Source organism: Perognathus longimembris, chromosome 25, assembly GCF_023159225.1.
Source record: "Perognathus longimembris pacificus isolate PPM17 chromosome 25, ASM2315922v1, whole genome shotgun sequence".
NCBI lineage: Eukaryota > Metazoa > Chordata > Mammalia > Rodentia > Heteromyidae > Perognathus > Perognathus longimembris.
In genome coordinates, this window is record NC_063185.1 from 4,576,439 (window position 1) to 4,634,576 (window position 58,138).

The window sequence follows — 58,138 nt, forward strand, 5'->3', positions numbered from 1 at the left end:
AGAGTTTGTGACACTCTTATCTCTAACTACCTTTAAAAGCTCAAGTGGTAGAGTACTACACCTTAGGGAAAAAGCTAAGTGACAGTACCCAGACCCAGACCCTGAATTCATGCCCTAGTACCTACCACAAAAATAAAAGATCTAAACTAGAGTTCCTCCAACTCATATGTTGAAATGCTAGGGCTGATGGGGGCTGGGAATATGGCTTAGTGGTAGAGTGCTTGCCTATCATGCACAAAGCCCTGGGCTTGAGTCCTCAGAACCACATAAACAGAAAAGGCCAGAAGTGGCTCAAGGGATAGAGTCCTAGACTTGAGTAAAAAGAAGCCAGGGACAGTGGTCAGACCCTGAGTCTAAGCCCCAGGACTGGCCAAAAAAAGGAAGGAAGAAAGGAAGGATGGAAGGAAGGAAGGAAGGAAGGAAGGAAGGAAGGAAGGAAGGGAGGAAGGAAGGAAGGAAGGAAGGAAGGAAGGAAGGAAGGAAGGCAGGCTAGGGCTGACAGTGTAGCTCAGTGGTAAAGTGCTTTTTTAGCATAAACAAGGCCCTTGGGTTTAACCCTCAGTGGAGAAGGAGGAGGAGGAAGGGGAGGGGGAGGAGGAAAGAAAAAGAAGGAGGAAAGGTAAAAAAGAAAAAAAAAAAAAAGGATTCATGAGACTGAGGCAGGAGGATCATTTGAGCCCAAGAGTTTGAAGCTAGCCTAGCCAACACAATGAGAGGCTATCTTAAAAGAAAAAAGTCCTTTTATCCTTGATCATTGAAACGCTAATTCCTAATGCAGTAGTATTTGGGGATGTTAGTGATGGAGCATTGTGGAAGTAATTCGATCCTGAGCAGGGAATCTGTTCTGATTGGATGAGTGCTGATATAAGATGGGATGGGAGAGCCCATGTTTCCTTCCTCTCTACTCACTGCCACAGGAAGACATACCAAAAAGCCCTCCATTTGAACACTAGGCTGCAAACCTGGCACCTGTGGCTCATGCCTGGAATCCTAGCTACTCAGGAAGCGAGATCTGAGGCTCTCAGTTTGATGCCAGCCAAGGCAGGAAAGTCAGTGAGACTCTTATCTCCAATTAGCCAGTAAAAAGTTGAAAATGGAGCTATGGTTCAAGTGGCAGAGTGCCAGCCTTGAGCCCCCCCCCCCCCAAAAAAAAGGCTCAGGGACAGCACCCAGGCTGCAGCTACCTGAGCTGAAAGTCTGTAACTGTGGCAAGATTTTATGTCACAGAGCATGAACGCAGCCTGTCTTTGGCACAGACGATATGTCCTGCTCCCCATTAGTGAGCAAATTCATGCCTACTGCCTACACTGCAGTCCTGGAGGTGTCTGCTTACGCTCCTGTCACATGCATGTGTACATGGAACTATTCACATGCTTAGATGCCTTTATGGGGAGCCAGAAAGTTCATAATATGCACACCTCTATGATGGGTGTGCATAACTGCATAGAAATCCACCTGTCTGAGCCGGGTGCTGGTGGCTCACACCTTTCATCCTAGCTACTCAGGAGCTGAAGATCTGAGGATCATGGCTCAAAGTCAGCCAGGACAAGAAAGTTTGTGAGACTCTTGTCTCCAATGAACCATCAAAAATCCAGAAGTGGGCAGGGAATATGGCCTAGTGGCAAAAGTGCTTGCCTCATATACATGAAGCCCGGGTTCAATTCCCAAGCACCACATATATAGAAAATGGCCAGAAGTGGCGCTGTGGCTCAAGTAGCAGAGTGCTAGCCTTGAGCAAAAGGAAGCCAGGGACAGTGCTCAGGCCCTGAGTCCAAGGCCCAGGACTGGAAAAAAAAAAAAAAATCCAGAAGTGAGGCTGGGAATGTAGCTTAGTGGTAGAGTGCTCAGCCAGCATGCATGAAGCCCTAAGTTCGATTCCTCAGTACAACATACACAGAAAAAGCCAGAAGTGGGCACTGTGGCTCAAGTGGTCAAGTGCTAGCCTTGAGAAGCCAGGGACAGTGCTCAGGTCCTGAGTCCAAGCCCTAGGACTGGCAAAGGAAGAAAAAATTCAGAAGTGTCTGTCATCCTAGCTACTCAGGAGGCTGAGATCTGAGGATCATAGTTCAAAGCTAGTCTGGGCAAGAACGTCCATGAGACTCTAATCTCCAATTAACCACCAGAAAACTGGAAATGGTACTGTGGCTCAAAGTGGCAGAGCACTAGCTTGGAGCAAAATAAGCTTAGGAATAGTGTCCAGGCACTAAGTTCAAGCCCCACGACCAAAAAAGAAAATCCAGAAGTGAAGATGTAGTTCAGGTGACAGAGCACTAGCCTTGAGCACAAAAACCAGGGACAGTGTCCAGGCCATGAGTTAAAGCCCCAGGACCAACACACACACACACACACACACACACACACACACACACACACACACTGCACCTATCTGCACAGCCGGGCACATGCACAAGTGACAGCCTGTACCTGCAGGGGTTGGGGTCGCACATGCAGCCTGCTGGGGCAGGAGAACTGAGCATGTGCATGCCTGGCACATAGTAGGTCTGAGATGAGTGTGTGCTGGTAAAGCACATACATGGATACAGAGGACTCAAATTCCAGTGCCCACATAGCCACATGAATCCCTGCCAGGGTGCCAGGTTCAAAGATGCTTGGTGATGTGTGCATAGACTTCTGTGTGCTCTGAGAGGAACTTGGGGCTCCTGGGCTGAGCCAGGCCACGCTGGGCACAGGAGGCCTTGGCTGTGTCCTCGTGCCTGCATGGGCTGCGTTGGTGGCATGTGTGTGCGTGCATGAACGTGGCGGGTGTGTACAAAGAGGCGTTTCTCTCTCTCTCTCCCTCTCAGACCTTGCTGCTTTCTGTGGTTTGGTTTCTATAGAAACACTTCCTGTGGCAGAGAAAAGAGGTAGTGAGCTGGTGCTCCAGGATGTGAGGGCCCGCAAGAGCGCAGCGGGGCTCTCTCCGCCGCCCGCCCTGCCCTCCGCAGCACCAGCTTGGGCGGGCACTGCCCAGAGGTCCCCATGGTGGGCGGCCCCCCAGGCGGGGACCCATGATCAGCGGCGGCATGCCAGGGAAACCGAAGCACCTGGGTGTCCCCAACGGGCGCATGGTGAGTGTGGGCTCTGAGCCAGGGCCACGAGGAGGGGGTGCGCACACCCAGGGTGGGGCTCAGGCTGCACACCCAGCAGGGCCACATCAAAGCCCCATAAGGTGAGAGAAGTTGGGTACAGACAGCAGCAGTGGGACTCAGTGTCCTCAACCTCAGGATCCTTCTGGATGCCCTGCCAGGAGCCCCGCGCCCCCCTGGAGAGGAGATTAGAACAAATCGGGCAGAGCCACTGGTCGAGATGCAGGCTGAACCACTCAGCTAACTCCATCTGGAGCTGCCTCCACCCCCCAACCCCAGGGATTCAGACAGGAGATTGATGGGCTCCTGTCCCCTCACCACTTGCACACTGGCTCAAGTCTCTGCACCTCACTTAGCCCCAGCCCTCCTCTCCCCATCCCACACCCTCAGTGCCCAAGGCCAGCTCTTGTTGGGTCACTGTCTCGAATGCCACCTCTTCTGGAAGCATCTAGTGTTCTTTGGGTCACCAGAGATAGGTCAAGAAGTCAAGTCAAGCTGAACAGCCTCCCTCTGTCCCATCCCCAGTCCCCTAGGAAGCAGGGATGTAGCTGAGAACCAGAGCACCCCACAGATGCAGCTGTCTCACGCCCCACTCTGCTCCCTGGATGCACAACCCCGCTCAGAACAGCCCTGGGAGGGTTTGACCCTTCTCCTAAGTCGCATGAGAAATATGAGCCCCTTGACACATTGTTTGGGCTGTGTTCCTGTGAGCCTCGTGTCCCCTACATTTTCAGCAGTGTGTGCGTGCGTGTGTGTGTGTGTGTGTGTGTGTGTGTGTGTGTGTGTGTGTGTGTGCTGGTACTAGGGCTTCAAGTCCTGAGCACTGTCCCTTAGCTTTTTCACTCCAGGCTCAGTGCTTTACCACTTGAGCCACAGCGCTCCTTCTGTTTTTTTGGTGGTTCATTGGAGATAAGAGTCTCACAGATTTTCCTGCCCTGGCTGGCTTTGAACTGTGATCCTCTGATCTTAGCCACCTTAGCATTAGAGCCCAACTTTGAAAGTTTGAGAAAAGCCCATCTGCCTTGCATTCCTTCCCCGGAGGTGAGAGTCTTTCCTAGCCCTTCCCCTAGCATCCAGGCCAGAAAGTCAGTTGCATGTTGGAGCGCAGCTGGATTGCTTCTGGAACCATATTCAGAACTGCAGGGAAGCAGAGAGGGCTAGAGACAGCTCTAACCTTTGTCCCTCCTGTGCTAGCCCATGGCCTCTCTACCCCATGGAGAGCAGGAAGGCATCCCAGCCTCTGCCTGATGTCCAGATAATCTTTGCCCGTCTTGGGCCAGTCTGAACTCTCTGTGCCACCTCTCAGAATCCCAGGGGTCACATGTGGGCCACTTTTGGGCCACCATGCTTGGCTGTGGCAGGCAGGGATGGCCAGGTGTGGGGACTGAGGACAGAGCTGGAGAGGCGGCTGAGAGCCAGGAGTCTGGTTCTTTCTATCTGAGTGACCTCCCAAGGGAGACTCGGGAATAAGGGATGTGCCCAGGGCAGCTGACAAGGCGACCTGGTCAGCATTTGGAAAGGCTTTCCTCTCTCCCCAGAACTGCCAGGTCCCTGTTCTCCCCAAATCCCAGTGCCACATTCCCCCTGCCCCCACTTCATCCCAGAGCCAGGCAGTTTTATTCCCTCCAGCCTTGCTTTTCCTGCCATTCAGCTCGTCAGGCAATTGCCATGAAACCTGTCACTTGAGACAGAAGCCTCCCAGCCCCCTTCCAGAGGCATCTTCAGGGAGCCCCAAGTCCATTTTATTTCTGTGCTCACTCATTCAGTCAGCACAAATTCACACACACACACACACACACACACACACACACACGGCCCCTCAGGCATCAGTGGTTCATACCTGTGATTCTAGCTACTCAAAAGGCTGAGCTCTTGCCAGGCACTGGTGGCTCACACCTGTAAGCCTGAGATCTAAGGATCCCAGTTCCAAGCCAACCCTGGGCAGGAAAGCCCATGAGACTCTTATTTCCAATAAACTACACAGCAAAAGCCAGAAGTGATACTGTGGTTCACGTAGTAGTAGAACACTAGCCTTGAGCACAACAAAGAGGCTCAGGGACAGTGCTCAATAGAAGCATCAGGAGGCTGAGATGTAGAGTCACAGTTCAAAGCCAGCTTGGGCAGGACTATCCATGAGACTCTTTTTCTCCAGTGACCCACCAAGAAGATGGAAATGGAGCGGTGGCTCAAGGGGTAGAGTGCTTGCCTTGAGCCCCAATACCAACACATATACAAAACACAGATGCTCAATAAGTCACTTCTTTTTTTGTCGGTTGTGGGGCTTGAACTCAGAACCTGAGCATTGTTCCTAAAGTATTTTTGTGCAAGAGTCCCCAGATCTTACACACACACACACACACACACACACACACACACACACCTTGTCTTATTCCTGCCCCAGGTTCTAAGACCCTGGGCCTCAGAGCTCCTCTTTCCACCAAGGAAACCATGCAGGAGGATGGGGGGAAAGACCTCAGACGCCAGAGACAGGCCCACGTGACTTCTGAAGCAGTTGTGTTTTCCCAGTTGTATGATCTGCTTGGTCCTCAGTTTCCTCTTCTGTAGAGTGGGAGGAGCCAGGGAGGATAAAGACAGAATGATGGAGTGGACAGCAGGGCTCTCTGCCTCACAGTGGGAACGCAGGAAAATTAGCCCCTCTTCCTTTCTTAGTCTCTTCAGGTATCAGCAGTGCCCCTCAAGCCTCCTCTGAAGACCCCACTCCTGATGGTGGGCAAGGGGTGTCCATCGCCACCACATCCTTCCTCTGCCCAGCTTCCCCTTTCCCTCCATTTACTCACTACTTCTCCTCACACAGGCGGAGGTCAAGTGGGGGCTGGGGCAGGGCCAGTCCGCTCAGCCCAGCTTCCCCAGGCTGGTGTCTGTGCAGGTTGGAGTCCCTGGCAGCAGGCTATGCTACTTCTGAGCACCGCAAGGCTGGTGCTTCCATAGACAGGCTCAGTCTGACCTCACAGAAGCCTAGGAGATTGGGGAAGCTGGGTTAGCAGAGGGAACCTGAGGCTTAGGGAAAATCACGTGTCCCTCAATGGCAGATCTGGTAGTGGATTTTTGTCCTTGTCCCTTTCTAGTTCTAGATTTCTGTCCCTATACCAGCTTAGACTCAATTATACTGAGGACAGATAATGGGGAAAGAGAGGCTGGAATCAAGACATTCTGGTGGCAGCCACAGGTGATGGAGTGGCCAGGAGCCGAAACTCTGTGAAGGATACCATGGCCTGAGAGCACTGGTTCAAAGAAGGCTGCCTGTGGGCTGCATGCTGGTGCTCACGCCTGTCATCCCAGCTTCTCAGGAGGCTGAGATCTGAGGATCGCAGTTCAAAGCCAGTCCTGGCAAGAAAGTCCCTGAGGTTCTTATCTCCAATCACCCACCAAAACCCCCAGAAGTATAGATGTGACTCAAACAGTAGAGCACCAACCTTGAGCAGAACAAGCTAAGGCAAGAGCCAGCTCCCAGGCCCTACATTCAAACCTCAGGACTAGCACACAAAAAAAATCAAAATAAAAGGGGTCCCCAGAGGGGCGGATTCCTTTCCCCAACCAGGCCTGCCATCCAGGAGCCACTGGGCTAGCAGGAGAGAGGGGCGGGGGATGTGGTAGGTAGAGGTGTGGAGGGAAGGAAGTTGGGGAGACTGGTACTTGGAGGAGCCTGGCATCTACAGGCAGGGGGTGGTGATGGCACTGCAGGGGGCACTCCCAGCAGGTAGTTAGGCAGAGGAAAAACAAGGCAAGGAGAAGCAGGCATGTGTAGGGTGCAGAAAAATAGAAAAGTTTGATGAAGTGTAGGGGGGAGGTGAGGGGGAGGGAAATGGGTGACGCGGGAGGGGCTCATTAGTCAGGCCTAGGTGGGTTTTAACTGTCACCTAGCAACAGCAACCTAGGTGAAGAGACTCTGGACCAGGATGGGACAGCAGCGGGGAGGGGAGACCTGGAGAGGACCTAGGAGCCAGCCCTACTTAATAAGGCAGGCCTTTGATTAAAATGAATGTATAAAGCAAACCCCTGAGAAGCCAGGTGTCAATGGCTCGTGCCTATAATCTCAGTTACTCAGGAAGCTGAGATAGGAGGATCACAGTACAAAGCCAGTCAGGGCAGGAAAGTCCCTGGCACTCTTCCCTCCAATGAGTCACTCAGAAAACACTGCAAATGGTGCTATGGCGCAAGCGGTAAAGTGCTAGCCTTGAAATGCTCAGGGACAGTGCCCAGGCCTTGAATTTAAGCCCCAGGACTGGCACTAAAACAAAATAAAATCAGATTCAAACACAATCTGTAAATGTGGTGGCTTCAGTCCTAGTGCCTTTGACCCTACCTGGGACTTCTGACCACATAATGTTCCCAATAAGAATGAGGCTGGACGGGCAGGGAATACGGCCTAGTGGTAGAGTGCTTGCCTCGCATACATGAAGCCCTGGGTTCGATTCCTCAGCACCACATATATAGAAAAAGCCGGAAGTGGCGCTGTGGCTCAAGTGGCAGAGTGCTAGCCTTGAGCAAAAAGAAGCCAGGGACAGAGCCCAGGCCCTGAGTTCAAGCCCCAGTACTGGCAAAACAAAAACAAAAACAAAACTGAGGCTGGTTTGAGGCTGGAGCACTGGGCAGGCACAGGGAGCCTCAGGGAGGGGAGGAGGAGGGAAGATGATCCCGGGAGAATAGGAGGGGGTGAGGACACTGGTGGCACAATCTCTGGAGCTGGGAATACAGCTGCCTAGCAGGGGGGGCGGGGGAGGAAGGAAGAACACACCACAGGGTGCAGGCAGGTGCAGGGTGGCAAAGGGAAAGAGCTGGCTTGCCTCCTGGCTCCAGCCTCCCGCCCCCAGGAGTGAGGGCATCTCCTGCAGCCGTGGGAAGCTGAGATGGGGTGGGGGGAGTTGACTTGGATGACCTGGGGGGGTAGGGGATGGCAGGGTGGGGGAGGGCAGGCACTCTGCTCAGCCCATGCTCTAGATGTAAGATTGGGGTCATTCAAGGGGGAATCCAAGGCTGTCCAGTTAGACCAAACACAACAATGATTATTTTGAGTTCTTTATGACAATTTAGGGGAAGGGGATATTAGGGCTTGTACTCAAGGTCTGGTCTTTGAGTCTTCATGCTCAGTGCTGGTGCTCTACCACTTGAGCCACAGCTCCACTTCTGGTTTGGGGGTGGTTATTTGGAGATAAAAGTCTTATGTACCTTCCTGTCCAGGCTGGCAGCTCTCAGCTTTCAGCTCTCTGTCTCCTGGGTAGCTAGGATTACAAGTGTGAGCCAGCAGCGTCCCGGCCTTGTAATCTGGCAGGAAGAGAAGGGATTGGCTGAGTTTGAATGGTTTATGAGACATTTGGGGGGTGATATTGGCAGAAAGTTGGCTATGTGTGGTTAAAGCTGGAGATTTGGAGTGAGGGACAAAGGGTCCAAGACAGAGCCAGCAAGGGACAGATCTGGGAGGGAGGGCTGGGAACTTCTAGGAAGGTAAGAAGGGAACAAAGAGAAAGAATTACAAACGTCGCTCCCAGAGGATGTTTTTTCTGTCTAATGGCTGGGATTCCAGAGAAGTTAGAGCTAGTGTGTTTTGTGGGGCAGAACTGAGCTGGCCTGAACAGCAGTGTTACAGTGTGGCCCCTAAACCTCCATCAGCAGGGCCTGGGAACTTGTGAGAAATAGAGAGCCTGGGGGCCCCTATCTTGGATGGATCTAAAGCACTGTACCCTGTGCAAGGGGGGGGGGGGTGAGGCCTGCAGAAGAACTGGCAAGCCAAGAGGAAGCAATTGCAATGAGATCATTGGCTACAAAGACACCTCTCCTCCCAACAGCAAGCTAGCCCTTACACCCTGGCCACTGTTCCATATGCTATAAATACAGCATGCACAAATTCAATCTCTGTAGTGGCCTGAGGAAGGAAGTTACTATTTTTAGCACCATCCCTTGTTTACAGATGGAAGCCACCAAGTGAACCGATTTTCCCAGAGTCACACAACTTAGCAAGTGGGAGAGAAAATATTAAAGTCAAGGGGCATAGTGGGGGATTCTGGTGGCTCATGCCTGGAGTCCTGACTACTCAGGAGGCTGAGATCTGAGGATCACATTTGGAAGTCAGTCTGGGCAGAAAGTCCATGAGACATTTATCTTCGATTAACTAGCAAAAAGCCAAAAGTGGTACAGTACAGGCTTTGAGTGGCAAAAAAAAAAAAAAAGCTAAGAGAGAGTGCCTTGGCCCTGAGTTCAAGCCCCAATATCAGCACACACACAAAACACACACACACACACACACACACATAGTCTATGCACACTTGGGCTCTCTCAGCAGAGGCTGGGGAGAAGGGAATGGGGCCACTTGAAGGTCTTTTGCATACATTCCAGCACACAATGATTTGGCATATGTTGGAATAGGAGCCAGGACAAGCTGAGCAAATCCCTGACCAAGCAATGACTGGCTAGGGATATTCAGCATGGCTCTTCAGGTGGAGAAGTCTCCAGGGAGGCTGGGCCCAGAACTGTGTCTTGATTTGTTCCTCACTGGGCTCTGCTCTGACTTTCTACCTTGGGTCTCTCCTAGGTTCTGGCTGTCTCAGATGGAGGTGAGTGACAGAATGTGTGGAGAAGGCCTAGGCTGGAGGGTGGAGGGACTGGACCTGCAGAGGGGTGGATGACTGGAGATAGGCTGGGGGGGGGAGGGAGAAGGCTCACCTCCTCCTTTGCCCATCCCTCTGCAGAGCTGAGCAGCGCCACAGGGTCCCAGAGCCAGAACGAAGGCAGAGGCAGCTCCCTCAGCATCCACAGCCTCCCCAGTGGTCCCAGCAGCCCCTTTCCCGAGGAACAGCCTGTGGCCAGCTGGGCCCTCTCCTTCGAGCGGTTGCTGCAGGACCCATTGGGCCTGGCTTACTTCACCGTAAGCCTTGTGATGGGCTGGGAGGAGGTGAGGGAGCAGATGGCAGGTGCCACTGCAGAGGGAGGGGGAGAGGAGCAGCCTGGAACTCCAGGCTGGCCAGAATGGGCCTCTTCACCGGACACCCCTCATCTAGCCCTTCTTTGGCTTCCTCTCCTCCCAGCTGGAAAAATCTTTTCCTTCTCTCTGTCCTCGTCTCTGCTTATTTTCTCCCTGTGCCTCCGGATCTGGCACCATCTGTCTGTCTGGTCTCCTGGCCCCGTGTCTGTCCCAATGTTTGAACACGTCCCCTGATACAGACTGTGTCTGACAGGCCTCCTCCTCCTCCTCTTCTCCCCAGGAGTTCCTGAAGAAGGAGTTCAGCGCGGAGAACGTGACTTTCTGGAAGGCCTGTGAGCGTTTCCAGCAGATCCCAGCCAGCGACACCCAGCAGGTCTGGGGGAAGGAGAGTGGTGCAGAAGGGTGGGAAGCCGGCCTGGCCCGTGCCCCCTGACCTCGGCCTGGCCCTCCTCCCCAGCTAGCTCAGGAGGCCCGCAACATCTACCAGGAGTTCCTGTCCAGCCAGGCGCTGAGCCCGGTGAACATCGACCGGCAGGCCTGGCTCGGCGAGGAGGTGCTGGCACAGCCCCGTCCGGACATGTTCCGGGCACAGCAGCTTCAGGTGAGCGGTGGGTGCTTAGCAATGGTTTGTGTCGAGAGGGCGGATCTTGAGGAGAAAGGGACCGGGAGGGGGCGTGGCCAGACCGAGGGGCGGAGCCTGGACGGTGAGGGCGGGGCGAGGGCAAATTTGGATGCGCAGCTGCAGCGGAGATGAAAAACTGGGCAGGGGGCGGGGCCTCCGTAATATTATGGGCGGGGCCTGTAGGGGCGGGGCCAAGACGAGAAGTAGGTTCCGGAGCTGACCAGGGTGAGGCTAGGGGTTCCCTCTTTCGGTGGGGCGGGGCCTAACTGAGCGAATGAGGGCGGCCGACGGTGGGCGTGGCCAGGCAAGCGGGAGTGGGGAGCTGATCTGGGCGGGGCTTGGAGCTTCCTCTTTAGGTGGGGGCGGGGTGGTGAGCGGGCGTGGCCATTGGTGGGTGTGGCCAGGGAAGTAGGTGGGGGGGGAGCTGGTCTGGGCGGGGCTAGGGTCTCCCCCAGGGGTCGTGGGGGCGGGGGGGCGGGGCATCTGCTTAACTGGCCGGGCTGGTGAGTTCGGGGAGCCCTGAGTCTCCACACCCCCATCCGGCTTGCCCCCGCAGATCTTCAACCTGATGAAGTTCGACAGCTACGCGCGCTTCGTCAAGTCCCCGCTGTACCGCGAGTGCCTTCTGGCCGAGGCGGAAGGGCGGCCGCTGCGGGAACCCGGCTCCTCGCGCCTCGGCAGCCCCGACACGGCGAGGAAGGTGCGGACCCGAGGCTGGGCGAGGTGGAGCGCGAGGGCTTGTGGTGGGGGGGGGGCGGTAATCCCGCAAGAGGAGACATCCTTGGATGTAGATCTGCGGGCGCGAGCCCGCGACCTGCACGAGGGCCAGAGCCACCACGGCCTTGGTTGTCCCCGCAGAAGCCGAAGCTGAAGCCGGGGAAGTCGCTGCCGCTGGGTGTGGAGGAGCTGGGGCAGCTGCCGGCGGCCGAGGGTGCTGGGGGCCGCCCGCTCCGCAAGTCCTTCCGCAGAGGTGAGGCCCGGCCCGGGTGTGCCAGCTCCAGAAGCACCGCCTCTCCTCCTACCGGGCCCACGGACTGTACTCACAAACACACGAACAAAATGCAAGGCCCAGCCGGCCCTTGAGCCACCCAGCTCACGCCTGAAATCCTATTTGCTCAGGAGGGCCCCTGGAGGATGGCCCCGAATGAGGTCCACCTCCTGAGGTCTCCCTAGAGGGGTGGGTGGGGGGAAGAGGGGTTTTTCCCATTTATTTCTCCTTCTCTCCTAGAGCTGACTGGAGGCACTTCGAGCTTGGCCTTGCGCCGAGAGTCTCAGGGTTCCCTAAATTCATCTGCCAGTCTGGACCTCGGTTTCCTTGCCTTTGCCAACAGATCTGAGGTGAGCCAAATGCTGGGAAAATGAGGTATATTTCCAGCTTGGTCCTCACTTCCATTTCCTGGCTGTCTGTGCATCATCCTTCAGCCTCTTTCCTTTCTGCCCGTCATTATCCCATTGGTCATCAGGCACATCAGACAGATATCTGCATGTGTGCAGGTCTACTCAGCATCCGTGTGTTCCAGGAGGAGGACACATCTTGGCTTGCCTCTAGGTGTACCCGTGAATATGTGTGTGTGTGTGTGCGCGCGCGCGTGTGCACCCAGAGAGTTTATCAGTCTCCATGCACCGGTCTATCTGCACACCCTGCCATGTGTACACATAACCTCCACCCCCACTTGTACCCCAGAACCAGAGCCACCGGAAGAGCCTTGGGAGCACAGAGGGTGACAGCGAAAGCCGTCCAGGAAAATACTGCTGTGTGTACCTCCCAGATGGCACAGCCTCCTTGGCCCTGGCCCGGCCCGGCCTCACCATCCGAGACATGCTCGCAGGCATCTGTGAGAAGCGAGGACTCTCTCTGCCTGACATCAAGGTCTACTTGATGGGCAATGAACAGGTGACAATCTCACTTCACCTGCCCCTCATTCTCAACTCCTTCCTAATCCTGAGTGACCCTAACTCTATTTCTAGTCACCTGGATCAACCTACATTCTTTTTTTTTTGGGGGGGGGCAGGGGAGACCGGTCCTAGGACTTGAAGTCAGAGCCTGAGTGCTGTCCCTGAGCTTCTGTGTTCAAGGCTAGCACTCTGACACTTGAGCCGCATCTCTACTTCCAACTTTTTGGTAGTTAATTGTAAATAAGAGTCCCATGGACTTTCTAGGGAAAAAAAACTCACTTTTTTTTTTTGGCAGTGATGGAGTTTGAACTCAGTTCTTCACACTTGCAAGGCAGATGTTCTACCCCAGCCCTTTTTTGTAATCTAGTTATTTTTCAGAAAAGGCTTCATTTTGCCTAGAGTCAGCTTTGGACCTCAGTCTCCTATCTATGCCTCCCAGGCAGCTGGGATTAATGGCATGAAGCACTGTATCCTGGGGCTTGAACTCAGGGCCTGAGTACTGTCCCTGGTTTCTTTTTGCTCAAGGCTAGCACTCCGCCACTTGAATTACAGCTCTGCTTCTGGCTTTTTGTATATATGTAGTGCTGAGGAATGAAACCAGGGCTTCGTGTATATGAGGCAAGCACTCTACGACTAGGCCATATTCCAAGCCCCTGAAAACTATTCAGTAAGGGTTTGGGAAGGACTAATGCTGAGTTCCAGGGCACCATCAGGATGCCATTTACTTAGGAGTCAAGTCCTAAGGCCTGGAGAAGGTTAGTGAGTAGAAGGACCGGGGTCCAGATTAGTCTTCCAGGCCCACAGGCTGGGGGTGAGCCCCATAAGACATAATTAGTAGGACTGAGACTTCTAGGAGTGTCTTGGGAGTGGGTAGACATTTCTTCTAGGAAGCGGCAGCAGTTGACATGGACAAAGAGGATTTTTGTCTGGCAGAGCTGTAGGGGAGGACTTTGGAGGCCAAGGGAACAGCGTAAGCAAAGGCCTGCAAGCTGGGTATTGGAGGACAAGTTCAGGAACCTGGAGCGTGGGGTGTGAGGACAGCAGTAAGAGGGACTCTGCCAACTGTCTCAGGCCACCAAAGCAGCTGACAACAGCCCAGATGGGTTTTTGTGCCAGCTAAATATAACTTCACCACCCACATTCCACCTGTCTCTGCCTCTCAGCATAGGCCTGCTGTCTGGGAGAGGCCTTCCTACCCACTCTGGGGCTGCCACAGGCTATAGGACTTCTGTGGGTAGTAGCCTGGACAGTTACCGTTGATTTTATTTGTGTTTATTTTTGTGCTGGCACTTGGGCTTAGGACATTGTTCCTTAGATTTTTGTCTTGTTTTGTTTTTTGGGTGTTTTTTTTGTGTTTTTTTTTTTTTTGCTCAAGGCTGGAGCTCTACTACTTGAGCAGCCATGGTCCACTTCTGGCTATTTCCACCACCACCACCACCCCACCCCAAGGATTAATTGGTGGTAAAGCATCTCAGGGACTTTCCTGCCCCAGGCTGGCTTCAAACCTCAATCCTCAGATCCCAGCTTCCTGAGTAGCTAGGATGACAGGCGGGAGCCTCATTAAAGGCCAAAGGAGGCGATGAAGGTGGTTCTCAGGGGTCCCAGGGGTGGCTCGGGTCCGGGAGGGACTCTTAGATCTTGACTGGTTCTTTGCAGAAGGCCCTGGTCCTGGATCAGGATTGCACTGTGCTGGCCGACCAGGAAGTGCGGTTGGAGACCAGGGTCACCTTTGAGTGAGTGCTCTTCCCATCCACCACTCTTTTAAGGCCAGAGCTCGGTCCCCAGGCCTCCCAGTTTCTAGAGCCACGCCCCCTAGCCTTAGAAACCGCGTCCCTGGTGAGAGCCGCCCCGCCCACCCTCCTCAGCCTGGTCCCCTGGTGCTGGGAGTCACGCCCACCTCTTTGGGGCAAGCTCAGCCCCTCCTGCCCGGGAGCGCTGCGGGGGCCCGGCTCCCCCGTGCTCTGAAACCCCAGCCCCCCCCGCCCCGCCCCCCTCCCCGCTCCCCGCAGGCTGGAGCTGTCCACGCTGGAGCGTGTGGTGCGGATCGCGGCCAAACCCACCAAGCGGCTGCAGGAGGCGCTGCAGCCCATCCTGGGGAAGCATGGCCTAAGCTTGGAGCAGGTGGCATTGCACCGGGTGAGCTGGGGGTCTGCTGGGGGAAGGGGTGGGGAGGGAGGGGAGGGGGTGCTGTGTCACATGGGCAGCTGACCTGTCCCCTCAGCCAGGCGAGAAGCAGCCGCTGGATCTGGAGAAGCTAGTAAGCTCTGTGTCTGGCCAGCGACTGATTTTGGACACTCTTCCAGGTAAAGAACTCGACCCCCTAGGACTTCTTCCGGCTCCAAATGGCAGGAAAAAAAAAAAAAACACAACACCCCATGGTGTCCTTTCTTGCAGGTGTGAAGATCCGGGACGCCAGCCACATGGCCTCCTGTAGCAGCAGCCAGGTGTGCAGGAGTCCTGGGGTGCCTTCTTCCACCTGCTGCCTTTACCGCACCCCCTGACTGTGGCTCTGACCCCATACTCTTGCAGGGATGTCCTTCTAGAACCCAGAACAAGGCCACTCACGCCTCTTCACTGCCCCCCAGTTCACTGGTGGAGGTACCCAGTAGTTCGGCCGACAAACGACAGACCTTTGACATCGAAGGTACCTGGAGGGGTGGAGAGATGAGGGCAGGGGAGTAGAGAGACTGGACAAGCCAAGCGGGATTGGGGATCACAGAGAGTATCATGAGAGACTTGAACTGAAGCATAGAGGGCTACTTGGGGCTGAAACAGGAGGGCCCTGAGACATCATTGGTGCTGGGGCCAGTAAGGTAGTTAGACTGTGGTGGGCTTCCTAGCCAGGTACCAGTGGCTCACGCCTGTCATCCTAGCTACTCAGGAGGCTGAGCTCTGAGGACTTCAGTTCAAAGCCATCCCAGGGAAGGAAAGTGTGTGAGACTCTTATCTCCAATGAACCACCAGAAAACCAGAAGTGGCTCTGTAGCTCCAAGTGATAGAGCACTAGTCTTGAGCAAAAGAGCTCAAGGACAGTTCCCAGACCCTGAGTTCAAGCCCCAGGATCAGCACGCACGTGCGCATGCGCATACACACGCACACGCTTTCTGATGCCCATGGCCACCCCCTCCTTAGGCCTGGTGGAGCTACTGAATCGGGTACAGAGCAGCGGAGCCCACGACCAGAGGGGCCTTCTCCGAAAAGAGGACCTGGTGCTTCCAGAATTCCTGCAGCTTCCTGCCCCAAGGCCCAGCTCCCAGGAGACTCTACCACAGACTGAACCTGCTGCCCAACCCAAGCGGGGGTCCGGGAGCTCCACTGCCCACTCAGCCCTCTGACACCTGTATAACATCCAAGCCAGCTGCACGGCACCCCGCGGGCCAAGCATGCTATGGGTCCGTTCTGCATGCCCTATCTGTGCCCTGAATGTCCCTGGTCCCCTCCTGCCATGGGCAGGCCCATGGGAGGAGGAAGAGAGGGGGATTTAGAAGGGCCACCCCCACAGCTGTAGCTACCAGGCCCCTCACATCCATCCCTTGCAGCCTGGTCACCGGGTGGGGGTGGGCCGGGCCCCTTGGTGTCCCCAGCATAGAGGGATGGCGTTGGCAGTGCCAGCCTCCCCAATCTGTGCCAAGCATCTGCAGGAGGAGGGGCTGGCCCCTGGAGGTGCAGGTGGGCAGCCCCGCTCTCTGGCCACATAGAATCAACTGTACATACAGATCTCATGGTTGGCTGGGGACAGCTGGGTTTGTCCTGTATGTATGATATTGTTTCTGTAATAATAATTATTATTCTGCCAATGAGGTGTGGCTCCTTGTGTGGTCTGCGTTGTGCACCGCCTCCCTCCAACACCTCTAGCCATACTGCTCCTGTCACCAAGGAAGGCTGAGTGCCTGGAAATTCTTGGGGACCTCAGGATGTATCTCTGAATGTCTTATTTTTAGAACCTCTCTTCCCAGTTACACAGAATATAAGGGGGAGGGGCCTGTCTCTCCTGCTGCCGCCCTCTGCTGTCGCATTACTCTGCCTGCATTCTTTTCTAACAAGGACTCAGAGCCAGGCACCGGGGCTCAGGCCTGTCATCCTAGCTACTCAGAAGGCTGAGATCTGAGGATTGTGGTTCAAAGCCAATGAGACTCTTATCTTGTCGGCTGAAGTGGTAGATTGCTAGCTATCCTTGAGGAGGAAAAGCTAAGGGACAGTGCTTAGGCCCTGATTGAAGCCCTAGTAACTGCCAAAAAAAAAAAAAAGAAAACAGGGGCTGGGAATGTGGCCTAGTGGTAGAGCACTTGCCTCATATACATGAAGCCCTGGGTTCAGTTCCTCAGCACTGCGCAGATAGAAAAAGCCAGAAGTGGCGCTGTGGCTCAAGTGGTAGAGTGCTAGCCTTGAGCAAAGAGAAGTCAGGGACAGTGCTCAGGGCCTGAGTTTAAGCCCCAGGACTGCAAAGCCACATTCATACAGACTAACTTTTTCTGAGTAAATAGCAAAAACAAAAACAAAACAACAACAACAAAAAAACAACCACCCTATGTGAGGAACTTTTTTTTCTGCCAAGAATACAAGATATTTATAACATCATTAGAAATGATGAGCACAACAGATACAGAGCTGCAGGCAGTCCTTGGGAGGCACACGTGTTTGTCTCATCGTGTACCAAATGATTTTGCAAGCCTTAACCTGACAAGAGCCAGGCGATGGTGCCTTACACCTGTCATCCCAGCTACTCAGGAGGCTGAGATCTGAGGAGCATGACTCAAAGCCAGCTCAGGCAGAAAAATCCGTGAAACTCTTTTCTCCAATGAACCACTACAAGAACTGGTGGCTCAAATGGTAGAGCTCTAGCCTTGAGCAAGAAAGCTCAGGGAAAGGCCCTGAGTTCAAGCCCCAGGACCAACAACAGCAAAAAGAATATACACTGATTTGACAATAAAGACGGAGGGGACCTGATTGGGGGAGACAGTGACTTGAACTGCTTGGGTTTTTTATTTTGTATTTTTGTTCATTTGCTTGTTTGTGGGGGTGCATGCCAGTACAAGAGCTTGAACTCAGGGCCTCAAACTCATTTTGCTTACAATTGGTAATCTACTACTTGAGCCATACCTTCAGTTTGGCTTCTTTTTTGCTGGCTAATTACATAGGGAGTCTTGCAGATTTGTCTATAGGAGCTGGCTTCAAATCACAGTCCCCAGATCTGAGGCTCCTAAGTAGCTAAGATTACAGGTGTGAGCTACCAGCTCCTGACGAGAGGCAATCTTGCTGCTGTCTCTTGTCCCCGCTCCCCAACTCTTGAGAGTATGGTAAGAGGCGGTCCCTGGCACAGAGCAGCCTTGGTTCTGGGCTGGATGGGGATGGCTTACCTGGGGCCCCTGCCGAGGTGTGCTAATTCAGCAGTGCCCAGTGCCCCCGGGGGCAGCCACCCTTATCGCCCTTAGGAACAAACACAGGGTGCACACTGCAGAGGGCCTGGCCCCGCTGTCAGGTGACTGCGGCTTCTGAGAGTTATAGGAACTGGGGTGTATTTCCAGATGGGAAGAAACAAACTTGATTGGTTCAACTGAGTCAGAGGCAGCCCAGGATGGGTACAAGGCTATGAGTCACATTCACACGGGGGGTGGGGTGGTGTCTGTGTGTGTGCACATTCGTGCACAGGATCTGGGGCTTGAACTCTAGGCCTAGATGCTATCCCTGAGCTCTTTTGCTTAAGGTGAGTGCTCTACCACTTGAGCCACAGCTCCACTTTCAGCTTTTTTGGTGGTTCATTGAAGATAAAAGTCCCACAGACTTTTCCTTCCCAGGCTGTTTTCAAACTGCGATCCTCAAATCTCAGCCTCCTGAGTAGCTAGGATGACAGGAATGAGCCATCAGAGCCCAGTTCATTCATATTCTTTAGTTTGTTAGTTAGTTTTGGCTGTACTGGAGTTTGATCTCAGGTCATTTAGGACCTCTCATGACCTTAAATGGAGCAGTGGCTCAAGTGGTAGAGTGCTAACCTTGAGCTAATAAGCTAAGGGATAGCCCCCAAACCCTGTGTTCAAGCCCTAGTACTGGCACACACACACACACACACACACACACACACACACACACACGTACAAAACCAAAATGCCTTGCTTGGCAGGTACTACTTAAGTCACACCTCCAGCCTTTTTTACTGCTTTATTTTTCAAATAAAGTCTTGTATTTTTGCCTGGGTTGGCCTCAGACCAAGATCTTCCTATCTCTGTTTCTCATAGCTGGGACTACAGGTGTGAGTCACTGTAGCAAGCCTTATTCATGCCTCCAATGGTCCTGGTGGAGCTAGGAAGAGGTGGGAATATGAATGTGTGGGGGTGGATGGCCTGGATGTGGGGTGCTCTGTGACCCTTGGAGCATCATAGCACTGTTTTTCAGAGATCAGAATTGGTGGTAGAGCAGAAACAGAAGGATAGGAGAAGCCAAGCGCTAGTAGCTCACACCCATAATCCCAGCTACTCAGGAGGCTGAGATTTGAGGATCATGGTTTAAAGCCAGCCCGGGCAGGAAAGTCCGTGAGACTTTTATCTCCAATGAACCACCAGAAAACCGAAGTGGGGCTGTGGCTCAAGTGGTAGAGCACTAGCCTTGAGCTGAAGAGCTCAGGGACAGGGCCCAGGCTCAGAGTTCAAGCCCCATGACTGACAAAAAAAAAAAAATACAGTAAAATAAAGAAGGCCAGGAAAGAACCATCATAGTGCCCCCTCTCCAGGCCAGCTAGTGTGCTGGCCACCAGGATGAAGTCCTGGACAGTGAAGATGGGTAGGTAGGCGGGGCTTGCACAAGGCAGAGGCCTGATATCTAGCTACCCACAGCCTCAGCCTCCAGTCAGGCCAGCGTGAAGGACACGAGGCTGAAGCTCACAGAGAAGGGACTTCCAGTGTGAGGTGACTTTTAGGGATAGCTCAAAGCAACCTCAGCTCTTTTGGCCACAGACTTTGGCCTTATCCATCAATGAGTGACCAGCACTTGGGCCACCTGGATTAATCATTATACTAGGTACTTATCCTGTGCTCCAGGAATAGGGCATCCTGTAGTCAGTCACCCCTGTCTAGTCTCACGGGAGATGGGGGGAGACTAGAAAGAAACGAATGGCTCACAGTCTGTCTGCTCTTCTCTCTGCTAAGGCTAGCCATTGAAATCCGGGCTTTCGGCCGTGTGTAAGTGGCTCACGCCTGTCATCCTAGTTACTCAGGAGGCTGAGATCTAAAGATCATGGTTCAAAGCCAGTCTAGGCAGGAAAGTCTGTGAGGCTTATCTCCAAGGAAACACACACACACACACACACACACACACACACACACACACACTCTCCAAAAGTGGATCTGTGGCTCAAGTGGTAGAGTACCAGTCTTGAGCACAAAAAACCCAGGGAAAGTCTGCAGGCTCTGAATTCAAGCCTGAGTATTGACACCATTACCAACAAAATAAAACAAACCAGTTTATGAACAGAATGATCTTGAACACTGGGTTTTACTTCCCTCGTTTGTTTAAACATTATGTCCTGCAAAAAGTTCCTGGGTGTCACACCATGCATAGTTAAGGTGCAAATGGATCTGAAGCACCCATAGTTGAACCCTCTGGTTGTACTAGCCTCCAAGGCTTGCCGGGGCCTGGACACACACACTTGTTCTTGGGCATGTGAAAGGCTCTTGGGTGTGTGTGTGTGTGTGTGTGTACTAGTATTGAGACTTAAATTTTAAAGTCACACAGGTGCTGGTGGCTCATGCCTGTCATCCTGGCTACTCTGGAGGTTGAGATCTGAGGATCATGGTTCAAAGGCAGCCTGGTCAGATAAATTCTGGTGCATGTGCACACATACACACACGCACACGCACACACACACACACAAATCCAATCCTATTATTACTTCCTTTTTCTTCCTCTTCTGTCTCCCTTGTACATTTGAGGGTCTTAACTACCTAAATCCAGGCTGAGCTAGTTCTCTGCTCCTGGTCACTTTCCACAGAACCTCAGTGCACCATGGCTAGGCCCAGAATTGATTGAAGGATTAATCAGCCAACCTTGTACAGGAAGAATGGTGCAGAAAATGGCCAATTTCTTTGGTGGAGAAAATCTGGGTCTGGGTCATTACCCCGGAGCTGTTCCATGGGGCTTCAGCTCAGAGGGCCTTACATCATCAGAGATCAGAAAGCGCTGTGAGGGGCTGGGGATATGGCCTAGTGGCAAGAGTGCTTGCCTCGTATACATGAGGCCCTGGGTTCAATTCCCCAGCACCACATATACAGAAAATGTCCAGAAGTGGCGCTGTGGCTCAAGCGGCAGAGGGCTAGCCTTGAGCAAAAGGAGGCCAGGGCAGTGCTCAGACCCTGAGTCCAAGCCCCAGGACTGGCCAAAAAAAAAAAAAAAAAAAAAGCGCTGTGAACCTGAGCTAGGGGCCCCTCTATGGAAGATGGGGTCCTCTCAGCATTTGGGAGTGTTCATGCACAAGAGCATGCTGGGGATGTTGTAGTGTAGGTCATCTACCTCATTAAACTCCACAACCCACTGAGTGAAGTTGATTAATTGCCTTTTCCTAAGTGAAAGGAGTAAGGGTCCCAGAGAGGTGAAATGACTTGCCAGACTGACTTACTCTTTTTTTTTTTCCAGTCCTTGGCCTTGACCTCAGGGCCTGAGCACTTTTTGCTCAAGGCTTCTTTTTACTCAGCGCCACTTCTGGCCATTTTCTACATATGTGGTGCTGAGGAATCGAACCTAGGGCTTCATGTATACGAGGCAAGCACTCTTGCCACTAGGCCAGATTCCCAGCCCCTTGCCAGACTGACTTAAAGGTTGTTTGGACCTTTCTTCATACCGGAAGAGATGCTCGCATTGCCAGTCTTGGCCTAGAGTAGAAACTCAATTGATGTACTTAAGAATAGATGAGTAAGGATATGACTGCTGGGCTGGTTAGGTGGGTGATAGATGATGATTAATAGATGGATGATGGATAGTGGATGGGTGGACAATGGATGATGAATGGATGGTGGATGGATCGATTGGTGATGGATGGATGCTGAATGAATGATGGGTGGATGACAAATGAATAGGGTGGATGGATGGATGGATGATGTATTGATTATTGATGGATGGATAATGGATAAATGATGGACAGATGATGATGGATGATGGCGGATGATGGATAAATGGATGGATGGACAGATGGATGATGGATAGATGATGGACGATAGATGGATGGTAGCTGGATGAAGGTTGTATGATGGATGGATGATGAATGAATGAATGGATGATGATGGGTAATGAATGGGTGGATGGATGAATGGATTGTAGATTGTGGATAAATGGATGGATGGATGATGGATAGATGAGTGGGATGGATAGAACAAACGGTGATACCAGGAAGACCATTGATATCCTAAGATTATTCGGTTACCTAAATTAGATGAAGAATGGAACCCCCTCATTATTGGATCTGATGAGGTGAGCCAGAACCATTTATTTTAAACCTTTATCTATTTTAAACCGTTTTATTTGTGTGGTACTGGGGACTGAACCCAGGAACTTGGTCATGTTCAGCAAAAACTCACCCAGATGACCCATGTCCCCAGCCTGAGGGTACCCCTTAATCTCATAGAAAGCTCCCACTCACTGGACACTTGTGGTTCACACCTACAATCCCAGCTGCTCAGGAAGCTGTGCGCAGAGGACCACGGGCTTGAAGTCAGCCTGGGCAGAAAAAAAATCTGTAAAAGCCCATCTCCAATGAACTTGAAAAAGTTGGCCTAGAAGTATGATTCAAGTGGTAGAGCACCAGCCATGAGCAAATAAGCTGAGGGAGAGTGCTAGGCCTAGAGTTCAAGCCCTGGAACAGCAGCAATAACAAAGCCAAACAAAACCGAACGCCCCTGACACCTGTCAACATTCTGCAAATGTTTAGCTCCACAGTCAAAGGGATAGGACTTTTCTCCACCTCCCTTTGACTCTTCCCTGTGTTTCTAGAATTCTGCACCAACATTATACTACCATCAGTCTCCTGATGTGACTGTGGTGTGTCCTCTCCCTTCCTCATTTCAGCCTCCTCAGCTCACCTCTGAACCAACTCCTCCCTCTCCTAGCTCCTGTCCTTGCTCCCAGATTCCCCCACACCATTTTGACATATCTCAGCCCCAGCCACAGAAAGGGCAGCGCCCCCCCAGGCTGGCCTGTAGCCCTGTATTCTCAATGTCATGTCCTGGATCAGGCATGAGAGACTCTCTACATTTCAACAACATGCCCCACCTCTTTTTTTTTTTTTAAACAGCATGATTTTATCTGTCTTCAGGCAGTCTAAACTTATTTCATGTTCATGAAACACAAGTTGAGTGTCTCTGTGAAGCCCTATGTTTTAACAGATTTGGTGGCTATGGGATTTTCTAGAACGTGAGCCCTCCCTGGCAGCTGGTAGACAAAAAGCTTACTTATGTCACCTATGGGTCTTAGATAACTCCTGGCCTTCACTGACCCAAGGAATGCAAGGAGTAAGAGAGGCTTTCTCCCGGAATGCTGGTCCTTGGTGCCTGGCTCTTCTCTCTCTATCCCTCTTATCAACTGCCCCAATGCAGCTGGGTGTCCAGCCAGCTTCTCTGGCGGAGGGGCTCTCAAGGACCAAAGCCTGCAGGTGCAGAAAGTGCATGCCCCACCTCTTTGAGCTTATCTCCCGCCCTCCCCATCCCATATTCCCTGTCCTCTGAAGCCCACCCCTCAAGATGCACAGACAGACTCCTAGGTGCATAATGAGACCACAGGATATCTGGGGCACCCTATTGGGCCAGGAATGAGGGGAAAGGAAAGGAAGCATCAGACCCCTTTGGACTCTTGGGGAGCAGGTATCTGGTGCCCCCTGGAGAAGGGTGGGTAGGAGTCTTTACCTCGGCAGGGTCATGGCTCAGGATCTGGGGAGAGGAGGGGAGCTTGACCACAGACGCCCCCTGCAGAGCTGGCGATTAGCAATTAACTGGGAGGAATCTCAGGGGGAACAGAAGGAGGGGGGGCTAGGGTTCCAGAGACTTTGCCCTTGACCCGAAGGTATAAAGAGGAGGGTCTCGGCTCCTCCTTAGGCTTCCCTGACTCACTGAAAAGGAGCTGAGACAGATCCTCAAGGTGAGCCGGGGGTCCCCAAATCTGCCCACCAGCTTTCAGGAGGAAAAGGAAAAGGACCCTCACCTCAGCTCTCTCTCTCTCTCTCTCTCTCTCTCTCTCTCTCTCTCTCTCTCTCTCTCTCTCTCTCTCTCTCTCTCTCTCTCTCTCTCTCCTCTCACCTCCCTGCTGCTGGTGACATCTCAGGCCTGACCCAGCCTGGTTCTCTGTCCCTGCTCTCCCAGGGTTTAGAATTCACCTCTGTGCTCCTCTCCACCCCAAAGGCCTTTGGGACACAAGAAGATGCTAAAGTGGGCTGTGCCCACACAAGGCCTACCCTGATGAGCTGAGCTGAGCTGAGTCTCATTCATAGAAAAGACTCACTGAGTTGGAAGCCCTTTGAGGGATGGATAGGGCAAAACAAAAACAAACAAATAAATAATGGCTCATGTGAGGGAAACCTGGGACCTTAGATCCAGGCCGAGGGACCCTTGCTCAAGTATGTTCTCAGGTGATTCTAGGAGCAAGAAGGTAGCTATGATGTCTAGCTTCCAGGAGGGACAACACTACTTCTGCATGGCCCAGTCCTGGCCCACACGCCTGCCATCTCTGCCACTGCCACATGACCCCGGGCTCCCTCAGGCCATCCTCAGCTCCTTCCCACCTGAGGGACTGTGTTATAGCGGCCCTCCGTCCTCCCTACTGGCTTACCTCCTCCAGGTTCATCTCAGCTGGATGGTCTCTTCCTCCACCCCTCCCCTACCCCGCAGCCTGTAGAGGCGCCTTCTGGTGGTATGAATCTATCATAGCACCCCTCTGAGCACTTCGGTTCAACCAGAGACTCTTTTCACCCTTCCTTCCTTCTTTTTATTTTATTTTTAAATTTTAGTTGGTCATGGGATTTGAACTCAGGGCCCAAACGTGGTCCCTGAGCTCCTTTGCTCAAGGCTAGCAAGTGCTCTATCACTTTGAGCCACAGTTCCACTCCTGGTGGTTCATCAGCAATAAGGGTCTTAAGGACTTTCCTGCCCAGGCTGGTTTTGAACCGCAATCCTTAGATCTCAGGCTCCTGAGTGGCTGGATGACAGGCATGAACCACCAGCACCTGGCCTCAGAGACTCTTTTCTTTTGCATCTGTCTCTTTAGTAGACTTTGGGCAAAGATTTTAGGTTCAGTACTGCAATAAACAAAGAAACAAATCACAATAATAAACCCTTGCTGATGAATGGGTGAATGAATGCTCAACTCGGTCCTGTATACATGAGCATGAGTATTCATTTATTTTATTTTTGTGCCAGTCCTGGGGCTTGAACTCAGGGCCTGAGCACTGTCCCTGGGCTTTTTCATTCAAGGCTAGGGCTCTACCACTTGAGCCAAGCTCCACATCTGACTTTTTGCTGGTTCATTGGAGATAAGAATCTCATGGTGTTCCCTGCCTGGGATGGCTTTGAACCATGCTGTTCAGAGCTCAGCTTTCTGAGTAGCTAGGATTAAAGGTGTGAGCCACCATACTTGGCAATGTGCACGTGTGTGGGTGTCTAGGACATAGCGATTGTTACTCAGCATTGCTACCATTCCCTGGCATGCAGGTACCCAGATGATGTCCTATGGAGAGAGGCTGGGGGGCCCAGCTGTCTCCCCACTTCCGGTCCGTGGGGGCCATGTAGTGCACGGGCCTGCCTTTGCCTATGTGCCCAGCCCACAGGGTGAGTACAGCTCCCCGTACCCACTTGCCGTGGGGGTGCCCACTCCGCTCATGTCCACCCCTCCCTCTCTCTGGACCCCCTGAGCCCTGGGGAGTCCTGAGAAGCCTCCCTCCTCAGTCTTGCACAGGATCCCGGGGACATCGGCCTACGCCTTCCCCAGCCTGGGCCCCGTGACCCTCACGGAGCACAGCTGTCCCTGCGGAGAGGGTCTGGAGCACCATGACCCCTTCCCAGCCAAGCTGGTCTTGGAAGAGGAGCAGAAGCCAGGTAGCACACAGGCCAGGGGTTGGAGAGGCCTTGGAAAGGCCCTGCCCTGGGCTCATGCGCACTGCGTTCCTACTTGATCTGCTTCCAGAGCCCAAGCTAGCCCAGAAACTACGCCAGGGTATCGCCACCCTCATCAAGGTACCGCTCATGCTGGTCTTGCTCTACCTCTTTGTGTGCTCCCTGGATGTGCTCAGCTCAGCCTTCCAGCTGGCTGGAGGTAGGATCTAGAGGAGGAAGGCTGGGGAAGACTTCTGGAAGGACCCCTCCCCAACACTGCCCCGTACCTCCTCAGGGAAAGTGGCCGGAGACATCTTTAAGGACAACGCCATACTGTCTAACCCAGTGGCAGGCCTGGTGGTGGGCATCCTGGTGACCGTGCTGGTGCAGAGCTCCAGCACCTCCACGTCCATCATCGTCAGCATGGTCTCCTCTGGCTGTGAGTGGGGCCAGGGAAGGAGGTTGGGAGGCTGGGAGGATCAGGATTGGAGGCTGGAGTAGATTTATGGGGAAGAGATGGTTCACATGATGGTGGATCTGGTTGATCTGATCTGGAATGTACAGAGTAGGCTAGAATTCATTGGAAACTTATTATTCCTCATAAAAACCTCCATTTGGGGGCTGTGAATGTGGCATAGCAATAGAGTGCTTGCCTAGCATGCATTAAGTCCTGGGTTCAATTCCTCAGTACACAGAGAAAGCAGGAAGTGGAGCTGAGGTTAAAGTGGTGCTGAGGTTAAAGTGGTAGAGTGCTAGCCTTGAGCAAAAAGAAGCCAGGGACAGTGCTCAGGCCCTGAGGACTGGCAAAAAAAAGAAAGAAAAGAAAAAGAAAGAAATGAGATGGGTGGTTCACGCCTGTAATCCTAGCTACTCAGGAAGCTGAGATCTGAAGATCACAGTTCAAAGCCATCGCAGACAGAAAAGCCCATGAGACTCTTATCGCCAGTAACATGGGACTGTGGCTTGAGTGGTTGAGTGCCAGCCTTGAGCGGAAAACACTAAAGGATGGCAGTGCCCAGGCCCTGAGTTCGAACCCCAAGGATCCAGCAAAATGAGAATATAATCTCCTTTACTTAAGTCAACCAATTGTAGACGAGAGCCACATATATGAAGTACCCTCACAGACACGCCCCGATGACGGTGAGGCTGAATAGCTGGGATGAAAACCAGCACACCTGCATGCATGTGTGGGAAACACACTGGCACACTTCTATACTACACATGGATGTGACTCTGTTTTTGTTGTTTTTTTGTTTTTGTTTTGTTTTGATTTGCCAGTCCTAGGGCTTGAACTCAGGGCCTTAGCACTGTCCCTGGCTTCTTTTTGCTCAAGGCTAGCACTCTACCACTTGAGCCACAGCGCCACTTCCGGCTTTTTCTATATATGTGGTGCTGAGGAATCGAACCCAGGGCTTCATGTATACAAGGTGAGCACTTTACCACTAGGCCATATTCCCAGCCCCGGATGTGACTCTCATAATGCACACGTACACCTGTTCTCCCTGTGCTGTGCACATATGTACAATCACACAAGTGCCTGCACACCTATGTAAATATACAGCATGCATGCAAGTGGACCCCTCCTCTAGCCAGGCATGGGACTGCTGGGCGCTTTCTGTGGGGGTGGAGCTGGGTGCCTGCCACCGCCCACTCGAGGCCATCTTCCCCCAGTGCTGGAGGTGAGCTCTGCCATTCCCATCATCATGGGCTCCAACATCGGAACTTCCGTCACCAACACCATCGTAGCCCTGATGCAGGCGGGGGACAGGACTGACTTCCGGCGGTGAGCTGGGGCAGGAGGGTGGCAGCCTATGTGGGTGTTGGGGTCAGGGGTCTGGGGGGAGGCAGTTCCCGATGCCAGGCGCTTGCTGCCAACCCCCAGCATGCGTGCACCCCGGTTCCGGGCTGTCCTGCAATGTGGCCTCCCTGCCCAGGGCCTTCGCGGGGGCCACAGTGCACGACTGCTTTAATTGGCTGTCCGTTCTGGTTCTGCTGCCCCTGGAGGCGGCCACCAGCTATCTGGACCACATCACTGGGCTGGTGGTGGCCTCCTTCAACATCCGAGGAGGCCAAGATGCCCCGGACCTGCTGAAGATCATCACAGAGCCCTTCACAAAGCTGGTCATCCAGGTGAGTGCAGAGCCTGGCAGGGTGGTGGAGAGGGGGGGACAGGAAGGACCCTCTGGACACCTTCCCTTCTGGCCCCATCTGGCCCACAGCTGGACAAGTCCGTGATCAACAGCATTGCCACAGGGGACGAGTCTCTCAGGAACCACAGCCTCATCCGCATCTGGTGCTACCCAGACTCCATCGAGGTAAATCCCAGGCCAGGCCCCAGGCAAGATGCCTCTCTTCAGATGACTGCTGTTTTGTTGTTCAGAATGTACTAGATAACCAAGCACCTGTCATCCTAGCTACCCAGGAGGCTGAGAGCTGAAGATCATGGTTCAAAGCCATCCCAGACATGAAAGTCCATGAGACTCTTATCTTCAATTAAATACCCCCCAAAATCAAGTTGGAGCTGTGGCTCAAGTGGTAGAGCACTGGCTTTGAGCAAAGAAAGCTCAGGGGCAGTGCCCAGGTCCTGAGTTCAAGCTCCAGTACTGGTACAAGAAAAAAAATAAGGGTTGGGGATTTAGCTCAGCAGAAGAACACTTGCCTGGCAAGTGCAAGGCCCTGCGTTGGGTCCTCAGATCTAGAAAAAAATTAATTTTACTTTTTAAAAAAATGCACCAAATAGGGCTGGGAATATGACCTAATGGTAGGATGCTTACCTCAGATACATGGAGCTCTGGGTTTGATTCCTCAGTACCACATACATAGAAAAAGCCAAAAGTGGCACTGTGGCTCAAGTGGTAGAGTGCTAGCCTTGAGCAAAAAGAAGCCAGGGACAGTGCTCAGGCCCTGAGTTCAAGCCCCAGGACTGTCAAAACAAACTAAAAAGTAAAAAAAAAAATGCACCAAATAGACTTTGAATATCATTTAGCCAGGAGAGAGCAAAAAGATGGCACTTCTGTGACACTGTGCCCATGGCAGACATTACTAATCACTCCCAGCCTTGCTACTTTAGGCAGACATCACCAATCAATTACAGTTCGTATGTAATTGACCTAGCCCAGTAGTCTTCAAGAAGCAGTAGGCTCCTATTAGAGATGCCAATTAAATTCAGATTGGAAGCAAATCAGATGCACATTAGATACATCTCCTTTCCCAGACCAAGTAAATGAGATGAAGCTCTGGGAGTGAAGCCACGGCCTATGCTTAGCAAGCCCTGTAGGTATGCTCCATGTTCAAGTCTAAACCACTAGTGCAGCTTACAGGTAGAGACACTGGCTGAAAACCAGCTAAGCTTACCAGGACCCAAGTGAAGGGGGGTTAGTGACTTGGTTTGGCTCTGTTTTGGGGGGCCCAGGCAATGTGAGGAAAGATGAAAAGCACCTAAGAAGGATACTCCGAGAAGATGGCGAGGAATGTATAGCGACCTCCTCAGAGACCCAGCGCGGGCACTGCTCGTCGGTGACTATCACAGATACCACGTCCCTAGTCATTCTGCACCATTGCTGCTGCTTCTAGTGCCTGTGACACAAGGCATGAGGACAAGGCCATTTGCACACTTTCCTACTCATCCATGAAAAGGATAAAAACCAGGACAGTGTCTGGTGTCTCACACCTATAATCCCAGCAACCAGGCAGGCAGAGATCTAGTGGCTCAAGGTTTGAAGACAGCTCTGGGTAAACAGTGAGATCCCATCTGTGCAAAAAAGCCCAGTATGGAGATGTATATCTGAGATCCCAACTAGAAAGGAGGCAAAGATGGGAGAATCGTGGGGTGAAGCTGGCCCAGGCAAAAATGTGAAATCTTAACCTGAAAAATAACCAGAGTGAAAAGGGGCTAGGGTGTGTTTATGTGAAGTGTTAGTACTGTGGCTTGAAATTCAGGGCCTGAATTCAAATAGTTCTTTTGGTCAAGGCTGGCACTCTACCCCTTTGAGCCCACAGCTCCACTTCTAGCTTATGGGGTGGTTTGTTGGAGAATTAGAGGTAAGAATCTCTTAGCTTTGTCTATCCGAGCTGGCTTTGAACCAGGGTCTTCAGATCTCAATCTCCTAAGTAGCCGAGATTACAGGTGTGAGCCATCAGCTCCCATCTTAATTATTGCATAGGAGAAATCAGTCCATTTAGAATGAGCAAGCCCACAGTAGAGACAGGCCTCCTCCTGTTGTGTTGCTGGACCCTGCTCCTGTATGAACAGCGAACACTCAGTCAACCGTCTCTGTGGTATTCCCTCGCACCGGAGGTGGCACACAGCACCTGTTCAGCCTTCCTGAGAGTTCAAGGCAGCTTGACAACAGAAAGCCCACGTGGACTGCTTTGATGGTGGTTCGGTGACCTCGCTGACAGGGCAGCTCCCTTCTCAGAGGCTTTTAGACACCCTGTGAGCTCTCTGAGTCAGCATAGCCTCTCTACTTGAAAGCAAGAGCTGGAAGAGAGCGAAATCACACGTTTTGATCTTTACAAAAATGACACATGGAGAGAGCTCTGTGTCTCGATTCTCTGAGGCCGGCTCTATCCACTTGCTGCAGAGTGGGGCAGGCCTGCGCTGGCTCCGGGTCTGCCTCATGACTGAGGTCCTCGCGCAATGCCAGCTAGCTGTGTGGACACTGGGACCCCATTTCACACAAGTGGACACTGTCCACAGTCACTCAACCAGGCCACCTTGTATTTTATTTTTTTGTGCCACTCCTGGGGTTTGAACTCAGGGCCTGGGTGCTGTCTCTGAGCTTTTCTGCTCAAGGCTAGCGCTCTACCACTTGAGCCACAGCTCCAATTCCCTGCTTTTTTTTGGTGTGTGTGTGTGCTTAATTGGAGATAAGAATCTCATGGACTTTTCTGCCTGGACTGGCTTTGAACCTTGATCCTCATATCTTAGCCTCCTGAGTAGCCAGGATGACAGGCATGAGCCACCAGCGCCCAGGTTGGGAGCCTTTTCTCTCTCTGGCCCCAGCTGCTGCTAGCTGAAGCACTGGATCATATCCCCACCCTGGAAGAAAACCTTTTCCTTGACAGAAGATGATCTTCTCAGCTCAGAATGTGCAAAGGATCTGAGCTCCCTGTGCTGGTGGTATCTGTTTTGTTTTGTTTTTTGGCCAGTCCTGGGGCTTGGACTCAAGGCCTGAGCACTGTCCCTGGCTTCTTTTTGCTCAAGGCTAGCACTCTGCCACTTGAGCCACAGTGCCACTTCTGGCCATTTTCTGTATATGTGGTGCTGGGGAATTGAACCCAGGGCTTCATGTATATGAGGCAAGCTCTCTTGCCACTAGGCCATATCCCCAGCCCCGCTGGTAGTATCTGTCACCCAGGATTGTGACCATGCAGGGACCTGTGAACATGTGATCTCGTGCTGTGCCCTGGTGGTTACTGTGTCAAAGTTTTTCCCCAGTCATGGAGGTTTCCTGAAGCTTCCTTTCAACCTCTTCTGACTACCTCCTTTCACTACCTGGGACCCAGACTGACCCGAGCCAAATCTTAGAAACCTCTGTCACCAACTAGAAGCCTGGGAGCCTGGAACTTTCCAGATGGCGAAAGCAAAATCAGAGGCAGTTTGGGTGTTTCAAACACTTCTGAATAACCCAAGGGTTTGGCCTTGGTATAGAAAAAATTACCTTCTTAGAGGGAGTAGAGTGGTGTCACATTGTGGATTGTTGGTCATCCTTGCATGCTTCTTCTTTTTCTTTATTCTGGTCTGGGGGCTTGAACTCAGGAACCTGAGTGCTTTCCCTGAGGTGCTTTTGTTTAAGGCTCGTGCTCTACCACTTGAGCCAGAGCTCCACTTCTGGACTTTGGGGGAGTAAATTGGGCAGAAGAGTCTCAGGGATTTTCATTCTCTTTGCTGGCTTTGAACTGCAATCCTCAGATCTCAGCCTCTTGAGTGGCGAGGATGACAGGTGTGAGCCACTTGTGCCTGGCTTTTGCACGGTTTACACAAACATCTTTGGACGACTTGCAGCCTGAGAAGGGTTGTCACGTGGACATTTTACAACTAGTGCTGCTCCAATGGGAATTGCTCATCTTTGCCACCAGATGGCAGTGCACGCACAGCGCTTTCCCTTTCCAGAACAAAGGCCCCAGAGCTCCCTTTTCCTCCGGAGGGAAAGGATGACAAGGCCAGCATCCTGCCTGCTTCTCCCGCCCCGGGAAGGCCTCGCAGCCCGGGTGTCCTTTGTGAGCTTGATCCGGTCCCCAAAACCTCTTAATTTCAGAGTGTCCCTGTAGGCCTGTTCATCCCGACTCCCTCTTTCCAATTAAGAAAGCCTAAACCAAGTGCTGGTGGCTCATGCCTGTCATCCTAGTACTCCAGGAGGCTGAGACCTGAGGAACTCAGTTCAAAGCCAGCCCTTGCAAGAAAGTCTCTTATCTCCAATGAACCATCAGAAAACCAGAAGTGATGCTGTGGCTCAAAGTGGAAGAGTGCTAGCTTTGAGCAGAAAAAAAAAAAAAAAAAAAAAAGCAAAAGAAACTAGGGACAGCACTCAGGCCCCGAGTTCAAGCCCCATAACCTCCAATGAAAAAGAATTGTTCAGCAGGGCATCAGTGGCTCACACCTGTCATCCTAGCTACTCAGGAGGCTGAGATCTGAGGATCTCAGTTCAAAGCCAGCCCTTGCAAGAAAGTCCCTGAGACTCTTATCTCCAAAACACTACTAAAATTTTTTTTTTTTTAGCTATTTTTTTTTTTTTTTTTTTTTTTTTTTTTGGCCAGTCCTGGGGCTTGGACTCAGGGCCTGAGCACTGTCCCTGGTTTCTCTTTGCTCAAGGCTCTGCCACTTGAGCCACAGCGCCACTTCTGGCCATTTTCTGTATATGTGGTGCTGGGGAATTGAACCCAGGGCCTCATGTATACGAGGCAAGCTCTCTTGCCACTAGGCCATATCCCCAGCCCACTACTAAAAATTTTTTAAAGCCAGAAATGGAGCTGAACTCAAGTGATAGCTAGCCTTGAGTTAAGGGAAGAAAAAAAAAAAAAAGCTCAGGGACAGCACCCAGGCCTTGAGTTCAAGCCCAAGGCTTGTGTGTGTGTGTGTGTGTGTGTGTGTGTGTGTGTGTGTATGTGTGTGTGTGCGCGTGCATACACGCACAAAGAAAGCATCATCATATGGAAAAGAAGGCAACTGAGGCCCATAGCTAGGATGTGAACTGAACCCCACTGGTTCTGTTTTTCACCCCAAATCTTCTCCCTATCGCTTTCCTGCTACTCTATCCCCAACCTGCACAGGAAGGAAAAAATCCTAGGGCGATGGCCCAGTTCCTAGGACTCGGATCTACTACTTAAGATGGAGTTTCCACTTTTTCCCTCTGCCCCAAAAGAAAGTTGTGCTGCCTCCCTCCTTTGTCCCCCGGCCCGGCTTTGACCTGGACCCCTCTCCACCAATCCTGCTGCCCCAGTATCGCCCCTCTTAGGCTTTAGAGGACCTGGCCTCACTGTGATTCAGCCAAACCTACCCAAGCCCAGGCAAAAAGCTCAAGTTGCTAGAGGTAGAGGCTGTCGCTCAGTAGAGCTGTTTGCTTAGCATGCAGGAGGCCATGGTTCGATCCCAGCAGTAAAACAAAACAAAAGATAGAATTTAGACATCTCAACCTGATTTTACGGACCCTGAAGGAACAACCACTGTAAAGTCCTCCTTCTCCTCCCCCACCTCCTCCTTTTCCCTCTCTTCCTCCTCCCACTGCCCCAGGATTTACAAGTGGCCTCCCCTTGCCCTAGCAGACCACTCATTTCAGGGGGTCATCTGCTTCCTAGGGCTCCAGGCTAAGGACACCCAAGTTCCTCCCCAACAGGGCTGGCCATCCTTAAACGTGGCTGCAGGAGCCATTGGTCCTGACCCAGGAAGTTTGCCACCCACCATGTAATCCCTGATCAGCCAGGGAGGGAAGGAAGGTGACTAAAAGCTCATCAGTTACCCTGAAGTGAGGCTCTACATATGCTTTTTCCTGTAACTTTTGCAATTCTCTCTCTCTCTCTCGCTCTCTCTCTCTCTCGCTCACACACACACACACACACACACACACACACACACACACACATCTGACCATCACTCCATTGACCTGGCCCACAGCAGGGGCTTCCTGAGGGCCACATCCAGTGGTGATTCATCTTTGGATACCAGTGACAGTCATCTTTATCCCCAAGCTCTCCCTCCTCCCCATCTGCTCCCCATCCCCTTCCGAGCAGCTCCCCCCTCTTCCCCAGTTTTGGCCCTGTCTTCTCCCCCAGCATGGCAAATATCTGCTCTAGAGTCTTCTCGCTCAACTCTTCGCCTTGAAGTGATCAAGCTGGGAAGAAGCATTTGGGGGAGGCAGGGACGGACACAGGGTACAGCCCCCATATCTCCTGCCCCACCTTCTGTCACCAACCGGGGGACCTAGGCCATCCTGACACAATTGCCAGTGCCACAGTTCTGGTTTCAGATAAAGCCCCACAGTCTCTTTTTTCTTTTGGTGCTGGTCCTGGCACTTGAACTCGGGGCCTGGGTGCCATCCTTGAGCTCACCGCCTCTGGTTGTCTCCTCATTCACTGGAGATTAGAGTCTCATGGACTTTCCTATCCAGGGTGGCACTGAACCACAGACCTGAGATTTCAGCTTCCTGGGCAGCTGGGATGATGGGCGTGAGCCACTGTGCCTGGCGTTGGGAGGTAAATATTTCATTGCCATGATGTTCTAAGTCACCTTCTTCTTAATCTAGGCGTCCATGTCCAGGGTGGAAGCCAACTCCAGCCAGGCCCTCAGAAATGTCACCATGGAGAAATGTGAGTACAGCGCATGCAGTGGGAAGGGTTGCACACCCCAGAGGCTCCTGCCAACATCCCCACCATCCCCGGGAACACAGCTGTCCATCAACTCGGCCCCTGGGAGGCTGGAGACTGGGGTGGGGCTGAGATGCACAGCACTGGGGATGACAATGTAGAGAAGTAGTGTGTGTGTGCACACATGTGCACACATGCATACGTGTGCGTGTTCTCCGTGGCCTGACGCTGCCCCTGCAGGCAAACACATCTTCGTGAACACTGGGCTGCCCGACCTGGCCGTGGGCCTCATCCTGCTGGCTGGTTCTCTGGTGCTGCTCTGCACCTGCCTCATCCTCCTGGTTAAGATGCTCAACTCCTCGCTCAAGGGTCAGGTGGCCAAGGTCATCCAGAAGGTCATCAACACAGGTGAGCTGTGAGCAGTGGCTGGAAAGGCAGGAGGAACAGCAGGACTGCCCGCATGGGCTCTTCCACATGCTGTCAAGGAGGAGAAGTAAAGCCAGTGGCTCACACCTGTCAAGCTAGCTACTCAGGAGGCCAAGATGTGAGGATTGAGGTTCAAAGCTAGCCTGGGCAGGAAAGCCTATGGGACTCTTATCTCCAATGAACGCCCAAAAAGTCAAAAGTAGAGCTGTGGCTCAAAGTGGTAGAGTGTTAGTTAGCCTTGAGCAAGAAATAGCTCAGGGACAGCACCCAAGCCCTGAGTTCAAACTCCAGGGACTGGCACAAAAAATAAAATCCTTAAGCTGGGTGCCAGTGGCTCAGTTTTCATGGGAAACTTGATCTTGAACTTTTGGGGATGCTACCTGGCTCTGGGAGTGGCCGTATGGCAAGTTCAGGAATGAGGGGTACCCCCAGGGCTGTGGAAGCCAGGAGCCAGGGAGAGCTTCCCAGCAGAGGTATGAGCTGTGAGCTGATCTTCTGTGTGGGGTTCCTTTGCAGACTTGCCTTCCCCGTTCACCTGGGTCACAGGCTACTTTGCCATGGTGGTGGGGGCCAGCATGACCTTTGTGGTTCAGAGCAGTTCTGTTTTCACCTCGGCTATCACCCCACTCATCGGTGAGTACCTGTGCAAAGCGGTGGATACGGGGGAGGCAGGGGGCTGAAGGAAGGAGCTGGGGCAACTGGCATCCTCTCCCCTGCCCGCCAGGCCTGGGTGTGATCAGCATTGAGCGGGCCTACCCCCTCACCCTGGGCTCCAACATCGGCACCACTACCACCGCCATCCTGGCTGCGCTGGCCAGCCCCAGGGAGAAACTGTCCAGCTCTTTCCAGGTACGAGCCTAATGGGGTGTGTGTGTGTGTGTGTGTGTGTGTGTGTGTGACAATGCAGAACTGCATTCCGCCCTTTAGCACCATGGCAAATTGCTTCTGGCTAAGTGGACTTCATTGCACTCTCCCAGAGGGGAGACACTGTGTAATAATCATACCAGGCCATGAGAGCAACTCACAGGCAGGCACTGGTGGTTCCCACCTATAATCCTGGCTACTCAGGAAGAGGCTGAGATCTGAGGATCATGGTTTAAAGCCACCAAGGCAGACCAATCTGAGAGACTCTGATCTCCAATTAACCAGCAAAAGGTCAGGGGAGAGGTGGCTCAAGTGGTAGAGCCAGCTTTGAGCTAAAAACAAAACAAAAACAAGACACAAAGCCTCAGGTTCAAGACCCAGCAGCAGCACAAAATTATGATAGCAAGTGAGATTTGTAGTAAGAAGAAGTGCAGTAAGAAGAGCCTAACCCGAACTTGGGGTCGGTCTTCAGGATGAGCAGAACTGGGAGGACAAGCAGACTTGAGACTCTGGGACCTGAACTCAGGGCTTGGGTACTGCCCCTGATCTCTTTTGCTCAAGTCTAGTGCTCTTCCACTTTGACCCACAGCTCCATTTCTGGCTTTCTTGTGGTTAACTGGAGATAAGAGTCTCTTTTCTGCCCAGGATGGCTTAGAATTTTGATCCTCAAATCTCAGCCTACTGAGTAGAAGGATTACAGAGGTAAACCACTGGCACCTAGCTTCTGATATTTTAATAACTTGCTGGGCATTGGTGACTCATACTTGTAATTTTAGCTACTTGGGAAGCTGAGATATGAGGATCACAGTCGAAGCCACCCTGGGCAGGAAAGTCTTTGAGACTTATCTCCAATCACCCAGCAAAAAGCTGCAAGTGGCGTTGTGGCTGAAGTGGTAAAGCACAAGCCTTGAGTGGAAAAAACTAAGGGGCGGTGTCCAGGCCCTGAGCTCAGGCTCGAGTGCTGACATAAATACATACAAAAAAAAAATAACCAGGGCCCACCCAAAGGAGATCCAGAGGCCTCTGAACCCTGAGCGGGGACTTTTGCTATCTGGTTAAGAGCAGACTCCATCATCAACTTTTCTTTTCAGTCCTGGGGCTTGAACTCAGGGCCTGGGCACTGTCCCTAAGCTTCTTTTGCTCAAGGCTAACACTCTACCACTTGAGCCACTGTGCCACTTCCAGTGTTTCCTGTTTATGCGGTGCTGAGGAATCGAACCCCAGGCTTCATGCCTGCCAGGCAAGCACTCTACCACTAAGCCACCTTCCCAGCCTCTATCATGGATTCTTGCTGGGCTGACGTGGGAACCGCTGCTTACCTCAACCCTTTCGGCTCCTCCCCTGCAGATTGCCCTGTGCCACTTCTTCTTCAACATCTCAGGGATCCTGCTGTGGTACCCACTGCCCTGCATGCGTCTGCCCATCCGCATGGCCAAGGCACTGGGCAAACTCACCGCCAAATACCGCTGGTTTGCTGTCCTCTACCTCCTGGTGTGCTTCCTGCTTCTGCCTTCTCTGGTGTTTGGCATTTCCATGGCAGGCTGGCAGGCCATGGTAGGTGTGGGTGCACCCTTTGGGGCCCTGCTGGCCTTCGTCGTACTTGTCAACATCTTGCAGAATCGGAGCCCCGGGCATCTCCCCAAGTGGCTACAGAGCTGGGACTTCCTTCCCCTCTGGATGCATTCCCTGCAGCCTCTGGACCGCCTCATCACCCGGGCCACCTTGTGCTATGCCAGGCCTGAGCCCCGCTCACCCCAGCTGCCTACCAGGGTCTTCCTGGAGGAGCTGCCCCCTGCCACTTCCTCCCCCCGCCTGGCCATGTCTGCTCACCACAATGCCACCCGCCTCTAGGCTGCAGGCTGAGACTATCACCCAGACAAGGGAAGGGCCTGGGCACGGAGCTCATGGCAGAAAGGCAGAGGGCCTGAGTGTGCACATGCGTGTGCATGGGTGCCATCCATGACATCTGAGGTGCCTGGGGACATGCTTGTATGCATCATCAGGTGGTTCTGTGTGCCTATCTATACAGAAGTCTGCATTTGTGTGTACACGATGAGTGTATATGGATGCATGTGGAAGGCTGCATGCCGGTTGCTGGGTCCTCCGCACATGTGTTGTGAGACCCGTGCCTATGGCCTTGTCTGCATGAAACTCAGATGGGCAGGGGCAAGGGCAGCTCGGAATAGGACTAGGTAGCTGTTTGCTTGTGTTCAGAGGTGGCTGCCCCAGTCCTGGACTGAATTCCATGCTCTCCTGCCATCTACCTTCCTCCATGATGCCGTTTTCATCCTTACCCAGGCTACAGCATCATCGTCAGACCCTTCCCAAATCCTGATAAAGGAATTAAATGCTCATGATGCACATGGAAGTCTTTGTTCTGCACCTATGGGGAGAAGGCAAGCTCAAGGCTTGGGCACTCAGGAGCAGCAGCTCCCCTTAAACACAGGCAGCTTACTACAACAATATGCCTGGCCCTGCTTTCAGGAGCCCATACTTAACACTGAACAAGAACAATTAGAACTCCCTCCTTGCCTGACTGCTCCCATCTTGACTGCTCCCATCTTCCCACCCTCACCACCTTCCCAGACCTGGACACCTCTGGTCTCTGTTGTCATCTGCACCCACCTTCTTCAGTCACACACTCAGTCTTCCTGGCCGTGATTAGTGTGGGCTTGTCAGGGCCACTGGAGGGGACAGGGAGAGTTGGGGATAACATAAATCTAGCCCTGAGCCCCCAACATATACAGGGTAGGAGCCACATCCTTTTTTTTTTTTTTTTTTTTTTTTTTGGTTTGGGGCCTTGAACTCTGGGCCTGGGCGCTTTCCCTGAGCTCTTCAGCTCAAGGATAGTGCGCCACAGCGCCACTTCTGGTTTTCTGGTGTTTCACTGGAGATAAGAGTCTCATAGGCTTTCTTGCACCAGCTGGCTTGGAACCTACATCCTCAGATCTCAGCATCCTGAGCCGCTAGGATGACAGATGTGAGCCACCAGATACCCAACTTTCCTGTCACCTTTGTTCGCATGTGCAGGTCCTGGGGCTTGATTTCAGGGCCCATGTCCTGTTCCTGAGCTTTTCCCCATTTGAATCACAGTTCCTCTTCCATCTTTTTGGTGGTCAACTCAAGAGTCTACAGGCTGGCTTTGAACTGCGATGTTCAGGGCTCGGCCTCCCTAAGTGGCTGGGATGACAGGTGTGAGCCACGGGTGCCCGGCTCTTGAATTCTTTTCCACCTGTGGCATCCCCAGGAAGCCAGGGTTTGAAAGCAGTGCAGACAAAACAGAGAGAGAGAGAGGCCTCTAAGGCCAGACATTCCCGATCCTGCACAGGAGGCTGGGGCAGCCTCGGGATTTATCTCAGCCAACAGGACTCAGTGCCATAAACACGTTTTAATATGCACATCTCCTGCCCCCGGGTAGCCGATCCAGGGGCGCACGCTGGGCGCGTCCGGGGCGCACGCAGGGCTTGTCCGGAGCGCACGCAGGGCTTGTCCGGGGCGCGTGCGGGGCGCACGGCGCTCCCCGTCTACCCGCTCTGCACGCCGAGCCCGCGGATCAGGTCGTGCGCCGTCTTGTTGAGCACGCCGCCGTGCACCCCGCGCCGGCCCAGCAGCACCAGCAGCGCGCGCGGCGCGTGGCCCACGCACACGGCGCGCCCGTCCAGCCCCTTGGTGCGGGCGTCCAGCACGCCGTCGCCGTCGGCCAGCAGGAAGTCGCGGATGACGCAGCAGCGGCGGCCCGCCACGCTCAGGCCGGCGTGCAGGAAGGATTCGCGGTCGGGGCCCGTGAGCACGCCCACCTCCTGCGGGGAGATGGCGGCCAGCAGGCCCCCGGGGCGGGAGGCCCACACGCAGCGGTTGTCCGAGTGGCCCACGATGGCCACGTCGTCGATGCGCTGGTCCCGCAGCACGGCGCTGATGTAGCCCTTCCAGTCCCCCATGGCGGCCTGCGTGCCCTCCGCCCGCGCCTCCCTCCCGGGCGAGTCCGGGAGGCGGGGCGGGGCGGGGCCGTGGCGTCACACGCGGGGCCGGGGACGTCACAGAGCCGCGGCTCGCTCCCGCCCCCACGCCCGCGGGGCGGGGCTGTGACGCGAGATGGGCGGGGCCAGTGCGTCACTCGCCGTGACCTACCACCCACCCAGGGTGGAGAACGTGGTCCTTTCCCCCTGCCTCCTGCGAAGGGAAGTGCTGAGGCTCGCCTGTGGGAGAGAATGGAGGAAGGACCCAAAAAATGATCACCCCCAAAGCCAAATTATTGCTAAAGATAGGTGTTAGAGCTGGGCGCCGTGGCTTACGCCTGTCATCCGAACCTCTCAGGAGGACGACATCTAAGGTCAGAGGTTCAAAGCCAGCCTGGGCAGGAAAGTCTTCTCGCCAACGAACCTCCGGAAAGCCAGAGGTGGCGTTGTGGCTCAAGGTGGTAGAGCGCTAGCCTTGAACAAAAGAGTTCAGGGACAGCGCCTAGGCCCTTGGTTCAAGTCCCAGGACCAGCACACACAAGTAAACAGGCCTGGGCTGGGAATGTGGCTTAGTAGTGGAGTGCTTGCCTAGCATGCATGAAGCCCTGGGTTTGATTCCTTGGTACCACATGAACAAAAATTATTAAATTAATTTTAAAGAAAGTAAACAGGACTACTGCTCTGGCCTTCCATCCCTAGCACTGGCTAAGTACCTGGCTCTACTCAGTGACCCCCAGCACTCCAGTGCTTAAAAAACCCAGATGGTGGGGCTGGGGATATAGCCTAGTGGCAAGAGTGCCTGCCTCAGATACACGAGGCCCTAGGTTCGATTCCCCAGCACCACATATACAGAAAACGGCCAGAAGCGGCGCTGTGGCTCAAGTGGCAGAGTGCTAGCCTTGAGCGGGAAGAAGCCAGGGACAGTGCTCAGGCCCTGGGTCCAAGGCCCAGGACTGGCCAAAAAAACAAACAAAACAAAACAAAAAACCCAGATGGTGAGGTGGTTTTCCCTCAAGGCAACTTCCCCAAATACTCTTCATCATGAAGTCAAGCCTGGCAGACACACACTTGGGGAACACTGTGTCGGAGAACCTTCTGGAAGGCTGGCACGCCTACAAAGCAGGCCAAGTTTATGGGGTCCATTCAGGAGCCCCTCCCAGAGCCTGAACTTGCTTTTTGTTGTTGTTGTTGGTTGTGAGGCCTGGGTGCTGTCCCTGAGCTCTTCAGCTCAAAGCTAGTGCTCTACCACTTGAGCCATAGTGCCACTTCCAGTTTTTGAGTCGTTAATTGGAGGTAAGAGTCTCATGGTCTTTCCTGCTTGGGCTGGCTTTGAGCTGTGATCTTCAGGTCTCAGCCTCTTGAGTAGCTAGGATTATAAATGTGAGCCACCAAGTGCCCAGCTTCCTTCCTTCTTTCCTTTTACTTTCTCTCCTTGTCCTTCTTTTTGTGCCACTGCTGGGGCTTGAATTTAGGTCCTTACTCTCTTGCTTGCCTTTTACTTGAGGCTTGCACTCTACCACTTGAGCCATAACTCTACTTGGAGTTTTTGATAACTATCAAATTGGACAGAAGAGTCTCACAAACTTTCCTGCCTGAACTGGTTTCAAACCCTGACCCTGACTCTCAGTCTCTGGAGTAGCTAGAATGACCGGTGTGAGCTACCGCCACCCAGCTCAATGTGAAGCATTCCTAAACCCTTCTTCTAAACCCTACTTCATGTGGGATCACCTGAGTTTCAGAGCCATGCCATTCCTCAAGCCCCTCCCTAGGAATACTGATGTAATTGGTGTCAAATGGGTTTTGAGCATAAATTAGCTCAAAAACTTCCCTGGGAAATCCTGCTGTACAGCAGAGGCGAAGAACTGTCTGAAAATGTTGAGTTTGTGTGAGGAACAGTCTCTAGTCATCTTCCCTGGGGCTCTACACTCAGGCCTAGTAAACATTATCTCCCAAGAAGCTGGGTGCCAGTGGCTGACACCTGTCATCCTAGTTACTCAGGAGGCTGAGATGTGAGGATCAGGATTTGAAGCCAGCTGGACAAGAACATCCTTGAGACTATTATGTCCACTTCCCCACCAAAAAAGGCAGCACCGAAGTCCCTGAGTTCAAATCCCAGGACTACCACATATATGGAGGAGGAAGAGGGGGAAGAGGAGGAGGAGGAGGAGGTAGAGGAGGAGAAGGAGGAGGAAGAGGAGGAAGAAGAAGAGGAAGGAGGAGGAGGAGGAGTAAGAGGAGGAGGAGGAGGAGGAAGAGGAGGAGGAGGAAGAGGAGGAGGAGGAGGAGGAAGCATCACAGGTTAACAGATTGTTAACCTGTGCCTGTTCTGTTGAAACTATGCACTTTCCATCCACTCCCTAAAGATCAGTCATATTTTTCAAAGCATTTATTTTCTTCCTAGGGTCCTGGCTCCCTGCTGGCAGCCTTGAAGGGAGGAGGGTATAGTGACACATTTTCATGATCATGCCCCAGCTACCCTTCCATTCCAGAACCATTCAGGAGAGCATGGCCAGGTCAGGAGGCTGTGTGCTCTTGGATCCATGCCAGGTAGCTGCTCACATCCGTGTAAACACCTGGCTTGTTGCGATCGCCACATCCCGAGCCCCAGCTGATGATGCCTCGCAGGGTAAGTCGGCTTTCTGCCGCCTCATCCTCACACACCAGCGGGCCCCCGGAGTCGCCCTTGATGGAGAACAAGCAACCACGCAGTCATCTCACCCTGTACTTCATGGGCTGGGGGAAGACGCCAGCCAGGCCCCAAGACTCACCTGGCACGCATCGGTGCCACCCTCAAGGAAGCCGGCACAGAGCATGCCTGGAAGGATGGCGTCTCCGTGCACTCGGGGAGCGGAGCAGCGCTCCAGGGAGATGAAAGGCACCTGTGCTTCCTGCAGGAACGTGGCATATTCCTCTGCCCCTGCCAATCCAGAGCCCCAGGACAAAGATGCACGGGGTGCATCTACACCCATCCATGACCTTTCTTGCCCACAGCAAGCCCAGGACAGATCGCCACATTGTAGGCAAGAAAACAGGCCTGGAACTGAAGCAGGAGCCCCTCCCCTGGTCCCCTTCCCCCCCCAGCCTGGGAACTGTGTCCTGCTTGGGCCCTTGCAGCCTGGCACCCAGGGAGAACCAGGAGGGGGAAAAAAGTGCCAATCTCCTTTTAACCCTAGGAGATATACAGACCACAACAATGACTGCTACACAGGCGGCTGAGATCTGAGGATCATGACTGGAAGCCAGGCAGGCAAGTCCATAAACTTTTTTCCTCTAATTAACCACCAAAGAAAGCTAGAAGTGGAGCTGTGGCTCAAGTAGCATAGCGTCAGCCTTGAGCAGAAAAACTAAGGCACAGAGTCCAGGCCCTGAGTTTAAACCCCAGGACCAGCACATGTGTGCACACGTACAGATACACACACAAACAACCTCAACTGATAGGCTTGAAGGGCCCGCCTCAAGTGTTAAGGCCCCAGGCTTCCTTCAGCAAAAACAAAAGCAAGCTAAAGGGGGCTGGGAATGTGGCTTAGCAGTAAAGTGTTTGCCTAGCATGCATGAAGCCCTGGGTTCAATTCCTTAGTACCACATAAACAGGAAACACCGAAAGTGGTGCTATGGCTCAGGTGGTAGAGTGCTAGCCTTGAGCAAAAAGAAGCCAGGGACAGTGCTCAGGCCCTGAGTTCAAGCCCCAGGACTGGCAAAAAACCAAAAACAAAGCTAAAGGGGCTGGGGATATGACCTAGTGGCAAGAGTGCTTGCCCCGTATACATGAGGCCCTGGGTTCAATTCCCCAGCACCACATATATAGAAAATGGCCAGAAGTGGCGCTATGACTCATGTGGCAGAGTGCTAGGCTTGAGCAAAAAGAAGCCAGGGACAGTGCTGAGGCCCTGAGTCCAAGCCCCAGGACTGGCCAAAAACAAAACAAACAAAACAAAAAAAGCTAAAGGACAACACCCAGGCCATGAGTTCAAACCCTAGGACCAGCACAAAAATAAACAATTTAAAAAAATTTTTTTAAAGCTGGGCACCTGTAATCTGAGCTACTCAGGATAGAGGTTCAAAGCAAATCCAGGCAGGAAAGTCTGTGAGCCTCTTATTTCCAACTAACTACCAAAAAACCCAAGTGGAACTGTGGCTCAAGTGGTATAATGAAGGAGCCTTGAGCACAAAAGCTCAGGGACAGCACCCAGGCCCTGAGTTCAAGCCCCAGGATCCACGTGCGTGCACACACACAGACACACACGCGCAGAGTGAATCTCTGGGAAGATCAGATGCACAAATCACCAGGCCCCCCACATCGGTAGCCCCTCCCCCCCCCCGCCCCCGGGTCATGCCAAAGCCTCGGACTTCTCTGGCTTACCCCAATGTCTGTCTGTGCCACTCTCTGGGGGTGTGCGTACCTTCGAACTGGTGGCCCCAGCCGGCCACCTCGCAGAGCGAGGCCTGGGCTTCGGAGGGCGGGGCGGGGCCGCTAGGCAGGCACACGGGCTGAACGAAAGGCGACAGGTGCGCGCAGTGGCCATCGGCGCCCTCCTGCAGGCGCAGCAGGGCTAAGGGGTGGGGAGCAGCTCGCGTGAGGCGGTGGGGTGGGGTGGGGGGGAGGCCTCCAGCTCTTCTTCCCCGCGATCCCGCCCCCCCCCCCCCGCCGGCCGGGGCGCCCCACACACCCAGGTCGTGCTGGTAGGTGACGGAGGAGAAGGCCTCGTGGAGGCGGTAGGAGCGCACGGCCAGCGTTTGGCACTGTTCGCAGCTCTGGTTATGCCGGTCCTGGCCGAGCACCACGCTCAGCTCCTCCGGCGCCGGCCTGTGCGCAGGGCGGTGGAGGAGGAGAAGGGAGTCCGCTTAGGCCCCAGCCCCAGGCTCCCATGGCGGGGAGACAGGTTCAGGGGTCCCCCGCTGGCCCCCCCCCAATACTCGCCGGTCCTGCAGGCAGTGCGCCGCAGTCAGCACCCAGCAGGGGTGGATGAGACTCCCCGCGCAGAAGTTGTGACCCCAATACAGTGCCGCGATGTAGGGGTGCGCCCCGGGCAGAGCCACGAGCCCGCCGACCACGCGGCTGAGCGGGGACAGGTGCTTCCGGAACCGCTGGCCACAGGCCAGCGAGCCCACCCGGGGCAGGGCCGGCTGGCTGGAGGAGGCTGAGCGGGAACACCAGGCTGAGCACCCTGGAGGAAGCCCGGCCCTGTTGGGGACCTCCCTCCTCTTCCTCAGTACCTAACTCCTGGGACTGATGGGCATCCCCGGTGGTGGGCAGAGGCTCCGCCAGGGCCGATGGCCTGGGTACCGGCAGGTCCTGCCGCCCCAGGGGGACCTCGGATGGAGATGGGCATGGTGCTAGGTCACAGTACTCCCAGCTCAACCTGTCGCCACTCCAGATAAAGCACCAAGGACGTGTGTCGTTATCTGGGTTCCTGCAATCTCAGAAGTAGGGGGGTGGGTGCTGTTAGAGTTTGGGGAGCCCTTTGGCAAAGAGGAGGTGGCCCCCACCCTTCCCTGGGCTGCCCCACCCCGGGCACCGGCAGAAGGCGTGGTGGCCTAGTCCCCAGCTCAGTGCTTGCTGCCCGGTCACATTCTGGAAGGTGGCCTCGGAGGACCACCGCTGACATGGGGCCCCGGAGACAGTGGTCTGGGCCAGGCCTCGGTAGCTGAGCCCCCGGCCTTGGTAGCATTTGACCTCCTTGTCTAGAGAGAGAGTGAGAGAGATAGCTTCCTAGGGACAGGAGGTGTGTCCACTAGTGGCCAGACCTGCCCAGCTTCCTGCCTCCTCTCACCCAACTCGCAGAAAGGTCCAGAATAGCCTGCAGGGCACTGGCACAGGGGGTGGCCCTCTGCCTCCAGGCAGTGACCCCCATTCAGACAAGGATTGCTGCTGCAGGCTGGGGGCAGGGAAAAGCAACTGAGTTACCCCTGGGCTTACTCTCCCCCCTCTCCGCCTGCTTCTCCCCTCACCCACCATCCATGCACCTACCCTGGCTGGCGAGCGGCCTGCAGTGGGTCTCAGGACCTTTGCACTGGCATCTGACCACACCTGCGGGCTCCGCTCTAAGCCATGTGTCATGTTCGTGGAAGAAGCGGAGGAGCTGAGGCTCAAAACACTTTTCTGGGGGATACAGAAGGGTCCATGGTCCCTAGAGGCTGAGTCCTTGAGGCTCCCCGTCACCACCACCAGGCATTTTACCTTTCTGGCAGTGCTTGCCAGTGAGGGGCTCCGGACACAGGCAGTACGGGCCGCTGGGTAGGTTCACGCACGTCCCTCCTCGGTGGCAGGGGTTGTGTTTGCTGCAGTGGTCTGAGAGGTGGACGTCCCGATGAAGTGTGGGAAGCGAGGTCACACAGGCCCGGCCCAAGTCCCTGTCTGAGCCCACTTATCATGGGACCTTGGGGTTCTAACTAGGAACCTCCCTCCCTTCCTCCTTCCCTCTCGTCCTCCCTCCCTCCCTTCATTTTTCTCTTTCCTTCCTTCCCTTTCTTCCCCCTCTTCCTCCCTCCTGTCCTTCCTTCCTTCCTTCCTTCCTTCCTTCCTTCCTTCCTTCCTTCCTTCCTTCCTTCCTTCCCTCCCTCCCTCCCTCCCTCCTTCTCTTCCTTCCTTCCTTCCTCCACTACCAAGGCTTGAATGCAGAGCCTTGTGCTCTCATTTGGCTTTTTGCTTAAGACTGGCACTCTACCACTTAAGCTACAACTCCACTTCTTTTTGCTGGGTAATTGGAGATAAGAGTCTCATGGACTTTCCTGCTGTGGCTGGCTTTGAACTGTAATCTTCAGATCTCAGTCTCCTGAGTAGTTATGATTACAAGCTTCCTTCTTTCCTGTTTATTAGGTTTATTTATTTTTTCAGTCCTGGGGCTTGAACTCAGGGCCTGAGCACTGTCCCTGGCTTCTTTTTGCTCAAGACTAGCACTCTACCACTTGAGCCACAGAGCCACTTCTGGCTTTTTCTATATATGTGGTGCTGAAGAATTGAACCCAGGGCATCATGTATATGAGGCAAGCACTCTACCACTAGGCCATGTTCCTAGCCCCACATTGGGTTTATTTTATTTTATTTTTTAATCTTTGAACTCAGGGCCTCTTTCTAGTCGGGCACTCTACCACTTAAACCGTCCTCCTGACCTGGCAATTCCCAAGTTGCCAAGCCTTGTTTTTCTCATCTGCAAAATGGGGCTATTGATTTCCAGAACTCTCCTTCTAAGCTTCTGCAGAGTACTGAGGATTGGGGCTCTCTGAATCCCCCATGTGTGGAGGCTGATGGTTCCTCAGAGACCCCACTCCAGAGGCTGTGTGCGGTACCTTTCACCTTCTTGGGTTCCAGGCAGTAACCCCACTCCCGGTCCTGGTCGAAGTTGGGTGTAGTGGCGCACCTGTGGAAAGAGAGGAGGTTTGCCTCCTCTGCCCAGGGCTGGCCCACCCGCCCGACCCACAGCTTCCTCTCCCCAAGAAGGATCATTGGAGGGAAGAGAGGCAGAACCCATGGCTCCCAGACCCTCTGTTCACCTCAAGCGAGTCTTACCAGGGCTGGTGGCCTGGCTGGCCCCTGTGGATGCAACTGTGGTACAGCCGCCGGTGGTACTGGAAAGGGAAGTGGCAGGGCTTCCCAGAAACTGTGACAGCTGTGGGATAATGGACTCTCTGAGGATGGGCCCTGGGCCCAGGTGCCCAGGCTTTCTTTACCTCTCAAGCTCTCAGTGCACAAAGGAAGGCCAGGCCCTTGCAAAGGGTTGTGCTGCCCAAGGCAAAGACCTAAGTAGAGTGCTAGGATAAGTTGGGACATTTGTGTGGGGGTGTATGGGGGAGGGTACACGCATATGCTAGTACTGGGGCTTGAACACAGGACCTGGGAATTGTCTCTTAGCTTTTTGACTCAAGACTGCCACTGTACCACTTGAGCCACAGCTCTACTTGTGACTCTTTGGTGGCTAACTAGAGATAAGAGTCTCATTGCCAAGCTTGGGTAGCTCACACCTATAATCCTAGCTACTCAGGAGGCTGAGGTCTGAGGATTGCTGTTCAAAGCCAGCCCAGGCAGGAAAGTCTGTGAGACTCTTATCTCCAATGAACTACCAGAAAACTGGAAGTGGAGCTGTGGCCCAGTGGTAGAACACTAGTGTCGAGTGAAAAAGAGCTCAGAGACAGCACCTAGGCCTGAGTTCAAGCCCCATGACTGACCAAAAAAAAAAAAAAGTCTCACAGACTTTCCTGCCCAGCCTGGCTTTGAATTCCAATCCTCAGATCGCAGCCTCCTGAGTAGCTGGGGTAGTAGGCATGCAGGTGTGTACCCTGGAGATGTATTGAAGAAAGGAAAAGGAAGGGTAGAAGATAAGGAAAATGAGGAAGACCAGCTGGAGCCCAGGTGTGATGGCACCAACAGCACACCCTTGCAAGACCACCCAGGCACTAGTAGAGCCCAAGAACCTCAGGAGTGCACGGCCTGCCCCGCACCAATGTCCTAAGACCTGACGTACAGTAGGCATCTGGGGTTTCCTACCCCACTCCAAGGGCCCAGAATCAGCCTGGAGACTATACACACCAGATCGGTCCCCTGTCACGGGGTGGAGGGGGGCAAGGGATTAAATTAGTGGGGTGAAAGCTACGTTCTTCACTGAAATAGAGAAAGCAATCCATAAATTCATATGGAACAGCAAAAGACCTAGAATAACCAAAGCAATTCTAGGCAAAAAAAAAAGCAGTGCAGGAGGTATCACAATACCAGACTTCAAGCTCTACTACAAGGCCATCATAACAAAAACAGCATGGTATTGGTATAAAAACAGACTGGAAGATCAATGGATTAGAATTGAAGATCCAGAAATAAAACTGCACTCTTATAGTCAGCTGATATTCGACAAAGGAGCTAAAGACATACAATGAAATAAACATAGCCTCTTCAACTACTGGTGCTGGGAGAACTGGGCAGCCATATGCAGAAAACTCAAAGTGGACCCAAGCCTATCACCATGCACCAAGATCAACTCAAAATGGATCAAGGACCTCAACATCAGACCTGAATCCTTGAAACTGCTGAAGGACAGAGTAGGAAAGACGCTAGAACTTATAGGCACAGGAAGGAACTTCCTGAATAGAGTTCCAGGGACACAACAATTAGGGGAGAGACTTGACAAATGGGACTACTACAAAATAAAAAGTTTCTGCACAGCTAAGGACATAGCCACCAAAATAGAAAGACAGCCAACCATATGGGAAAGGATATTTACCAGCACAGCAACAGACAAAGGCCTGATATCTGTCATCTACAGAGAACTCAAAAAACTAAGCACCTCCAAGCCCAGTAAACCAATTATGAAAAGGGCAAAGGAACTAAAGAGAGACTTCACAAGAGAAGAGATAAAAATGGCAAAGAAACATATGAGAAAATGTTCAACATCCCTGGCAGTAAAGGAAATGCAAATAAAAACAACCCTGAGATACCACCTCACTCCAGTTAGAATGGCCTATATTCTAAACTCAGTCAACAACAAATGCTGGAGGGGGTGCGGGGAAAGAGGAACCCTCCTCCATTGTTGGTGGGAGTGCAAATTAGTACAACCACTATGGAGAACAACATGGAGGTTTCTCAAAAAGCTCAATATAGACCTACCCGATGACCCAGCCATACCACTCCTAGGCATCTATCATGAACAACAGGTCCCAAGATATCAAAAAGACATTTGCACTTCCATGTTTATCACCGCACAATTCACAATAGCCAAAATATGGAAACAACCCAGATGCCCCTCCACAGATGAATGGATCCAAAAAATATGGTACCTATACACAATGGAATACTACATAGCGATTAGAAATGGTGAAGTATTGTTATTCGCAGGGAAATGGTCAGAACTTGAATAAATAATGTTGAGCGAGACAAGCCTAGAACACAGAAAACAAAGGGGCATGATCTCCTTGATATATGACTGTTAAGGAGGGGGGGAGGGGGAGACAGTAGAGACCAGGTCTGGGAAGCCAAAAACTTCTTGTCAAATGGTATATCCCACAGGTTTGGGTCAGCGACCCAACAGTATGTAACTAAAACCAAACAATTGCTCAACATATAAAGGTCAAAAATTGACCTCTCAGTGGATCACAATAGCTCAAAAGCTATGTATGTACGTTCATATAAGACTATTGTTGACATATTGTCTACTGTCGACATTACATTTAAAGCCCTAGGCGAATTTTCTTTGGCATAGGCCATGTGGCTACTGTGTATGTTCTTGGTACACTGTGTATTGTATATATGTCTACCTGACCTAGGGAAGGGAAAGAAAAACAGTGTGTAACATATCACAAGAAATGTACACGCTGCCCTACTATGTAACTGTACCCTTTTTGCACAACACCTTGTCAAAAATTTTGTGTTCAATTAATAAATAAATTAAATAATTTTTTGTTTAATTAATAAATAAAATTTAAAAAATTAGTGGAGTGAAGCCAAGCCACTTACCACCAGCTGCCAGTGCTCCATCTCCAGCTGCTGGTGCTCCAGCTCTAGCTGTGGGTGCTCCAGCTCCAGCTCTCGCTCCCAGCTTAAACTCTTTAGGGGCTTTCCGAGGTGGTGTCTACAGTGGAGAGCAAGCAGGAGATTCACTTAGAAAGTCCTCCCTCCACCCAGATCCTCTGTACATCCCCAGCTTCTCCCCACAACCCAGAAACAGAGAATTTTTTCTTTTCTCACAAGACCAAGGCTGTGTGTGTGTGTGTGTGTGTGTGTGTGTGTGTCCCAAATGTAGATTAGGCCCTCATTGCTACCAGTATGGCTGTCAAGTTTTCTGCAGCCCTCTCCATTACATGGGCCAGGAGGCCAAGAGTAGGGGCCTCCCAGGTCCATCCCGGCCCGGTCCTGGTTCCCACAGCCTCACCGAGAGCACTGACTCCAGGCCCACCAGCAGGGACCCCAGCAGCAGTACAGCCCTCATGGCGCCCGGTCTGTGACTCCCACGGCCTGCCCAGGCATTCAGATCAATAGGGCTGGTCAAAGGTCCCTGGGACGTGGGAAGTGGAGGCTGTCTGCTAGGCCAGGTGGGGGTAGACTTTGGGGAAAGCCAGCTGCTTTCAGTAGGTCCCTACAGGAGTGCCAGGGAGGATAGAATAATGAGGTTCTGGATACCCTTTCTTCTGGATAAGGGGACTGGAGGCAGATAGAGATGTTCTTATATTACAGGTCCCATTTGGGATGAGACTGTTAAAGGGATCAAAGAGAAGCCCTGCTGGGTGCCGGTGGCTCATGCCTGTTATACCAGCCTCTCAGGGGGCTGAGATCTGAGGATGGCAGTTCAAAGCCAATCCAAGCAGCAAAGTCCGGAACACTCTTAACTCCAATTAACCACCAAAAAGGCAGAAGTAGAGCTGTGGCCCAAAAGGTAGAGTGCCAACCTTAAGCAAAAAAGCCAAGGGATAGTGCCCAGACCCTGAGTTCAAGCTCCAGTACTGGCCCAGAAACAAAAACAAAGAAAGAGGTGGTGGGGAAATAGCTTTGAGGTAGATTACTTGCCTAGTATTCACTAGGCTGTGGGTTCAGTCTCTAGCAGGACAAAAAAAAATATTTTGCCGAAGAATCTAGATGAGACTTTAATTGTCTGGGATTAAGGTCACTTAACAGTAGAGGTGTGGAGATTTTAGGGTGATTTTTGGAACTCCACTAATACCATGAGGAAAGTGCTAAACCCAGGGTGTTAAAATGTGAGGCCTGAAAAAAAGCAGTGCAGGAGGTATCACAATACCAGACTTCAAGCTCTACTACAAGGCCATCATAACAAAAACAGCATGGTATTGGTATAAAAACAGATCCGAAGACCAATGGATTAAAATTGAAGACCCAGGGGCTGGGGATATGGCCTAGTGGCAAGAGTGCCTGCCTCGGATACACGAGGCCCTAGGTTCGATTCCCCAGCACCACATATACAGAAAAACGGCCAGAAGGGGTGCTGTGGCTCAGGTGGCAGAGTGCTAGCCTTGAGTGGGAAGAAGCCAGGGACAGTGCTCAGGCCCTGAGCCCAAGGCCCAGGACTGGCCAAAAAAAAAAAAAAATTGAAGACCCAGAAATAAAACCGCACTCTTACAGCCAACTGATATTTGACAAAGGAGCTAAAGACATACAATGGAATAAACATAGCCTCTTCAACTACTGGTGCTGGGAGAACTGGGCAGCCATATGCAGAAAACTCAAAGTGGACCCAAGCCTATCACCATGCACCAAGATCAACTCAAAATGGATCAAGGACCTCAACATCAGACCTGAATCCTTGAAACTACTGAAGGACAGAGTAAGAAAGACACTAGAACTTATAGGCACGGGAAGGAACTTCCTGAATAGAGTCCCAGGGGCACAACAAATAGGGGAAAGACTCGACAAATGGGACTACTACAAATTAAAAAGTTTCTGCACAGCTAAGGACATAGCCACCAAAATAGAAAGACAGCCAACGATATGGGAAAGGATATTTACCAGCACAGCAACAGACAAAGGCCTGATATCTGTCATCTACAGAGAACTCAAAAAACTAAGCACCTCCAAGCCCAATAAACCTATTAGGAAATGGGCAAAGGAGCTAAAGAGAGACTTCACAAGAGAAGATATAAAAATGGCAAAGAAACACATGAGGAAATGCTCAACATCCCTGGTAGTAAAGGAAATGCAAATAAAAACAACCCTGAGATACCACCTCACCCCAGTTAGAATGGCCTATACTCTGAACTCAGGCAACAACAAATGCTGGAGGGGGTGAGGGGAAAGAGGAACCCTCCTCCATTGTTGGTGGGAGTGCAAATTAGTACAACCACTTTGGAGAACAGTATGGAGGTTTCCCAAAAAGCTCAATATAGACCTACCCTATGACCCAGCCATACCACTCCTAGGCATCTATCCTAAACAGCAAACCCCAAGATATCAAAAAGACATTTGTACTTCCATGTTTATCGTGGCACAATTCACAATAGCCAAAATATGGAAACAACCCAGATGCCCCTCCACAGACGAATGGATCCAAAAAATATGGTACTTATACACAATGGAATACTACATAGCGATTAGGAATGGTGAAATATTGTTATTCGCAGGGAAATGGTCAGAACTTGAACAAATAATGTTGAGTGAGACAAGCCTAGAACACAGAAAACAAAGGGGCATGATCTCCCTGATATATGACTGTTAAGAAAGGGAGACGGAGAGACAGTAGAGACCAAGTCTGTGAAACCAAAAACTGCTTGTCAAATAGTATTCCCCACAGGATTGGGGCAGCGACCCAACAGTACGTAACTAAAACCAAACAATTACTCAACATATAAAGGTCAAAAATTGACCTCTCAGGGGAATACAATAGCTCAAAAGCTATGTATGTACGTTCATATAAGACTACTGTCGACATATGGTCTAATATCGACATTACATTTAAAGCCCTAGGCGAACTTTCTTGGGCGTGGCCACGTGGCTACTGTATATGTTCTTGATACATTGTATATTGTATATATGTCTACCTGACCCAGAGAAGAGGTAGAAAAACAGGACGTAAGATATCACAAGAAATGTACACACTGCCCTACTATGTAACTGTACCCTTTTTGCACAACACCTTGTCAAAAAATTTGTATTCAATTAATAAACAAATAAATTTTTAAAAAAAGAAAAAAAATGTGAGGCCTGAGCTTCTAGAAGGAGATGAGGTGGGCCTGTAGTGTTATTTCTACCCAACATTTATTCTGGTCCACCAGTGATACCTTGATTTTTCCTTAAGGAACCATCCCTCACTCCTTCACGGGCTTCTAGTGCTGCCTACTCTACCCTCAGTTCTAGGGTAGGGTTTGGAGGTAGGACCTGTGTCTGGCCAATCAGAGCACAGCATCTTTAGATCACACTGATTGGTTGAGAGATTAAGCATATGCACAAGTGAAACCAACCTGAATCTACCTTGGGACTTTGAAGAACTGATCATTTCTTTATACTGGGATCTTTAAGCAGATAGAGGGGTGGGCCTGGAGATGTTGAAGACCATCTCTGTCCCTCTTTAAGGACGACAACCTGTCTCAAACAGGGAAGGGCAGAATAATGCCAAGGCAGGCATGAAGCTTCCAAATCCAGGTCACAGAAGGCATTGCAGCTCCTGCTTTGGCTGTAGGAGAAGCCAGCTGCCACTCTATGGGGACAGCCCTACAGAGAGGCCCTTGGAGGGGGTGGAACATAGCAACTAGCATTAAATTGAGTTGGGTGAGTGTGCCACCTCAGAAGTTAATACTGCAGCCCTGGCTGACATCTGGCTTGCAAATCTCATGAGAGTTTTATTAGACAGCTTTTCATTAGCATAATGAAATAGCCAAGACAGGCTAACCCGTAAACTGAGATTTGTTTATCTTATAGTTTGGGAGGCTAGAAACCCAAACAGCATAGCACAGGAGCAATGGCGGGAGCATGCATAGAAGCAGGCGACTGGCAAGCCAATAGGAAAGGATGGGGCCAGGCTCACAACCTCAAAGGCTGGTGGGAACTAACCAGGATCCCCTAGGGCCTTCCAGACCCAAGGCCCCAGCTTCCCTAGTTCTCCACCATTTTCCAATCCTTGGCTGCTTCAGGGAATCAAGCCTGTAAACACATGACCTGAAGGACAGGTGGCCAGATCTAAACTCCAGCAGGCCACCAGCTAGAACCATCCTGCTAAGCTGCCCCTCAATGCCTGCATGTCAAACACTGTAAGACTACTTGTGGGTTCTAGAATATTCATTACACAATCTTTGGATTGGGGCGGGGGTCAGTTCTGGGGCTTGAACTCCAGACCTGGGCGCTGAGCTTTTTTGCTCAAGGCTAGCAATCTACCACTTGCACTAGAGCTCTACTTCCTGCCTTTTGGTTGATAGGTGGAGATAAGAGTCTCACAGACTTTCCAGTCTGGGTTGGCTTTGAGCCATGATCCTCAGATCTCAGCCTCTTAAGGAGCTAGGATGACAGGTGTGAGCCACCAGCATAGCTACATTACATAAGCTTTTATTTATTTGTTTCTTTGTTTCCAGTACTAGGGCTTGAACTCAGGGCCCAAGCACTGTCCCCAGCTTCTTTTTGCTCAAGGCTAGCACTCCACCACTTGAGCCACAGTGCCACTTTTGGCGTTTTCTATTTATGTGGTGCTGAGGAATCAAACCCAGGGCTTCATGCATGCTAGGCAAGCGCTCTACCACTAAGCCACTTTCCCAGCCCTGTCTTTCAGACTTTCTTGTCCAGGCTGGTTTCAAACTGCGATCCTCAGATCTCCGTCTCCTGCATAGCTAGGATTATAGATGTGACTAGAAGTTTTCTTAAAATGGTTCTGTTACAGGGGATAGGAATATAGATCAGTGTAGAGAGCTTGTCTAACACGTGGAAGGCTATGAGTTCATCCCTAGCACAGAAAATAAAAAAGGAAATAAATAAATATCGAAATGACTTCTAGTTTTATGAAGTAATAAAAATATCTTCCCAAGGTAGTCAGGTGCCTGTGGCTCACACCTATAATCCTAATTACTCCGGAGGCTGAGATCTGAGGATTGTGGTTCAAAGCCAGCCCAGGCAGGAAAGTCCATGAGACGCTTATCTCTAATGAGCCACCAGAAAAGCAGAAGTGGAGCTATATAACTCAAAGTGGTAGAGCATCAGCCTGGAGCACAAAATCTCAGGGACAGCACCCAGGCCCTAAGTTCAAGCTCCAGGACTGGCAAATAAAAAACAAAAAAGCACCTTCCGCTCATTACGAGGGGTTGAAGGGAGAGCCTCCTTCCTGCTGGGCAGGTCCTTTACCAGTTGATCTACACTATAGTTTGTTTTTGAGATAGGTCCTCATTAACTTTCCCCAAGCAAGTCTAGAACTAGAGACCCTTCTGCCTGCTATAGGTGGCAAGTAGCTTGGGGTTACAGGCGTGCACTACCACACCCAGCTAATAAAACTTGTTTGAATGGACTTCCAGCACTGAATGAAAGGACTCCTCCCTGACAAGGGAATTTATGGGAAATGAAGACTGGCCACCAGTTCTGTTGGCAGAGGCAGGCAGGTGGCCCAGGACTTCTGGAAACAAGAAGATGGTAGAGTCAGGCATCATTCAACTCCTGCTTTCCAAGGTAGCGTGTCAGAGTGACGGTCCACAACAAAAGACAGTTTTGAGACAGAGACACGCTGGGTACAGGTAAATGCTCTTTTTGCTTCTTTAGCGAACCTGAGTAGATCCTGGCCCCAGGACCAAACCACATTGGTGCCTTCTACCTAAAGGGTCGTAGGAAGCCATCTTTCCTCAGAATGGAAGGAGCCTTTTGAAGAAGGTCTCCATCATGGCAGAGTGACTATCAGCTGGACAGAATCCTCTGTGTAGACAGGCAACTGCTGGCTCATGCCTGTAATCCCAGCTACTCAGGAGGCTGAGATCTGAGGATGGAGGTTCAAGGCTAACCTGGGCAGGAATGTCTGTGAGACTCTACCTCCATAGAACCAGCAAAAAGCCAGAAGTGGAAGTGTGCTTCCAGGAGTATAATGCCAACAATGTGAGCAAAAAAATACTAGTGAGAGCACCTGACCCAGAGTTCAGGCCCCAATATCACACACACACACACACACACACACACACACACACACCACACACACACACACACACACACACACACCCCACAGAGATAACAGAGAGAACCACCTCCACCTTCTTGTCAATTTGAATTGCTTGAGGGATAAATTTCCTTTTCTGCCTAGGCCAGTTTGAGTTAAAAACGAAAGTCCTAACTGATGCAAGAGTTCAAATGTCGTTACCAGGAAGTTTCTGAAACAAAAACAAAACAAACCTCCTCAGATGGATTTTGTAAGTCAGTGCCTTTTTTTTCTTTTTCTTCTGGTACGAGGGCTTGAACTCTGGGCCTGGGCATTGTCCCTTAGCTTTTCCAATCAAGACTGGCACTCTCTCACTTGAGCCATACTTCCATATCTGGCTTTTGCTGAGGCTTCATGAACTTTCCTGCTGGGGCTGGCTTTGAACGATGATCCTCCTATCTCAGACTGTTCTGTAGCTACTTTGACAGGCGTGAGACACTGGCTCCTAGCAGTCAGTGACTTTAAGGAAAAGAAAATAATACCCCTTAGGAGCTGGCTAAGTGTGAGGAAGACTTGAAGCAGGAAGCCTTCGAATCCATCTTGGCCCCCAAGGGACAGTGGGGAGCTGGGCCTTGCTGAGAGGTTGCAGCCTGTTCCTTGAAGGAGTCCTCACCTGCACACCTGGGTGCTTCTAAGCCACCACTTTGGACAGGAACAGGAAGGCATCTTGCCCTCACTCTTGTCTTTGTACTAATGGCTGTGGGTATATAGATGGGAGACCACCCAGGTCTGGCAAAGACCCCATTCCTTCTCCCACTCCCCTTTCTCCTCCACCTCTTTCTCCTTCCTCTCCTCCTCCTCCTCCTCCTCTTCTCCTCCCCCTTCCCTTCTCTCCCTCTGTTTTTTGTTGTTGTTGTTTTGGTACTAGTCCTAGGGCTTGAACTCAGAGCCTGAGTGCTCTCCCTGGGCTTTTTCATGCTGAAGGGCTTTTCACGCTAAAGGCTAGTGCTCTACCACTTAATCCACAGCTCCATTTCCAGCTTTTTGAAGTAATTTACTGGAGATAAGAGTCTCAGGGGGGCTGGGGATATGGCCTAGTGGCAACAGTGCTTGCCTCGTATACATGAGGCCCTGGGTTCAATTCCCCAGCACCACATATATAGAAAATGGCCAGAAGTGGCGCTGTGGCTCAAGTGGCAGAGTGCTAGCCTTGAGCAAAAGGAAGCCAGGGACAATGCTCAGGCCCTGAGTCCAAGCCCTAGGACTGGCAAAAAAAAAAAAAAAAAAAAAAGAGTCTCAGGGACTTTCCTGCCTAGGCTGGCTTTGAACTGTGATCCTCAGATCTCAGCCTCCTGAATAGCTAGGATGACAGGTGTGAGTTACCGGGGCCCAGCTTCTTTTCTTTTTGAGACAGGTTTTGCTTGCTATATGGCCCAGGCTACATGTTTTTGAACTGGACACTCTTCTGCTTCTACCTCCAGAGTGCGGAGATTACAGGTGGGAACCCCCAGGCCTGGCTCAGTTTTGTCTTCAGTTCAAGGCTAGCACAAAATGCCACACTGAAAGGATTGACTCAAGAGACAGAGCATCAGCCATGAGCGAAAAAGCCAAGAAAGAACTCAAGCCCTGAGTTCATGCCCTAGGTCCAGTACCAAAAAAAAATTTTTTAAAGGCTAGAAGTAGTGCTGTGGCTCAAGTGGTAAAGCGCTACCCTTGAGCAAAAGAGCTCTGGGACAATGCCCAGGCTTTGAGTTTAAGCCCCATGACCCACACAAAGAAAAAAGAAAAAAAAAAAAAAACATGCTGCTTCTTTCTAATGGTTCCTCCTAAAAGATCTACCTCCTGACTTAGCTAAAATCTTTGGCTGTCAATATCCAAGCCAATTCTAAGGACTAGCTGGATTTCCTTCCCAGGGAAGGGCTGGTTTAACACCTCTTTTTCTGTTTCCTCCCCCTCCTTATGCCCATA

The 58,138-nt window shown here is 52.1% G+C and overlaps 4 protein-coding genes across 6 annotated transcripts; 2 read left to right on the forward strand and 2 right to left on the reverse strand.

The window, feature by feature from the left end:
• Nucleotides 1-2,862: 2,862 nt before the first annotated feature.
• On the forward strand, nucleotides 2,863-16,338 carry Rgs14 (regulator of G protein signaling 14). The gene is given in 15 exon segments (XM_048334111.1): nucleotides 2,863-3,068; nucleotides 9,634-9,655; nucleotides 9,791-9,966; nucleotides 10,304-10,396; nucleotides 10,481-10,624; nucleotides 11,202-11,345; nucleotides 11,504-11,615; nucleotides 11,874-11,983; nucleotides 12,330-12,539; nucleotides 14,198-14,274; nucleotides 14,551-14,677; nucleotides 14,763-14,844; nucleotides 14,936-14,983; nucleotides 14,985-15,185; nucleotides 15,674-16,338. Coding segments are annotated over 15 exon segments (1,809 nt in total). The 5' UTR covers nucleotides 2,863-3,008; the 3' UTR covers nucleotides 15,877-16,338.
• A 7,188-nt stretch (nucleotides 16,339-23,526) lies between these two features.
• On the forward strand, nucleotides 23,527-37,643 carry Slc34a1 (solute carrier family 34 member 1). Of its 3 annotated transcripts, XM_048334091.1 has the most exons (13): nucleotides 23,527-23,653; nucleotides 25,219-25,335; nucleotides 25,453-25,620; nucleotides 25,691-25,819; nucleotides 25,895-26,038; nucleotides 27,271-27,382; nucleotides 27,534-27,729; nucleotides 27,819-27,914; nucleotides 34,341-34,404; nucleotides 34,642-34,809; nucleotides 35,344-35,460; nucleotides 35,552-35,676; nucleotides 37,039-37,643. In XM_048334091.1, the coding sequence occupies exons 2-13, from the start codon at nucleotides 25,227-25,229 to the stop codon at nucleotides 37,540-37,542; spliced, it is 1,932 nt and encodes a 643-aa protein (XP_048190048.1). In that variant the 5' UTR covers nucleotides 23,527-23,653; nucleotides 25,219-25,226; the 3' UTR covers nucleotides 37,543-37,643. The 3 variants fall into 3 exon arrangements, with proteins under 3 accessions (XP_048190048.1, XP_048190049.1, XP_048190050.1); XM_048334092.1 differs by lacking the exons at nucleotides 23,527-23,653; nucleotides 35,344-35,460; nucleotides 35,552-35,676; nucleotides 37,039-37,643 and having other exon boundaries at nucleotides 27,819-27,923; nucleotides 34,342-34,404; nucleotides 34,642-34,741; XM_048334093.1 differs by lacking the exons at nucleotides 23,527-23,653; nucleotides 34,341-34,404; nucleotides 34,642-34,809; ... (1 more) ...; nucleotides 35,552-35,676; nucleotides 37,039-37,643 and adding an exon at nucleotides 28,670-28,802.
• Nucleotides 37,644-39,215: 1,572 nt separating this feature from the next.
• On the reverse strand, nucleotides 39,216-39,650 carry Pfn3 (profilin 3). Its single transcript, XM_048333868.1, has one exon. The coding sequence runs from the start codon at nucleotides 39,627-39,629 to the stop codon at nucleotides 39,216-39,218; it is 414 nt and encodes a 137-aa protein (XP_048189825.1). The 5' UTR covers nucleotides 39,630-39,650.
• A 2,430-nt stretch (nucleotides 39,651-42,080) lies between these two features.
• On the reverse strand, nucleotides 42,081-50,557 carry F12 (coagulation factor XII). Its single transcript, XM_048334094.1, has 14 exons — nucleotides 50,501-50,557; nucleotides 50,162-50,200; nucleotides 47,155-47,273; nucleotides 46,935-47,005; nucleotides 45,826-45,936; nucleotides 45,616-45,747; nucleotides 45,419-45,523; nucleotides 45,164-45,329; nucleotides 44,867-45,058; nucleotides 44,566-44,829; nucleotides 44,315-44,451; nucleotides 44,048-44,197; nucleotides 42,416-42,564; nucleotides 42,081-42,329 (listed from the first exon to the last, which is right to left on the reverse strand). The coding sequence occupies exons 1-14, from the start codon at nucleotides 50,555-50,557 to the stop codon at nucleotides 42,162-42,164; spliced, it is 1,860 nt and encodes a 619-aa protein (XP_048190051.1). The 3' UTR covers nucleotides 42,081-42,161.
• Between the last annotated feature and the right edge of the window lie 7,581 nt (nucleotides 50,558-58,138).

Excerpts from the sequence above, each read along its gene's own strand:
- Slc34a1 (XM_048334091.1), top strand. The coding sequence starts at position 25,227 with ATGATGTCCTATGGAGAGAGGCTGGGGGGCCCAGCTGTCTCCCCACTT. Across the intron at positions 25,820-25,894 it reads AGCCTTCCAGCTGGCTGGAG|GGAAAGTGGCCGGAGACATC; the intron begins GTAGGATCTAGA and ends GTACCTCCTCAG. Across the intron at positions 27,915-34,340 it reads GCTACCCAGACTCCATCGAG|GCGTCCATGTCCAGGGTGGA; the intron begins GTAAATCCCAGG and ends TTCTTAATCTAG.
- Pfn3 (XM_048333868.1), bottom strand. The coding sequence starts at position 39,629 with ATGGGGGACTGGAAGGGCTACATCAGCGCCGTGCTGCGGGACCAGCGC.
- F12 (XM_048334094.1), bottom strand. The coding sequence starts at position 50,557 with ATGAGGGCTGTACTGCTGCTGGGGTCCCTGCTGGTGGGCCTGGAGTCA. Across the intron at positions 47,274-50,161 it reads CTAAAGAGTTTAAGCTGGGA|AGAGTCCATTATCCCACAGC; the intron begins GCGAGAGCTGGA and ends GCCCATCCTCAG. Across the intron at positions 44,452-44,565 it reads GCGCACTGCCTGCAGGACCG|GCCGGCGCCGGAGGAGCTGA; the intron begins GCGAGTATTGGG and ends CCCTGCGCACAG.